The sequence below is a fragment of the Polyodon spathula genome, chromosome 18, assembly GCF_017654505.1.
Source record: "Polyodon spathula isolate WHYD16114869_AA chromosome 18, ASM1765450v1, whole genome shotgun sequence".
NCBI classification, from domain to species: domain Eukaryota; kingdom Metazoa; phylum Chordata; class Actinopteri; order Acipenseriformes; family Polyodontidae; genus Polyodon; species Polyodon spathula.
In genome coordinates, this window is record NC_054551.1 from 25,846,726 (window position 1) to 25,918,814 (window position 72,089).

Genomic DNA, 72,089 nt, shown 5'->3' on the forward strand with positions numbered 1-72,089 from the left:
AAATAAGTATTTATTTATTTATTGTTTAGTTATGACCACTTTAACCCTAACCTTGAGACAGTGGTTACAGATGAATACACTGAAACTGAACCCACAGCTTGGCATCAGTTCAGGTGCACCATTGTCCTTATTAGGTTAAACTGAAAAGAACTGTGCACCGTACCACATTCATTTCAACTGCCTCTGAATAAACCTTCTAGGTGGCTACCCCTGTCAGCTAAAGTGTAAGAGGTTTACAAATAGAAACTTATTATGCTGCTCATTAGCAGTATCTTTAAACATGTATTGTGTCAAACCATGGTAAAAGAATACACAGTGTAGTAAAACACAGCACAAGCCATGTTAATACATATTATAAGCACAGGGGAAATCACGCTAAACTGTAAATCACTGTGTCAATTTACCATAGGATTACATTGGATTAATAAGGGGTGATTTCTTTACGTGTATTTTAAAAAGCAACCTGTTTACAATGTTTTGTTATAGCTAGAAGATCATATGTACGATAGAATTGCCAGGGCACAGGAGTTCTACATGCTTCCCAGTGCTGCTCTAATGAGGACTGATGTGCCACTGTAGATACACTGTATGGTAGGGTCCTGTATTCATTCCAAATGAAATCATTTCTAAAACCTCAAATCTAATAACCTTAACTCAGACCAAGAGACAGTGAAACACATTACATGAATTACTATACTAAAAATGCACTTAAACACTTAGTTATTACAGACTGTTACACTGTATATGGTATAATTTCATTATCTAGGGTAATATTTACTTTCAATTGTATATATTGTGACCTAATATCTACTGCATCCTTCATATTTTAAATTAATTCAGGTTATTTTTACTACAGTTATTAATAAAGATTATAATGAATTGGCGTCCCACTGGTACGTCTAGATTGATATCCAATCTGAGTCTTGTACATGGGGAAATGAAGATAAAAGTACCTCTAATTTAATATATAGAAAATAATAAAAGAAACCTGTCAAATTCAACTTTGACAACTGTTTTGACATTGATAACAACCTTTTATGTCATCAAATACTTTAACTAGTTTATTTTAGTAAGGTGTAATACTGTACATTTTGTGATGGAGGTTAATACAAGTTCTTATTCTCTTATTTGTTGAGTACCCTACTCTGTTGTTCAGATAGCTATATCTATCAGTCTGATGTGTGAATACATTTATTATACAGTGCTATGAAATGTTAATAATGGCACTCAAAACTGCCTGTCTGTTATAAACAGATAAGGTTAGATAATACAGCATCTGTTTTGGTATAGCAGTCACTGTGCCTGTATATCACAGACATAAAACAGGACAGCAGGCTTTTTTCTTTTTTTTTCTGGGATTCCTAATCCATCATAGATTTTTTTTTAATTTGTGGTGCACATTTATATAAATTTACAGTACAGCAATTTTGCACCTAAAATATGATTTGTTGACTTATTTATGTTGCAGAGTGCTGAATAATATATAACTACACTGGGTCCATGTTAATGATGTAATCTGTGGCATATATAAGTACCTTCACTGCTTAAGTGTACATTGCTCCCCCTTATTCATGTAACAAGGGGGAGGCTGTGTGTGAATGGAGACCCAACACACTGCAACGAGCTTCTTAGCCGCTATGCAAACGATACAAGGCTCTTTTGCAGTCATGGTTATAGAGCTTTTAATATCATCATACAACACTGCCCGTTACATTAACATCACTAGAAACAATACAACTACAGTAAAAACTAAGATTAGGAGCTTTAAGGTGCAGTGATTAATAACAGCCTGTGATAACATATATGAGCTGGATATCCAATATATTTATATATGTGTGGTAAATTGTCATGTAACAAAGGAAGTTAATTCGCCACACAGTGGAAAATGAGTCATCTGTATAAGCACAACAAATGACAAATGAGACATACCAAATAGCATTATTTGGTGAATACTGTTAAAAAAATAATTGTACATATCCAATATAATAATAATACATAATTAACAATGCTTTTAAATACACTCACACACATTGCAACAGGCAAGGTCTGTTAGATAAATGCCTCCTAATTAATTTGCAGTGGTGAGTCTTTTATCTTTTATTCTGCAGCTCTTTTGTTGATTTTATATAATTCTGAGCTATAAACTACAAAGCTCAGCAAATTGAAATAATACACTCTAAATGTTATTATCTAGTGGCTTCAACGTCAGTGCGGAGGAAAATATTAGCACTATCCTTAGGCAAAGGGGTTTTTTTTTTTTGGGGGGGGGGGGGGGGGGGGGGTTCACAGTAATGCCATATAGGCCCAGTGCTCAGTCAACATTTTTAAAAGCTATACATTTAAGAAATAACAAGGAGCAATGTGCAGCTGATTCACCTAAAACAACCACCAAATATGTTATATAGAGACACTGGTTTACCCCGAAAAATAGGTGTTTGATTTAATCCAAGTGGAGTCCCTGGTAAACAGCTATAACACTATGTAACATAATTTTTGTTCCTGGGTAGTAAGTGTTATTTCCTAATTGCTTATGCCTCAAAAGTATAGAAAATGGCTATTATTCCCCACAAACTTTGCTTTTGTGACCAGGATAGTGATATTTCAAAATATCACTATTTCCAATGGGAAAACGGGCAAATGTGTGTCTTTTCGTTCACATAAAGTCAGAAAAAAACAACATATGAATCCAAATTAACATGTATTTATACTGTATTTACAGTATAATCGTAAATCTCGAAAAACTACTCACTTCTAAATCTTTTGTAGTCATTTTTGTATTACTTTAGTAAATACAGTATAATCGCAAATCTCGAAAAACTACTCACTTCTAAATCTGTTGTAGTCATTTTTGTATTACTTTAGTATAAATACATGTCAATTTGGATTCATATGTTGTTTTTTTCTGACTTTATGTGAACGAAAAGACACACATTTGCCCGTTTTCCCATTGGAAATAGTGATATTTTGAAATATCACTGTCCTGGTCACAAAAGCAAAGTTTGTGGGGAATAATAGCCATTTTCTATACTTTTGAGGCATAAGCAATTAGGAAATAACACTTACTACCCAGGAACAAAAAAATAAATAAAAAATGTGTTACACAGTGTAATTCACCCCAGTGAGGTATAGCCTGTCCAAGAACCATCATTATTCAATTTAGTGTTTAGTTTCTTGTCTTCAATTATCCACATACCCTGCAGTTGTGTTAACATTGCAAGCAATATGACAGCAAGACTATTTTAAAACCGAGGGTTTCTTTATTGAACTGTTTAAAAATACTGGTATTGGAACTGTAGGACTGAAAATAGAGATCTGCAGTGCTTTAATTTATTATGGCAACATATCCGCGATTTCAGTACCTATATTAAGGCTGGGAATGTTACTTTGCACAACGGGTTAAGCCAGCTAACACCTAGCAGAAGTATATATTTCAAACTTGCATTACAATAATACCAAAGTCCTACACCGGCACCTGTACTTGTGGAAAGCTGTTTGACAAGTGTGGCGTTTTTGGCTGGCTCATGCGCACTGTATCGGAGAGACTGCACTGCACAGCCTGAAGTAATTAAAAAAAAAAAAAAAAAAAAAAAGAAACTGTTTTTAGGTGACACACAAGGGTAAGGGAAGTTTTCCGCAATCTTTTAAAAAGATGTGCAAATGTAACGTTGACAATTTTGACTAAGACAGCAGAACAGGGTTACAAAAAATCCTGCTGTGTTCTTCCCTGCTGTGGTGTGTGAACGTGAACCCGCAGGCGCTGTCCAAGGTAGGGTGTTTCTGCTTTCTTGTTTCTTTCATCGACTTAACTGAAGTAACCCTGGTTTTATATATTGTAACATTATAATCGTTTGACTGGAAACCGTTTTAAAAGACGTGCTAAGAATGAGAAAATAGAGCACTGCAGTGCAGTAACACTGTTTTTATTGTAAAGTATATATGCTGTACTGGTGTAAAACCATTTAACTATTTAAATGACAGGCTGTACCTGTTTTAAGCAGCAAGTGTATTATTTAACAAAAGTCAACTCCTTGTGGATACTGTATATGGCCAAATATTGCAGATGGCAGTTTTACCAGCACAATGTAGTTATGTAAATATAGTTCAGTTTGTTTATAGTAGTTGTATATTTTATGTACTGTGTCTCTTGGTTGAACTTTTGGCACTTTTAAACAATCACTGGTTAAACTCTTTGCTTTACTTGGATTGTACAATTAGTATTGTATTATATTATAACTGGTTTTGTCTTCTTAGTCATTTTACATATGCACATTCAAATTGGTAGTTGTCTTTTATTGCACATAAACTACACTGATTTCTATGTTTTGGGTAATAAATGTGCTAATTGGCTATAAGGAATATACAGTATCCCATAACCCCCACCCCCTGGCAAGGTCTAGGCTTATTTTCCAGTTTTAGCACAGCTGAAAGTTTCCATGAATGAAGTACAAACACATTCCATGCCCACTGTAACCTTAGAGTGTGTTCTTGTGTTGATTATTGGCTATTGGAACAAATATCCATTCAACTCAAAGGGACTGTGTACAGATCTGCCAGACCCAACAACTGATACAATTGAAGTGCGTGAAACGGCTGGTAATTTGCCCCATTGCAGAAAGCCCAGGCACTTCTGTATTATGAAGAATGCTGTGTTAAGTTAACATTATCCATTAACTGGTAATAGTTATTTACATCGTTTATGAGATTTGGTGAGTGTGTTGCCATTATTATGGTATGTCTCAGATTGATTTACGTCAACAAAAGAACCAATTTTCCTACTTAAATGCACACTTTTACTTATAGCATTTGTATTGTCTGCAATTGCAACCTTTTTTTTTCACTGCATAGACATTGCAAAGTATACTGTAGACTTATTGTTATTTGTTACCCCTAATTAGACATTCCAATAAAGGAAGTTAACCTCAGTGTCATTTCTGCCCATCATTATGAAATACCCTAATCACAGACTAGGAAAGAATGTCAATGCAATCTTCAAATGGTAACGGTTTTTAAAAAGAAGACAGGTGGAAATACTTGAAATGCTGTTTTATATTTAGTGATGACGAACAGCATGTCAGGTCATAATTAGTAGCTGTCATTTGAATACATTTTAAAGACAGCCAAGAAGACAATTAGAACAGTGCATCTGTCTTTCATTCCTTCCATTGCATGACAGTGAACTATTAAAAAATGGGCAATGACTCCAAAAATTGCCATCTGGAATAAAACAGCTGGGTGAAGTACATGATTTTATTCCACTACTCTGAGGTTTATCAGCTGTTTCCAGAGTGCTTGTTAGAGTTAAGATATGCTAAGCTTCCACTGTTGATGTGAAACTAAAAATCTACCTCTCCCAAAATACATTTTATTAATTATTTATCACAATGTATTTTAAAACAATACAGAAGTCTTCTTCCACCTAACCCATGAAATAACCACATAGTTTGTCAACCCCTGTGGATTTCAAGACCTGTAAAGTAATCAGGCATTACAACAGATATCCAATTAAAATACTGTACCAAAGGGTAACTGTGGCAGTGTAGCAGCAGGAATTAGACCCACAGACAGAAAACTGCAGTTTAAATGCTGGTGAGCATGTTTATTTACAAAACAAACACAAAAACAGGAACTAAATAAACTGGCACGAGGGTCAAAGTAAAGGGTCACACAAAAGAATGAATCAGTTGTAGGCTGGGCATTAGCTTTCACTACAGATACAAAACAATACATAGACAAACTCAAACTCAAACTTGGGAAATGGCCACACCTGTGATTGCTGGCAGGGACAGATTTAACCCCATCCCTGCCATCCTTACATTCTCCTACCCACTATTTACACCAGCAGGGCTTTTGCCTTGCAACAGTATCACTGTAAGATTTCAGAAAATCCTGGTTTCAGCTGGCTGGAGTTCTAGTATAAATAATGGTGATATAGATAACTTGCATTTAATATTTCCTTTTAATATCCTTGCCACCACAATTACAATGCTTGACCAATATGAGTAGCTCTGTGTAATGCATATACTGGAAGTTACTGTTAATGTAAGAAATACATTTTATTACTAAAAATATAAAGGTAACTTTTATTATTCAGTGCCATTGTCACTGCTCCCCTTACTTGATAGATTACCTTCTCATATTGTAACCATGGTTCGTTTGCTTGGGAATTGAGTGGCAAGGGCATCAAATATCAATATCAAATATAAGTAAATCGTTTTTAAAATTCTTATCTTAACTCTTAAATTATACACCTGTATAACCCATTCAATTAAAATATGCAGGGCTCATACACATGATTTTATGAATGCTTGCAACACAATATCATGATGTGTTATGTGGTTACAGCCAATATACCTTGTAGATAGTATGCACTAAACTGTGTTGTTCACTGTGACTGATCTGTTTCACAACATTCAACATTGTGAATTAGAGCAGTTCTACTGTATTTTCAGAAACCACGTGTTGACTTGTTGCTTCTGTTTTTGCACAGCTATGTTAATTAATTCTTAATTTGTCACCTTTATCTTCTCAACCATGCACACACGTTCTAATGTTACTTATAAATAGAAAACAGGATTATGCAAGTCAATTGAAAAGACAAAACTGGTGTGCTACAGTAGCTTATTACCTTTCAGGGCAGTCATTTTTACATTCCTTTGTATATACTTGAACTTGAACAAACTGCTTATAGAGATAGGTTCCCTATCATAATTATGCTTTAGATATTAAATGTTTACTGTCAATATCCAACAAGCCTGTTGCTTACCACAGAATTGGTCACCTGGTAAGGTTACTTGTTATTAACTGAAACCAAAGACTGACAAGTAATACCTATAGGTATAATTTGTTTGTTTTTCCTAGGATTCAGTCCTCATAGTATACACCGTGAATGATGTGTGAACATGGTTCTGTCTTTTATGATATAACATGAATATATGTGTTGTTTTTGCATCAGGTTTTCACAAAGTACTGGAAATGCAAAACTCCAGAAAAATAAACAAATAATCCTTCTAGTTTTTAATGAATTAGTGCTGTGACAAAATAGATAGGCAATACATTTAGAATGGATTCTCAATGTTCTAAGCCTATATAGCTGTATATCTAAATGTATTTCTTACCAAACTTTTTTCCCCTCAAGACATTCTTAAATTAGAGAGAGGGGGAATTGACCTAGATGTTGTACTCCCTCTGGAAAAGCAGATATTCACCGTAGGTTTATATACTTGCTAACTTTTAAATGTTTAAGAACTACTGTATGTTGATGATTATTTGGTGGAGTTCAATACTAGCACACAAAGCAGTGCATTTGTTTTCATGATTATATGACTAGTATCTGTTATTCAAAAAGCAGAATGTAGATATTGTTTAATTCTTGGGATGCCTGGAGGAAAGTCTTTTAAATTCACATAAAAATACATTTTGTATAAATGTCGATATTATAAAGGTCAACAACACAGTCCACATGGGTTGTATAACCACCTAAAACCTTTACAGTAATATGCTCTGTGTGGACACCTTGCTCCACAATTAAACAGGGTTCCATTTTGAAACAAGAGTAAAGCTTGTGGGAAAGCTTGTGACAGTCACCTGTTACCTAATTCAATTCAAGTTTGTATTTGAATACCTGCAATGTGCATTTTTGAAACATGGTCCTATTTAATAAATGTGGTATTTTAATATTTATTTGAATCCGTACGTCAATAGTGGTACGGTACTGGTGCTTTTTTATTATCAATATTAGGGTTGAAATGTTTGCCATCTTGTGGCTGTTTGGAACAACTGCAGTACGTGGGTCAAGAAAAGATCATTCAACCATTAACCGAGGTACTGTTAAATATTGGTATTGTGTTTGTGCTCCAAGAGACTGTAATCAAGTAATCAAATTGGTGTTCCGTTTCAGTGTAGTTAAAGTTAATTCATTTAACTAATGAATTAAGCCTGGTGGGGAAAGCAGAGGCAACTGAGATTCATTGTGACATACCCACCTCGTGGATGCAAAAATAAAATAAACATGACTCTGGTAGCATACAAAATGTGAGGACACCCACTCAATTGAAATCCTTCTAGTGTAGTTCTTACATTGGGTGATCAATAATATATATTTTTTGTTTAAACTACAGAGAGTAAAATGTTTTTACATAGAGCATCAATAACGTCTTGGTGTTTGTTTTTATTTGTATCAATCCAACTTGAATGTTATTACAAAACGAATGCTAAAGAGATGCCATATTAGAGGTGTTAGTACCATGAGAAAATAGGTCAACATGACCCTCATCACATATGTGATTTGGAAGCATTCATGTTTCTTTTTTAGGAGGAAGGCAGGTGCTTGGAATTATCCCTGCCGGGTAACTTCAAATAAGCCATGGTTCTCAACTGATAGTGCAGCTGTAACAAAAATGTAGTGGCACATTTCGATTTGGCTAGACCATAGCTTTGCATGATGACTGAAGTGGCTCTAAATGATAATTTCAGGCTTACATTATTATAATCTCTTACTTCAAATCACAAGCCTGCAAAAAATGCACAGTCAAAAAATTGAATACTGAAAAACATTTTGCATATATATATATATATATATATATATATATATATATATATATATATATATATATATATATATTTTTTTTTTTTTTTACATTAGTTTATATGGGCTTCAACGGCCGTATATATTATTTGACACTTTTTTGTTTTTGATGATTGTTGCATGCGGCATAATACAAAAAGAAAAGAAGCAGGTCTCGAAAGTGAACTTGCTTGGAATTAACCCTTGTAAGAGCCAACGATTTGAAGCGAGAAGCCTAGGGAAGCGGCAGATTTAAAACAAAACAAAAAATCAAATCAATCAAAATTCAAAGCTTATGGCATTGGCACAACATGTGAGTGAGCACAGAAGCCCCTGCTTTACATTATTTCCTTACAAGACAACCATATGAAAAATGTAAAAAAAAAAAAAAAAAAAAAAAAAAAAAAAAAATTAAAAATAACAAGATTAAAGGGGCTTTTAAACTGTATCTTGAAGTTTGATATGTATAGCTTCACAGGTAAGGGTGACATCAATATGTGGAAAGCTCACCTATACCATTGCCATGATGGCTATGCATCACGAAATAGTTGACAGCATTTAAATCTGTTTTCTTATAATCTACAAGGTTACAGATATAAGGATTCACGACTATGGAGAATTCTATTTTTCTTTTTCTACTCCAGTCTGTTTTCTTTGCACACTATAACATCAACTAGACTTTTTGAAGGCATATTTCAGAAAAAAAAAAAACATTTATACAATCTCTGTTTTGTTTTATACAGAAGTTAAACTACTTGACAATTAACAACTAGGGGGCAGACATGCTTGGGGAAAAAAAGAGGCAATATTGTTCAGAGGATATTGCTCCTGAAAAAATAGTTGCTGCAAAATTATTGTATCAAATTTTTGGTACAGATATAAATATATTTCAAAATGCCTGTTGTCATTACAAACAAAAAACAATACTTTTTTCCTCCTATTTAAGAATCCCAGCCTCTTGCTCTACTATTTCATGACCGGTTCGTGGCGGGTTTTCTTTAGATTTGCATGTGTGCACACAGTTCTGGCAGTGAAAATCAGTATGCTGACAGGTGGCAGTAAACATGAATGCAATATGGTTTAACGATAATAATGTAAATAAATATTGGTATGCAATTGATAAGCAGTAATGAAAAAAAGCTAATTTTATATTTTTTCTTATTTTTGTCAGTAGTTAAGGCAAAAAAAGCAAAATGCCACCTGAATGGGGTTTGCACAGAAGCTACACAATAATCCACTGTTTTGTTCTTGTTGAGGTAAGTTTGTCTTAATTATTCATTCACCCAGGGAAAACAATGCTTAAATAATGTCTAATAAATACAAATTTTTCTACATTGAAAAAAAAAAGAATATAAAACTGCTTACCATTTACTGACACTAAATAAACAATGAATTCAAATTGATGAAGTTAACATATTTCTAGTGGGATTTTCACTGACTGAGAAATGTGCCTATAATGTGCCCATAGTGGAAAATATAGGCCGGTATCTGATACACACCACAAAGTAAAATAATCTACTTGCTTTTTATCAAAGGGGCAGAGGTACTAATTGGTTAATGACATGCATGAATGTGGTAAAGGGGTGAGAGGGCAATCTTTGAACGTGCTATAACATGTGTTTCCTTCAAAACTGCACATTTGAAACCAAAACAGTGAATGGAAGTGCTGGCTTAGTGCCAGTATTCTTCAAATTATAACAGAGCCATGCATGACTTAGATAAGCATGTTAACATGTAAGCATGTGTCAAATGGGGTAGCTGGTTGGTTAAGAAGGTATTGAAGCAGAGAGAAATTTCACCTTCTAGGTACCCAAAAGCTCCATAACATTTGAAATATAAATTGGGAATAGTGCAAAATCACTTCAAGAAGACTCCTTTTAAAGGGAATGTCAAGAGGCTTGGCGGGCCAGTGGCTAAAGCAAAAGGCTTGATACCAGATTCCCGGTTCAAATTCTGGCAGCCACTGACTCACTGTGATTGCAGCAACAATTGTTGATGCATAGTTCACCCCCTAGTCTCTGTAAATCGCTTTGGATAAACGTGTCTGCTAAATAACTAATTCATAACAATGCCCTTATTCTTTCTTACAGTAATTTCTTGGCTGACACTACCCTATTTTACTGTGACTCTCCTATAAGATCACAATATTGTTGGGCTGTGCAGTGCTGAGAAGAAAAGAATTTGCAATGTGTGTTTGTTTAAAAACCAGTTTTGTGAATATGCTTCATTAAAATATGTATTTTAAAGTCTTGCCATAGAGGGTTTAGGATAAGAAGTGTTTTAGTAAAAATGTAACTTTTAGAAACTTTCAGTACTGTATTTGAGATGAGACCACTGGCTAAATTAATTAGCATAAAAAGACCTTTTGATTTAATGTACAGCTATGGCCAAACATTTTGCACCATATAGAATGAACTAATACTGCTTCATAAAGTCTAATGAAACCTACTGAATAACGTTAACATATTAAATTCTAGTTTTCCATATACTTAACAAAAATCTGACAATGACTAAAAGATGTGACGTTTCAAAATCTAACATGAAATACTGTACTCCTATTATGGCCTCCGATAGACTTTTGCGATCTCATTTTGTAGCGTTAATGTTAAAATGTTTTGTTTTTTTGTTTTTTTTAATAATGTCTCAATCCTAAATTGGCCATTTTGGCCATAGCTGTAAATTTAATAGACATTTGCAATCAGTTCCTCTTCTGTGATGTTGCCTCCATTGAGCTGCTAATAGAATAATTTAATGTGACTGCCTTACCTTTTCCATAGAGAGCACAACTAAAATGCATTATAGATGTTTGACCCCAAAGAGGGATAAATATCCCTTCCAAGGGGAGCATAGTTGACACACTCCTGTCTCTGTTTTAAAAACTCTCATCCTCTTGTGATTTGGCTTTGTGGTGCTATCTTCATAACCATTGCCCTGTTATACATTTTCATGGATATGAATTAAAGAAATGATTTGCCCGTGACATGCACAACTCACAACCTGAACATTTCTGTAGCCTCCAGTAAGCTTCCTGAGACCACATTACCAGTTGATAATTGAAACTACAGCCCAAGCTAATATTTTTTTCTCTATTGTTAGAGCTTTTCAAGTAGCCCTTCATCTTGTATGGCTTAGTCCCAGTATTTCTCAAATGAACACAGAGCCGTGTATAGCTTAATATGTGGAACATTGTGCTCATGTCAAATGGATTTAATCAAACAATATTCAAGAAAAGAGTTGAGAATGTACCTCAAGGCTAGCTAACCTTGAGACTTATTAGATCATTAAGACCACTACCTAGAAATTGGCATTAACATTTAAACTTCATCTTAATCTTCCTTTCTATGTCTAAAATGCTATTTGCAGTATTGTGCACATTTTTCTTATTTCAGTTCTTCATCTTGCTTTTAGTCCAGCCTTTATGTTACGTGCAAGGTTCCTGGCTCTTTTTACTCCTGTCTCCTCTAGTCATGTCTACGATACATGTCAACTTTGATCTGTTTGTAGTGTCTACGCCTTCCTTCAGTTAGTGTCTGCTTTTCAAAACTATAAGTCACTGCTGAAAAAATGAATTGAAAGGTGTTTTTTTTTTTTTTTTACTTCTCACTGTACTGTTGTATAGTAAGCAATGCATAGCAAGGAGTTTTGACTGCATTTGTCATCTTTTGTGATATTTAGTTGTTGTCACCACCCCATGTGCAAAGGTCTTTGAAACACCATATTGCATGGCTTGCAGGCAAATTCTGTTATAATTGTGTTTTGCTGCATATGAGTGTATCAATTTAATTTATTTTGAGAAGTGACTTTACAATGGAAGGATAATTACTGACTGTGTTTAAAAGATGTAGCTTAATTGCTAGGGAAAACTCTTTATTGACATTGTGTTTAATGGTTTGCACTTTCCATTAAAAGACTATTTACTATATAGTATTTGAGAAATTTAGATTCAATCTTCATGACCTAGGAACCAGTGTTACTGAACCTTACCCCTGCAATGGAAGCAAACATTCAGTGTATTCTCCCTCTTGGGCAAGCACACACATCTGTTGGTGAAAGTATCAATAGTGAGAGCTAGATATACAGCCAGGTGCTCCTATCTGTCCAGGGACCTGAAGCACTTCATTAATGTATTAGTACTTAAATATTAATCCAAGAACAAAAAAAAACAAAAACAAAAGCAATTGTAGACAGCTTTAATCAAAATGGTAGCCCCTCCTAGTAATATAAAGAGCTGCTTTATATTATGCTTTTATTACAGTTCACTGTACTGTTTACTGTGACTTTTACCATGTTTTGTGATACTTGTTATATGCTTGAAATGGATTATCTTGTATTTACTGTATTGTGATATGTTTTTACACATAGTTTATGTTTTAAACTATTACAAGGGATGAGCCTAATTTGAGACCAAGAATTGGTAAGAATTGAACTCATGGTTTCTCAGTGCAGATATTGTTACTATAGCATACCGCTGCTCTAACGTTTCCACAAGGGTAATAATTAACAAGAAGCAGAGATCTTAGGAGATAACAATTTGAATTAGAACATTTAATATTGCTGCAAGGCTGTCCAGGTGCAATGTTCTGAAGAATTGCAATCTGAAATTGCAGATAAAATACTGTATGATTAAATGAAACGTGTTGTAATGCTGATTTTGTTTGTTTATTATTTTTATTTTAAGGGATATTATTTTCACATGACAGTTGTTGATGTCTCACATGGCACAACTGTATCTATTCCTGACTGTGTCCTCTGAGGTACCACTAAGAAGAGTTTACTCTTTAAAAGCGCCACTTTATGTTTCTAATGCCAATGAGGCAGTAAACCTCCTGATTAGAGAATAATATCCATTTTATTGATTGTACTTTCATCATTGGAGATGTGTATTGTTTTAGAGAGTCTGTTTTTCTCTTGTGAACTGGTATTGTATGTTAACTATAAGCAAGGGTAGACAAAAATCAGGATGTCTAACTGCATGAAGGTAAACCGAAAGGACAATGACGATAAAGAAGCCACCCAATTATAAATACAAGCAGTGTTGACTACAGCCACTCTGCAGTGCCAGCTGGAGCATAACTGGGCTGCCACAGTCCGAATAAAAATAAAGGGCTGGATTTTTCCCCTCGAGACAAATAAATGTGCAGCATGTACAGAATCAGCATCTGAAGTTATTTAAAACGGGTCACATCAGTGATTTGGAAGTCCTGTTTTTGTTTTTTGTTTCTAAATGTGTATTGTTTTGAATAGGTTAATACTTTCATTATATATAGATAATTATAAAAAAAAAGAACAATTCAATAAATAAATAAATCATTATGTATTAAGCTACAATAACAAGCATTGCAATAAACCCCAGATTGTCCCAGGACTTTGGTCACTACTTAGACCTCATACTAAAAGTGAATCAAACCCTACAACTACTGTATAATTGTAATGCTTGGGATTGGTTATCTATTTAATCACATTATTGCTGTGTGATAGAGTTTGTTATTCCTTCCTGTTCTTTGTGAGAAAGTCAACACATATAAGCCTTCTTAAAGTTGGAAACAATTTGTGTTGAGGATAAAGTAGCATTTTTTCTCAGAAGACATACTATGGTAATCATTCCTGTAAGAATAAAGGTTTTAGTCCTATATCCTTATACCTGTAGGTACGTTGCAGATGGCTTGTGATCAGCGTTGCTCAAAAATTCCAATATCATTCCTTTGACTGACTACTGAATTGCACAGCATTAGCAATTTAATTGATTTTTCGCAGCATGGTATAAAGTCAAGATCAGACTAAGGCATCCTTGGGCAACTTGACCATTTTACTATTGAAATAAAATAAAATGCTTAGAAATACTTATTTCGTTACTGATTCTCATTAATAAAAAAAAACCCTAACCCCCAGTAGCACCATCTTTGAAGGATGTTGGTGTGTTAAACCACAGTGCAAAAAATTCTAATGGTATGTAAATATTCATAAAACACACATTTATTGAAATAGACATGGATTATTAAGACTTTGTTTGCAAAGTATAATTTTGTGTAGGCTAATTTGTTTACTTCTGTGCTGAGCTAAGGGAAAACAACTAACGAGTGACAGTGACACTGTTGCCTCAAGTTTTAGAGAATTATTTGTTGTATACAAAGATCGATGTTGCTGCTGTAGATTTTAAAATATCAGTGTTCAGTTCATGTTGGAATTGATCTATGTTGTTGTAGTACTTGCAAAGCTAACAGTATTTTTGTTAGTTCTGTACAAGTCATTTTATACTGTTTTTCTTCATTGCAGCTTTGCTAACCAAAAACAATAGGTTCCAAAAAAAACAAAAAAACTTCAACATCCCTCTCAAAACCTGTCTCTAGATTCTAAAAAAGACTTACAATTGGTTCTGTAAAACTCCCAAAAATAAATGTGATGTATATGTGTTCACTTGCTATTGGAGGGTTAGTATTGTATCTCCCAGAATATATGCTGGAATAAATGTGGGTTTGCTAATGAAAAGAAAGTGGGGCAATTAAAATATAGTTCTAGTAAAGTAAGTATTCACAATTGTTTGTCCAGGACATCAAACTTAACCTTTTGAGTACATTAAATACAGTAGAAAGTGCATAATACATCAAATAGTACATAAAATATAGTGGAAAGTGCCTAATACATGATGGTAACATAATACGTGAAATAGTAGCAACACTATAGCAGATATCAGGCTTAAAGAGCATGGAAAGCAAAAGCGAACAGGTGGGTCTTGAGAGTTGATTTAAAGCAAGTGACAGTGGAAGCATCACGCACCAAAGCTGGGAGAGAGTTCCAAAGAGTCGGATCCATGAAGTTAAACAAGTGTTCTCCGAGTGTGGTGCACTTTTGATTGGGGATAACAAGCAGGCCAGAGTTGGAGGACCTCAGCTTGTGGGCAGGGTCAGCAGGTTGAGGAGGTACTTGAGGCTTGTGTGATGAAGGGCATTTTAGGTGAGCAGGAGAGTTTTGAAAATAATCCTGAACTTTACAGGTAGCCAGTGCAGCTGGGTAAGACGTGGGTGATGTGTTCATGTTTTTTACATCTGGTAAGGATCCTGGCAGCGTTATTCTGAACTACCTGCGGTCAGTTTATGGTGCGTGACGGGAGACCACCATAAAAGAGAGTTGCAGTAGTCGAGTAGAGAGGAGACAAATGCACGACAAAGTATCTCTGTATCTGGGAGGGAAAGGTAGGGACGGACTTTGGAGATGTTTCAAAGATGGTAGAAGGAAGATTTGACCACAAAGGAGATGTGGGCATCAAAGAAGAGGTTGCTGTCAAGAAGTACACTAAGGTTTTGTACTGTATGGAAAGGCAGCAGCAGACAGTTTCTGAGGTTCAGGGAAGCTATATTTAGATTCTTAAGTTGAGTTTTATATCCTACTAGAAGTAGTTCAGATTTGTTAGTGTTCAGTTGAAGAAAATTGGCAGACATCCAGACCCAGAAGACACTGCTGAGGTGAAATGAGCCATCTTGTCCAAATGCAAACAGATAACCCAAAAAAATAGGGGATAGAAACTGAGAGCTTCCTTTACCCTACAGTACTGTAGTTTCAGATATTGTTTGTGTGTGCTTTACTAACATGAGTTTCTTTAAAAACACCATATACCATCATAATCCTGTAAAAATGAAAAGTGAAAACAATTACATGTTTGAATCCAAAACCATAGTTGTCAGAATGTTAAGTGATATGTATAGAATATCAGATGTGAAAAAAATGCCCACCGCTCACAATAAGTGATAGCTGACTGAACAATAAACTTTGTAAATGGTTCATAGTTGCCGTTGCTAAGTTTCAAGTGGATATTTAAAATATGTAATTAAAGAAACACATTTTGCTTCAAATCATCAAAACATTACAATCATTAAAAAATGCAAAATATTATTCCAAAATGCCTGGCTTAATTGCTCTATTTGAGTATGGCACATTGTTTTTCAGCGTGTTACAAACATTTAGCTTTTATTACTCCAAACGCTTTCAAATCTTCAGGGGTATAAGGAACATAGGGCATGCATTTCTTATTAAGCGTGACACACTAGATAAACCTTTGCTGCTTGAAGCCTGGTGCTTTGAAGTTCACCATTTGTATTTGAATACTGAAACTGAAATTCTAGATCATTTATTGGTAATTTATGTTGGACCAAGAAAATATGGTATTGCTTCTTTGTGATTAGTTCAGGTCAGAACAATACACTTACATTACCAGCTGCATACCCAGAATTTCCACTAGTTCAGCAGGCAAAGACACTGTAAGAAGTGCAAACATGCTGTATTTTTGTTTAGTTACATCATTGATACCGTAGTATAAGTTATGATGCAACATGATTGATATTCCAAATCACAAATGTTTTTTTTTTTAATTTTATCTCTTGGTTTAGCAAGAAACAATTGGTTATAAGAGAATGCTGTGTTTTAAAAGCCTCATTTATTTAGGATTGGTTCCTACAAATGGATATAGGAGGCTGTGTGGTCCAATGGTTAAAGAAAAGGGCTCTTAGCAAGTCACTTAACCTCCTTGTGCTCCGTCTTTCGGGTGAGCCGTTGTCGTAAGTCACCCTGCAGCTGATGCATATTTCAAAAACCCTAGTCTCTGTAAATTGCCTTGGATAAAGGTGTCTGCTAAATAAACAAATAATAATATGCTAAAGCCATAGTGATTCACTATTTGGAATGCAAGTATACAAATAGTAGCACATGTTGTGCTTTCTTGTTTATTGTCTTATCTCCCTTAATATCAAATTATAAGTACTGATTCCACTGAATACTATTGAGACCGCTCTAACATGCAATATTTATATGATCCTGTGTAACTAATCAACTATGTCAGCTAATCTATAAACCTCCACAGATTATCCATCCAGTCTGTGCAGGAAATTCTTATTACTTACTTAGACAGAGAACCCAAGAGTAGATGGTGCTGATATCCTGTATGATGGAAGGCTCTGACAGGTTGTCCTTGCTTCATCATTCTGATCAGAAAGTATGCAGAAAAGTACCTTGACACTAAATACAATTACAGCATATAATGTCATTATTCCTAATATAATCATCGGATGACTAATTAATATTTTATGATAACAATTAATATGTGCATTGTGTATCCCCAATAAAAATACAATGGAATAGTTTTTGTTCGTTTTATGTTCCTCTTACATTCACAAGAATAAAAGTGTTTATCCACATTGAAGCTGTAACCTTCCTTCAAAAATAACCTACAAATAAGCATAATTGGTAAAGTTGAATAAACTGAAGACCACTTTAAAGAATCATCACATACTGACATGGCAGGATAGCATTAGAATGAAATGAACCAAATACTTTATGACTAGCCAACAAAGAATGGTCTGGGATGTTGCTTGTGTGAATACACAGTTCTCTAATTAATGTGATCAACTGGTTTTTCAGGAAATGCACAAGTGGGCAATTCTCCTTGTTTAATATTCATTGGTCTTGAATTATTTAATCCTTTTACAAATTACCACAGTTATTTAGCACTTAACTTTACAATTTGAATCTCTACACTTTCCCCATGCAATGTTGTGTAAATCCTCAAAAACATAAAGTAACTGGAATACACTGTAATACTGTAATGCCTAAAACAAATATGTTACTTTTTAAAAAGAAAAAATAAATAAATTTAAATCTCGCCAAAAAAAAATAAAATAAAAAAAAAACTAGTCCTATGTCATGTGGTTATGTGGTTGCCTCAGCTACATTAGAAACTGTGCTAGAAATAGAATCAACACTGTGGAAATGGGCATAGAATGCATCTCATAATTACTGTACACACTCAATATATATACATGTATATATTGGACAAAGCTTCAAATAACTTTCCAGTAGGGCTACTGCAAATTCCGCAGATGTACGCGGTATGCAGTAGTTACAGAAGAGTTATCACTGTTACAAAAATAGGTTGCTCTATGAAACACACGCATTGATATTTGAAATTAAAGATAGCAAGAATGATGCTTAGCAGAACAAATTTACATTATTTACCCTTTAATGCATTTAACATTTCTGAGTGCATTCATTATTTAAGGTTTGAAGGGAGATCTCCATGTACAGGACACTAACGTCCTTCCCCATTGAAGTCTGATTATCCCTGCTGTACATGTATGCTAATCTGTGATCTAAATACAAAAGACAAACTCCTGCTACTCCACTGCATGCAGCTGCAAAAAGTTCTAATATCATTTCAAGCAAAGTTTTTTTTTTTTTTTTTTCCCCCCCTTTGTCAATTTTACTATATAGAACAACACATCATACTGACAGACCTTACATAATCAATCCACTGCACTCAAACCAACATCAAAAAACAATGTTAACATACACATCTGGGGTTCCAAAACAACAACACACTTTCACAAAGCCAACAGGGACACTGGGCAGAAACGACTTGCAGTACTGAAGAAAGATGATCTCTCTCTCTCTCTCTCTCTCTCTCTCTCTCTGTCTCTCTCTATATATATATATATACACACACACACACACACACCACCCATTGTGTATATGTATATATATATATATATATATCTATATATATAGATAGATAATTATATCCTATATTATTATAAAATGCTCTCCTAAAACCAGTTCCATTTTCATTTTCAAGGGGGGTCTCACCCATTGGGCTGCCAGGGGTATTCCATCGTCGTATGGCAGGAGTAGCTACAGCGTCGCCACTCTGCACCGACTCACCTGACGGGCATGCGTTTCAGAGACCCCCCGCAGCAAGACAGATGGAGTAAAGCTAGGCTCCAGTCTGCAGGCGCCTTATGGTGTAGCCAACAACACGTTTGTGAAGCATAAGCCATACTGGGAGCAATGTTGAGAAGATATTTCACAAAGACCCCAAACTCAATTTGGCAGCAACACTAACAACCTGCTTTAAAAAAAAAAAAAAAAAAAAAAAAAAAAAAAAAACTATGTCATTATAAAACACATACACACTACTATAATCATATAAATATAGTAATATAATAAATATTTTATAAAAACTCGGAGAACCGTCTTGGCACAGACTAAACAACTTATTTACACCTTCTTATGTGTTACAAGATCTATTTAAAAAATTTTTACAAAATCACATTATGTTTAATAACTATATATATATGTATAACGGCTCTACGGTCTAATCTATATATATATATATATATATATATATATATATATATATATATATATATATATATATATATATATAGTACTGTATATATATATAAAGCAGAGTTGAAATGGGTTAAATAAATATAAATAAAAAAAGCGGAGATACTGTATGCTTTCGCCAGTTTTTCAAAGGGATGTCAGTTTAAATTGTCCATTTTGAAACGATATCACTTAACCGGATGCAACTTGTGTCCCCCACCCCTGTCATTGACTAGACAAATCACATCCGACATTAGTTTAAAGTAAATAATAAACCACAACCACATAAAACGAAAGGTGATGAAAATACGTAAGAATTTTATTTGAAAGAGGCGTAAAGCGGTGAGTTATGATTAAATGGGAAGGGGCAGGAGCCAATCAATCCTTCTGTGCCGAAAGGCAAGTTGCATCTGGTATATCTAAATCTCTAGTCTAGACCACCGTTTTTAGTCGCTGTGCACTGTTTAGCTACAGCCCCTTTAGCAGTGACGGCAGAAAAGCACATTTTGCAGTTCATTCAGTGTTTTATGGATTAGCTTTCCAATGAGCTCTAGATGCAAAAAAGACACGGAGCTGGAGAGAAAAAAGCCCCTGTTGCGTTAGGGGAGACAGTGGTGCCTTTTGATGAGAAGGGATCGTGTTGTTAAATGTTCTTTCGCTTTTCTTTCACGATCATGCTTTATTTTCAGCTGGTGATAATGGCAGGGACTGTCATGCTGGCTTATTACTTCGAGTACACCGACACTTTCAACGTACATGTTCAAGGATTTTTCTGCTATGACAGCTCGTACACCAAGCCCTATCCAGGACCCGAGGAAATAAGTGCGATCCCTCCAGCTCTCCTGTATTCAGTGGTTGCGGGTGTCCCAACTCTGGTTGTAAGTTACCTATCTATCTATTATTTGAAGTAAGACTGCGGTCTACTAGGTCTTTATGAGTGTCGACAACTGTGTCTTTATCAAATATCATGTAAATTAACAAGGTTAGTACCAGGCGGTTGTGTTCTGCCCAGTCTGGTTGCCAAGAATGGCAAGCAAACGAGATATGACTCTTGGAGCTACATCTTTGCGTGATTATTGGTATCGACACATTATTATTATTATTATTATTATTATTATTATTATTATTATTATTATTATTGTTGTTGTTGTTGTTGTTGTTGTTGTTGTTGTTTTAAGCGATCTTCAGTGGTCCTGTTGTCGGTTTAATGTGGTACTGTATTGTATTTTAAAATCATCTCCAGAGGTCATAATCACATCCTACTTCATATTTTAACATGCATTTCTAAAAGTAAGCATCATACTTCTAATGTACCCTTCACATTTTTAAAATGTATATATGGATGCCGACATTTGTAGATTCTGTTTAATCTCTAGGTGCAGCTGGATTCCATGATTCATAACGATCCTAACCACATATCAAATGTGTTTTACATTGATGGTATGAAAGAAGTGTCAACAGTCTGAAAGGAAATTGGTTACTATTTAAAAGTAGACTTAAGTCTACAACTGGTATTTTACCAAATTGTGTCTTCGCTACAGTAGTGAAATATGGAAATTAAAATGCCAAATACAGTATACTGTATTAGAGTATCGATTCATCACAAGCAGGACTAGACTGTTCCTTATTATGCTGGTACTGCACTACACATTGGTTTCATTTTTTTTAAGCAGTCAAATCATAAATTATCCTGCCTTCCAGACAACTTCAGTCTTCATTTTCACATCATCATAATCATCTTAATTAATTTTGTTTGTATGACTGGGTACAGACAATCTTGATTATAATAATATTATTATTATTATTATTATTATTATTATTATTATTATTATTATTATTATTATTATCACCATTTGGTTAATGGAATCACACACACACAACATATGCAGTTGCTGTACTTTTGTCATTACAATTTGAAAGTACATCACCAGTACTTGAAAGGTTGCATGAATAAACTCAATATTGTTGGTGTGTGGGTGTTTTTTACCCACCAGATTTGCTATGGTATTCAATATGCTATCCTGAAATTATTCTGAACCTGTTGGCAAAATATGAATAGGTTGGTATAACATGTTTAGTATTGATATTTAATCTCCACAAATAACAATGTCCCAGCCTGGAACTGAGTTTATACTGGAGATCTGAATACGATCTCAAGGTTAGGTATAGACCAGGCTGACTGGAAATGCTTCAGGACTATGGCAGGGGTGTGGCAACTGACAGGTGTATTGAAACATTATACACCTAGACTGAAGTGAATGAACCCACAGCTACAAAATAAAGAACCAAGAATCCAAAACACCTAGAAAGTGCTTTTCGTGTCACTATAACTCTAATGCATGTTTATTAAATCCTGTTTTCACATCAATTTCTCAGAAAATTAAGTTGTACAGTATTATCTTCTTCCCCTGAAAGATCAGTGTTCTGACTTTAACTCAGTGGAAATAATGGCCAATAAGGACACCCACACAGTCTCCCCTCCCCTCAATTATCTAACTGCCAGTATAGTAAGACCAGGTTAAAGAGAAGTATTTAGTCCTGATCTGAAGGTGACTTTAATAGTCTTCAGTGTGCTGCAGCTTAGAGCCTGTTCATTTTGCAATGGTTGTTTTGTATTATATTTCCTTTTATAAAATTATGTCCAAGACTTCTCAAACATTTGTCAAAGTGTATCACTTTTAAGTAATGCACTACTGTTAGCCAGTAAGTCCCTGGACTAAGACAATTAGAGCCTGTGAGCTCTTGTAACAGTCTACTTCAGTTTGCTGTGGAACAGTAAAAGCAATGTGCACTCAAAACTAGTTAAGGCATTGAGCACAGGCAAGCATGGTAAACTGCAGAATTACTTTGCATATTTGCCACAGGGAGACCAACAGCATGATTTTTTTCTGAATATACTGCATTGTAAGCCAGTGAAAGAAAGGGAACACACACTTTGTGCTTATGGAAGTTGTACAGTCGGTGCAAAACCAAGAAACTACAACAATACAGTGTTATCAATTCTTCAAAAAGGAAGGACTGTAAGGGTGTCTTTGCCTTTGCAGATGTCCCCTGTGCTAACCATGTAGAACATTCCCCCTAGGTGGAACACAGACTAACATTCTATCAGGTACACTGCAGGAAGGTACCAGTGTATGTACACTACTGTGGTCCTATAACAAGATATGTAATCTGAGAGACACTATAAAGAAAAGTATATATATAAAGTATATACACACAAAGTGATTTGCGGGTGCAAAACCCCCATAATGCTGCCGTAAATCGTGTTTAGCAGCCATAAAGTCTGATTTTACCGGTCGTTAAAAATGCGGCCTATGTAAAGAATGGTGTTCACCTGGCGTTCTGCAACCGCTATCAAATGTGCACTTTGCCATCATTAATCCATTAAAATGATACTGCAATGCATTCAAATGAAGAAAAGAGCATGGAATTGGGTGGGATCTGGATACTAAGCGGGCGCAAACATTATAATGTGATGTAAGGATTTTGCCTTGCTCTTAGGCAATTGCTGTCCCTCCAAAAAACTTTACACCTTCTCTTACAAGGTGCAAACCTTTGTAAAAGCGAGCAACTATGAGCTGAATAAAAGCACACACCTGCAGAGACCTGTCATTGGCTTCAGTATGGCTGCTGTAGTACACTTTCTGATGCAGACACTTGGCTCTTGAGGACAGGAAGGAACACATTTGGAGGAGAAGGGCACTTTGTTTGGGATGCTGGTGGATGTGATGCTAAAGTGTTATCGTCTCAATCCTCAGATCATCCTAGACCTAATAGCTGAACTGAGGGATGAGCTAGACCCCAGTGTCAATCTAGCAACCACTATCTCTGTACATGTGAAAGTGCTGTGTTCTCTGCACTACTTAGCCTCTGGTTCTTTTCAGACCACAGGTGGAATGTCTGGAAGAATAGCCCATTCCACCTTTTCCAGGCAAATTTCTGGATATCACGGTAAAAGTTCAGGCCAATACGTATCATTTCCTAAGGATACTAGCACAACTGATGTTGGCTGAGGCTTTTACAAACAACGTTGTTTCATGCTGAGTGACCTCAGCTTCTTCTCAGAAAACTTTTCTTTTCCATGCACCAAGAGGACTTTGCCCTTCCTCTGAAAATCTTTTTTTGGTTTGCATTTTCATGCTCCACAAGTGTCAGTGACTGCTGCTCTCTGTACTCTTAACTCTGCAAGTGCGGCCACTAAATAGACCAATGCGTTCACTGAGATCCTCATTATCATAATTGCGGATCATTATTTGTGTGTGTTGAGTAATTTGCATTGCTTTTAAGCGTACACAGGGCTCAGTGCAAAATAATTGTCTGCCCGCAATGCAGTTTGAATTTTGCATTGGCAATTATTTGCTCTGCGCCTAAATTTACATCATCCCCCTAATTGTTAGTGCACCACAGTAACATGTATTGAGGAAATGTCATAACTTTTGTGTTTTCTTAAAAATAGAAGATTATACTTTTTGCCTTGTCATGATCCTGAGCCAATGGAAAGCCACTGGAAAATGACTTCTGCTGTAGTGTATGTTTCTGAATTAACACTGTTTCTGCACCCTACAGTGCTTAGCATATTGCACATACAATGCTATTCCAACTATACTTTTTAAATTACACTTCCAAAAGATAAATCCATTTTCATTTTAAAACTGTGGTTATATACTTAAACATAGCTGTGTTTGCACACCTTATTTTCAAAGTAGTCTTGCACCTTCAATACTTTCTCTCTTGTCACTAACCCGCCAGCTGCCCCCCAATGACTTGACATGATTTCCAGCCAGCTACCCTGAAACACTGCTGATTTAGAATGACCTAGAAAAGAGGAACAGCAACAGATTACCTAAAAGGAAAGCTGCAAACCAAGAACTTTGTTTTAGCTGCGCAGTATGTGTCTTTCAAAACTGCACATGTGAGACTTACTGTATAGCAAATGTAAGTGGAAAGAAAAATAAATAAATGATCAAATATCAAGCATCAAGTATTTGTGCTACACTCATACACACATATATATATGCATTTTACAAAAATCTAGAATATGTCCCATCTGGTCTGTTCTTTAATTCTTATCATAAAATTAACTCTGCCTCTAGCTAGTCTCAGTGGAACAGAAAGCTTCTTGTAAAGATCTGATATCATTTGCATCTGTTTTGTTTTCATGAAGATTTCTACAGTCAAACCTTCTGTCAGTGGTGCTAAAACTGTGTTTCAATTTAATGCATTTAACAAGTTTAGTTAAGGATTAGATATATACTTGTCAAAGAGTTATTTTAAAAATAATAATAATAATATAATAATAATAATAATAATAATAATAATAATAATAATAATAATAATAAACATTGAGAATTAATTCAATTAAAAAAATGTCCCTTCAGCAGATTGTTCACTAACCGTAAATCACACTGAACAGCGTGCCAACTTAACGACACGTTGTACCCTGTCAGATATATGAATTATACCTCATATGACCTTTCCTCTCAGAAACGGACAAAACAAACAAAAAAGAAAAATCAAGATTACTTAATCACCTGTATGCAAACAATCAATAGACGGCTATTCATTTAAGTTGTGAGGTATATCATTTAATTGTACTATTAACTGGTAATTTGCATTGTTTACATGGTCCTTTTGCTGATATGGCGTGGCTGTAGCTGTTGTCCAGGTAACCAGACTCCTGTGTTTTGTTTGATCTTCTCAGAATTGTATGTGTTTAATAACGTACTATGGGATATTGTGACATGTCTGAAGTATCTTGTTTGAACATGTCTTAAATTTTCTTTTATCAGGTGCTGTTAGAGAATTAAACAAATTCTGCACGCTTTTATAAATTAATGTAACACTTTAAAATTGTGTTCCTTTTTACATTTTTTTTTAATTATTGAGCCATGTTACAACAGGCGTATGATTCTCTCACAGCCGTGCTCATCATAGCTTATTGTTTAATTAATCATCTTTCTGGTCTAATTGAATAAAGAGAAGCCCGTGGGATATTGCTGTCACACTTTTTTCAAGTTAAATTATAAAGACGTGTTGCATCAGTATAGTTTTACTGACTGAGATACTTATTACAGTAGAAAAGCATTTCATAGAAACATCATTAAATACAGTCAGAGAACGTTAAATACAAAGGCAGTGTAGTGTACAACTAAAAGTTGAAATTACCTATGTGGTACTCGACATTAAACAGCAATTGTAATCAATTCAAAAAGTTTAAAAAATGTATGCCCAAGAATGTTATCTGTGGATTCCTTCTATTTTTGCATTTTTTTTTTTTAATAAACCATGATACACAAGTACTTTTTTTAAGGAGGTTGACTATATCACATAGAGTGCAAAGATTAAAATAACTGAAAAAAATAGGTGAAAAGGAGAAAATATTTAGCGTATTCAAATTTTGGAATGGAATGAAGAAACCGTAAAACAAGTCTTCCCAAAGTTTAGCTTAAAGGATAGTTGAATCCGCTGCCTTTGAAAAGGGGACTATATCTATAATTTAATTACCACTAAACTGGCTAAACTGTGACTCTTATCTGAAATCTTCAGGCTGACAAACTGTGTGATAAAGCCTGAATGCCTGTCAGATTCAGAGTTCATGGTTAGCATGTATACATAAAGAGTGAAAAAAGTCAGCAGCCCAAAGTAAACAAGCTGCAATTTCACAAGGATGAAGCCATAATTCAATATAGAAAAAGAGAGAACCGCACACTCAGTTGCGGGTTGTGTGTGTGTGTTTTTTGGGGGGAGTTGTGCACAGTGACTAATAATTTGGCCTACAAACCTTGTTTTTAGGATTAGCAATATCCATTTCATCAGAATAAATAAATGTAAAAAGTAACAGAGGTGGGGATCATTATGCTGAAACTAAACACACACAACTCTGCACGTCCGTAGGGCAGCCACAACCACCCTATCCAGTTTTTGCTACTTACTCTGTAAAGTGTTATCAAATGGTACTGCTTGTGGATTATCATCTAAAATACAGAGAGAAAAGAAAAATGAATTCAGACGCTGAACAGTACTGTGGAAATGTATCAAAGAAGAAAAAGAAAAAGCGGCAGGAGTTTTGGGCAGAATTTAAATTGAATTCTGAGAAAACAGATTCTTTACTGACAGTTAAATACAGATTCAGTGATTATAAGGGACACAGCAGCCCACCTTTCATACAGTGGTGCAGATGTGGATAATCAAGCTGACAAGCTTACAACTGTGAGTCCTGATCAGGCAGCCAGGCCAGCTCTATCAGAGCAGTAAGATGCCAAAGAATCACAAGATGAAAAATCTATTTTTACACACTTCTCCACACAGAATCGCATTCACATTGACGCCATGCCTTTTTCATTGTATATATGGCTTTGTTCTATAATGAAATCATAACAGAATCAAATGTTAAAGTCTGCACACGTACACAAAGATCCATCATAATTTAGCTACAGTAAGACAAATGAACTACAATGATGTATTTTATAATTTAGTTCCAGTGGCAAGAAAAATATGTTTATTAGAGTATATATTATCAGCCTGTGCATTTCCATACATTTAAAAATATTTAGACTACTTTGTGAGAGTCAATATAATATTAAAGATATTTAACTATCTGCACTTGCTATACCAAATATAATTGATCAGCAGTTAGTCTAAAATTACATCAAACTGTACTGCACCGGAAAGTGGACTGAATGGGTCAAACAACCAAAGATACACATTACTCAAAACTAAGTAAATAAACAAATAAATAAATAAGTCAAAGCTTCATCTTGGGGGTGTCACTCAGCTGGATTAAGTGCTAAATGAACCCTCTTTGCAAAACTTGTAAACTTTCTAACTATTTATTTTTTATCTTTCTTCTTTTTACTAGATCTTTATTACAGAATGCGTGGTGTTTTTCCTTCAGATTGCCACAAAAGATTTTGAAAACCGTGAGAAGACAATAGTAACTGGAGATTGCTGTTACCTGAACCCACTGGTGCGCAGGACCGTCAGGTTTCTTGGTATGATCAAGGAGTTTATATTCCATGCCTGCTGTTGTTTGTACTATAATTGATGCTGTAGCATACTTTTAATCTCTGTGGTATATTATAACAATATTTTTTACTCTTAAAAAAACAGGAACTCATTAGTACACTGCACACACACAAGGCAAGTAAAAAGCATATATATATATATATATATATATATATATATATATATATATATATATATATATATATATATATGCGCCCCTTCTGAATTGGAAATCATTTTCAGTTAACAATTTTTGGGCTAAAGAAACAGTCAAAGGATTTGTTTGCAAAGCTAATGTTGTGACCTACAAGTGTGCTTTATTGTTTTAGAAAAAATTGATTAAAGCAGGTTAAGGGGTGGAAGGCTTAACGTTTTACAGATCACTACTTACTGTTGCTGCCGTCTGTGTATTATGAAGAAGTAACAAATAACACTTGTAAAAGATGTCTTGTATCAATTAACTCTCCTGAAGTACTGTAATTACAGTCAGTGTTTGTGGGAATTTGCTGCTTTATACATTGGGTTAAGATGTGGAGACCAATTATTGGAGTACAGCAATGTAATTTCCACAATATTACTTTACTTATTTATGTATTATTCTTAGAAGGTAGCGGACCAATAAAATAAAAACTGCAATATTTTGATATCATGTGATGATATCATGAGAGGTTCAAAAATAGTTTGTGGGTAGAATGCTAAAATAACTTTTTTTAGTTTCTTCATTGCATTCCAAAATTTGACTGACCAGTGCTGCCATTTTTACATTCACACTTACAGTATGAAACTGTACTATAGTCACAGACTGTGTGAGTATTTCACCTATTAGGAACAGCATATCACATCAGCAATCACAGTGATGAAAGCTAAAGTCTCAAACGACAGAAACAGTAGTTGTGTCATTTTGGCATACAGTGGCCTCAAGCTGTGGATTTAACAATAATAATGCTATACATTTCATTACATGTTTGTCACCTTCCTTTCCAGGAGTATATACATTTGGACTTTTTGCCACCGATATTTTTGTAAACGCTGGGCAAGTGGTGACAGGGAACCTTGCACCTCACTTCCTTACAGTGTGCAAACCTAATTATACAAGCCTAGGCTGCCAGCAGGCCATTCGATTTATCAGCAACCAGGAGGCCTGTACTGGCAATGTGGATGACATCATTAGAGCCAGAAAAACCTTCCCCTCCAAAGAGGCAGCTCTCAGTGTGTACGCTGCGCTCTACCTGGCTGTAAGTACAACAAACCCTTTTACTGTTAACCCATGTACTGTACATATTTTTAATGTGTACTTGTAAACCACATCATCATGTACTCTTATTAACCGCCCCTCTGTCTCCAGAATCCATGAAATACAGCAGTGCTTATTGGCAGAATTGGGACTGCTCATTTTCTGTTTCAAAAACTTTGGGTGCTTATGTTTATTGCCTCACAGTTCTCTGATCTTGCATGAAAAATCCATCATAGCTGTATTCTCTGTGAAGCACGTGTGATCATACGAATGGGATGGCAGTGCTCATTGTCTGGAATATGTCTCAGAGCATCTCTTTGTCCAGAGTAACGAAATTTCGAAATTTGAATATCAGAACCCAATCCAAGAGGCAACCAACAATATTAGATTACAGTTTCTTAATGTTTTCTTCAGTGTTCCTCTATTGCACTGGCAAGGGACTAAACTTTGTCAAGTGTCTCCACGTATTTCGGAAATATTGCCTTTTTAAGCATCTAATGTAGTTAACACTTAGAACATACACATTTTGCAATGTAGATTCATAGGAACTGATATAAGGATATTTGCAAAGTAATATGCGGCTGCAAAACACCCATATTGCATCCAAAATCTGCATTTTGCATGCGCAAACCGTGTTTAGTGGCCGTAAAGTGGGACTTTAGCAGCCACTAAAAATGCAGTGTATGTAAAGAATAGTTTTCACCTGGCGTTCTGCACCCAGTATCAAATTAGCACTTTGCCATCATTAATTCATTTAAATCATATTGAAATGTATTCAAGCGAAGAAAAGAACATGGAATTGGGCGGGGATCTGGAATAACTAAGCGGGCGCAGACATTCTAATGAGACATTCTAATGATTTCTGATAGAGCACTCGCTGCTTTTGTACTCCTGACTCACCTCACCTCTGGGCTGTCAGTGCGGCCACTAAATACCCTGATGCACAGGCAGTGCTCATTGCGACCCTCATTATCATGATAGCAGCTTGTTATTTGTGTGTGTTGAGCAATTTGCATTGTTCTTAAGCTTGCGTACGCCATAGTGCAAAATAATTGCCGGGCCGCTAGGCAATTTGGATTTTGCAGCTGCAATTGTTTGCACTACGCCTATTCATTGAGTTAGAACCGTGTAATTTCAAACCCATGGAATATCAGTAACCATGCTTCTTAAAGATGATTTAAATGAGATCTGCAGTTAGCTGTTGAAAACCACATGATATATGGTTGAAGGCAATATCAAGCACTACAGCTGCATTTTTTTTTTTTATTAGGCGACAATGTGTTTTATGATCATTAGAAGTTGGTGTAGAAAAATCCTCATAAATGATCAGCTTTTATGTAGAAAGGATTATTTTCCCAATTAACTAATTGCTATCATATATCCTAGAATGTTTTGAAGGTGTACAGTTTAATACACTACCCACAAATTAAAAATCTAGTGCTAAAATCAGATGCAAAAAATTAATTAATTAAAAATAATGGTATGAAATTGTAAAGGATACTTGAATAGGTAGCCTGATAATAACATTTACATCTGAGCTGCAGTTACAGTGCCCTTGTTCCTTATGCACTAGTGTCACAGATACAGTTTTTTGCTGTGTAATTTTAAGCACAGGCTAACACTATGTAAATTTTTAAATTAAGGATGTAGTACATTTAATTGACCTGTAGCTTGAGCAGCAGAATACTGAGTGATTAAATCATTGCTACAGTAGCTTGCTGTCACATCAATTGTACAATGACTAATAAGCTCTGTGGAAGATAATTAAAATCTACATGACTATGAGAATTGGCTTCAGTTCTGAGCCTCCTTATCCTTGACTTCATTAGTGTTTCTATTTAAAAATGTGACATTAACAAATATATTAGCTTTAGCTTTGGCTTTAGATTATTATACATATTTTTTATAACAGAATTATTATAGAAACTTAAAGACATGACAGTGATGGGGAGTTAAAATAATGTAATACGGTGTTCGCCCTTTATAACGCTGAAGTGGGGAGCCATAGTTACAAGACCTTGCTATTTGTGTTCCACCTTATAACGAGTATACAAGGGCTAGTGTAATGACAGTATGGAGCAAATGAGAGCCCCGACCCTACTGTGTTACAACCGATTCCACACTATAACAAGGCGAGTTATAACGGGTGAGCACTGTATATAGTAGATAGACACCAATTGGTACAGAGTTTGAAATTGAGAAATTATGTCAAATTGATATTAGCTATTCTGAATAAGTATTCTTATTTAACTGTACTCTCTAGAGAGAGAGAGAGAGAGAGAGAGAGAGAGAGAGAGAGAGAGATACTGTGCAAGATACAAGCTGAAGTTCACCCCACTCAAGGTCAGAGTGGCTCCACTTGGGTTGGACATCAGCTTGTATCATGCAGTAACCTACACAGAATTCAATGTATTAGGCAAATGTTTCTGAAAAGGCTTAGCAAGCCTGTTCTTGTGGAAGTCCTGAAAATGAGATTTTTTCAACCGAAGAAGTTTACCTGGCAAATATGTTTTGAATGTATTAAACAATTTGCCTTTATTTACTAAATATTGTAGGCCGAATTCGGGAGAAAGATCAACATATTTTTTAAATAATATTATTTCATGGATTTTTTAAAAAAGTTTTTAGAAAGACATGCAGTAAAACTTCAAACACTTTAGTAATCTTATCTGCTCAAACGAATATTGTGTATCTGTAAATAAGCTATGTTGTTTGCTTGGTTCAGTGAATTTCTTTTATTTACAAAGATACTCTTTGAAGCAGCCTAAGCATAGAATCAGCCTCCAGCCCTTAAAGATCAGCAACTTTGCATACAACATACAACAACTGTCTCTACCATCCCCCATCCCAGCAATGCCAGCAGTTACAGCCTTCCATTGCTCTGGAAGATCACGGTCTACTCCACTCTCGTCTTTACCTTAGCCATGTCAGCAATTTTTTGACATAGCCCTTTAACATGTTCGCCTTCTCCCTTTCTAATGATGCATTTCCAAGTACATCCACCAGTATGTATCCCTGATGTAAAGCCAATGTTAGAATTAGTATTAGGTACAAATTCAGTGACAAGCAAAATCATGCTTTGAGTCATTAAAATGTCTAAACCAACACAAAATATAGCATTGTGATTTAGCAGTACATACATTTTTATGGTTATATTTATGAGGCATTGGTAAGAGTCTATTAAGGCAATCCTGATCATATATATTACTCCAAAGAGCATAGTTCAGACTTACAGAGCTTACAAGGTCAGTCCGAGTACACGAGTGCATGAGAGTATAAATCCTTATCAGAAACAAACCAGAAAAATTCAACCTTACATTATGCTGGAGTGGAGAATGCATTGCTAAAACCTTAAGACTACCAAAATCCTGTCCTTGTGCACAGAATACCCAGTGTACCTCAAAAGGGAGAACTTGGGTGTTTTGTTGGTGCAGGATAGGTAATCCACCATTTCGTGATAATAATAAAAAAAACATGTGTGATATTAGTACCTTCTTTTTTGGTCAAACCAGCCCATGTCTCTACCCTGTCAGTCTGCTTTTAGTTTCCTCAGCTGTAGGCCGTTCATTTTTATTTCATTCAGCTTTCCCTTTTTAACTTGGTTATACCCAGAGGACTGCAATATGGACTGTGGGCTGAAGATGCTGATAAGAATGCACTGCTCATTATACCAAGCATTAGTAACTTCCAAATACTACACTCATTGTCTTCAGTGGGAAAAAGCACATCAGTAGTGTCTTACGAAGAGAAAGCTTCTGATTAAAATGTTGTTGTCTTCCACATGGTAAGCATCAATTTGATGAAAGACTGTAAGGAACAAGTTTTTCTTTCGATACATCTTTTGTTTGTTTGCTTGAACATAGAGCACAGAATGGAATGTGTTTTTGAAGCTGATAATACATTTTTCCCATCTACAGTCCAACGTTTTAAAATAAACAAAACAAGGATTTAATTGTTTTAAATCATTTCATTTCAAAAATAAAAAATGACTAAAAGTCACCGGCTTTCATATTTGCTTGGTACGATTTGACAAGTAAATATACTAACAGGAATACAGAAATCCTATTAAATCCCATTAATTCAAAAGAAAGCCTTAGGTTTGTCATGTTTAGTTTGCTGCAGTGCAGGACTGAACTTGCACTTGTATTATCAGAAGCCACTTCAAAGTAGTTTTGGAGAACCACTGATGTGGAAGTTTTATTATTTATTTATTTATTTATTTATTATCCATGTAGTTTATGTTCCCAGACTGACAACAAATGGCTTATGCATCTGTGTATTATATATGTATTTATTTAAATATAGGTCACAGGCTCAAAGTGTGTTTTATATTATTGTATCAGGGCTTACAGAAATTGTTCCCATTTTTTTTTTTTTTTAGATGTACATCACTAGTACAATGAAAGACACAGGCTCAAGACTCGCAAAGCCTGTGCTGTGTCTGGGTCTGATGTGTACGGCGTTTCTCACTGGAGTGAATAGGGTAGCTGAATACCGGAACCACTGGTCTGACGTGATTGCAGGATTTATAATCGCTGTGGCAATAGCAACCTTCCTGGTAGGCATCCACCAATACCACTACTTTGTTTGTGTCTATATTGTACAAATGCAGATACTGAAATATGTCTGTAACACTTAAGTACTCCATGGATTCTGAAGTGGTTGTTTGAACTTTTGATCCTTGCCTGAGGTAACACAACCTGAATTCAACTTCTGCCAGAAGATTAGCCATATGAGGCCTGCTTGGTGATGTGACAATTACTCCACAATTCAGTCCATTACTCCCTGGTGGAAAGAAGAAATGTACAGTACCAACCACATTGAAGCTTGACTTGGGAAACAACACAGGACTAGTTGGGTGCTCAATGGTAAAGCAATGGGGAATAATTTGAGTTATGTATTTATAATTGGGGTAGTTTGCTATCTTGTTTAAATTCCATATACTGCACTTATTTATATAAAGTAAAGGCAATTTAAAAGTTGACTACCTTTGTATACTGTTAGACCTACCTGTTACTATAGCAGTGTAACATATGTAGAAGATTAATATAATCTGATTGTAGATGTATGGGTGTGTGCAATGGGGCTTATTTTAAAGAAATATATAAAACTATGAAAGATACTGTTAGATCTGACTGAATTCAACAGCATCTTAATGCCAGATACTGTGGTTAAATGAGAAATGTCTACTCTACTGTTTAGCTTTACTTTTATATATCAACACATTCAAGATCATTTTTAGCATCCTTGCCAGACTTCATTTTGATATTGGCATATAAAAAGCTATTTTTACTGTCTTTTTAGGCTGTATTTGTTAGTATTTCCCAACGCTAATAGACTTTTCCCCGAAGACATACATGATTCAAAATAAATCATATATATGTATATTGTAATGGCCTCTTTTTTCAATCTGTCTGGATGTGCTTGGGCATGGGCTTTACTTTGTTTAAGGAGTAAAAAGGGGAAAATGTCAGTAAAATAGCTCTCTGGAGACTGACGCAAATTAGACTTTCTGTCCTTGCTAAAAGGGTTCTTTGAGAGCATACAAACTGTAATGTTCTTTAGGGTTAACTAAAAGGAAGCGCCTATCACTGATGTGATACCATTATGTGAATCTGATGACACGTTGGTACATTTTAACCATAGTACTTTTAGGTCTAGCAAATATGATTAAAGTTAGAATACCACTGAAGTTTAAAGCAGCCATAAATCTGTACTGAATTACATCGATAGTCTTGCAATGGTCTCATGTGCATACAAAAAGGTTTTGCTTCTTGGTTAGGTGATTGGATTCCTGGGACAAAACATCAGGTGTGAAGGAAGGTTAAACTGTGCATTGGAGAGGTTCCACTGAACATCAAACAGTTTATTGCTGATGCATATATATGAAATGTTCCTGCTTACACTTTAGCATGACAAACTGGCACATCAGATTCTTTTTAATCCCAGTTTTAACAGTTTTTCTTTGCATTGTTATACAATTCTATATTTTCTTTACTTAATCCAGATGAATACATTGTAGGAACTGCTACATAAGTACTACTATATTATAGTATAGGTGGACGGACCCAACTGTAACTGCAGACCCCTCTAGTAGAAGAGGAAAGATAACTCTACTCAACCAGTTCAACAGTAAACTAATCTAACAGACCACTCTATATCTATGTACATGTTAAATGTGCCCAGTGTTTCTGTAAAGCTAATTAATGAGAAGAGTTAAGGCAACAACGCAATAGCAGTAAGCAAATAGTCTTCAATTTGTTTGTTTTGTTTCTGTTCCTAAAAACACTTCCAAAGGTGGTGTGTGTGGTGCACAACTTCAAGCGAAGGCATTCAGAAAGTAAAAAAACTGAGCCAGACAGCCTGCGCAATATACCTATGAGTGACCTCCCAAGAATAGAAAGCCCAATGGAGAAATATCCTCCAGCAGTAAAGGTAAATCATTATATATAACCCTAACCATATATATATATAAAGAAAAAAGTTAAACAAAAAAATGTTTTAGTTTATTCATCCTGAACATGCTTTTGCATTGAGTATTCATGTGAAGTAGACAACACGTTCTATTTATGAAATGTATTTTAAAGTTTGTACTTAGGTTTCTTTACTCTGTTAATGAAATGTTTATCACCTGTGATGTTATGCATGCTGTAGGTATCACACAGTTGTCTTAGAGAAACTTCCCAGGAAAAAACGCCACAGACCAACTCTTCTAAAGTCCGCCTTGCAAGATGAATTTCCTGGATTTCTGGAATGAACAGCTTTGAACACCTTCATGACACAAGGCAATAAACGCATGTGCGCTACGCACCTGTGTGGAGGACATAGGGCTGCTACCTTTGAATGTCCAAAATTAGAAATCATTTGGTAATCTGGTAAACCCAATTGATGTACAGTGATTTAGTAATCCTATCAGTCCCATGCAAAAGACGTATGTATTCTTCCAGTTATTGTTTAAACTAATGGCTCCTAAAAACTGAACAATTCCTTAACAATCATATCAGGTGTGTTCTATAAAGGACACATATGTTGGCGACTTTAACAGCAGGTTTTGAGAGATTATATATATATATATATATATATATATATATATATATATATATATATATATATATATATATATATATTATATAAGCATATTCTTGGCTGAACCGACTTGTGAAAAAAGTCACTTTTTTCAGTAGATTTTTTGAGTTCTGTTTATTCAAAAATAAGGCATTTATTGTAGAATAATAATAAAATCATATTAGTCCAACTGGATATTCGTAGGTGACCTTAGCATCCAATGATCTTTCTTACTCAGTATCTGACATACTGTTATGTGTGTTCTAGATAACAACATAATGATGTGTGTGTGTGTGTGTGTATATATATATATATATATATATATATATATATATATATATATATATATATATATATATATATATATATATATAATATATTTGGAGCATTTAAAGCCTATCATTGGTCCTTATAAGCACTTAATGATGCTGATTTTTTTTGTTTCTTTGCTGTGTTTACTTCACCTTTTAGTGTGCGATTTAAAACCATGGTTTTGGAGTTCTACTGGTTTTGGAGTGTCAGATAAAAAGCATGTATTTATATTTGAAGAGTTAGAAGTGACAATTGTGAAGCCTGTGTTGAATTAAAACTTTTTGTATCCTTAACATGTGCATGTCCATTTATCCCAGAGTCATGCTGTGCCTGTTTAGTAAGAGGATACCTGGAACAGAAAGTTATTGTAAAACACCAAATGATTAAAATGGGGTAAATGTTATATAGCACTGTTATACTGCCTCTCCCTTATAAACATTTACCCCTATTTATGCACAATATTTTTGCAGTTTTACCATGCTTCTTTCATGGTTTTACTACACGTTTACCGTGTTTATTAACATGCTTTTTACGTTGCTATTCTTTGCAATGCTTACCTATGCTTGACCATGCTTTATTTCACTTTGCTGTGTTTTTAACAGGGTAGACTTTTATAGGGGCTCTGGCACTATGCAGAAGGAGAAGCAGGGACTACAAATGCCCTCGTAGATAGTGTTGAAATAATCCACATAACAATTACTCAAGGGATGATTAGATATGCAGTCTGTTTAACATGGCATGTAGAACTAGTGGGTGGTCATGAGACAGATTAACTAATACAGCTCTGACTGTAAACTCATACCCTGTGTGGTGAATTTGTACTAGTTATGCTTTTTCTGAACAGGAACAATTTTTTTTTATTATTATTATTAATAGACACAGTGTAAAATGAAAGAAAAAAAAATCAATAGCCAATACAAGATTGCATCACGCATAGCAATTTAGACAGAGACTGCATTAATATCAAGAGGCAGGAATTTAATTCTTTTTTTTTTTTTTTATCAATCCATGTGATTTGAGTTCATTTTTTGGAAATACAGTAACACGCAATTGAAAACTGGTACTTGTTAGATTGCTTGTTAGATCAGAATGATCTTACAATCTCGTTTCTGTCTGTTTCAGAATCACATCACCTTTGCCGAAGTCACATGATGTTGAAGCGGGTGTCAGTTCCACACCTTGGACATCCTCCCTATTCATGGTTCAGTCATCATAATTGGAGTGAAATATATAACCTGAGATTATCTAATTGTTTATGATCATGGAATCTTCAAACACATCAGCAAACAATCTCTCAAATGCTGACAGAAAGCTGAAAGAGACTATCTGCTTTTAACCAGGTGTCTACAGAATCACGGACTATTTTATTTTATCAAAATCCTCATCATTGCTATGAAACATGCCACTTTCATGCCACAATTAATTCAGCATATGGATTTCATCTAAATGTATTACCAAGCCCCAAAACAGGAAATGTATAACACTGCTATAGTTTTAGTTATGTGCATTTATTTATTTATTGTACAATCTTTCTTTAAAGGGGTTATTATAAAAAATAAAAACAAATCTCCCATTTCACATTTCTTCAGAAAGGACATTTAAGAAATGATTCGTAAATAATGCAGTGCTAGACTGTTATAGCTATAGCATATGTCTACCTGTCGCTCATTCTGCTTTATTCAAATGTTTTTATTTGATCATGGTTTACGTCATCAAGTGCCAATCAGGCACAGAAACCTGCTAAAAAGCTTAACTTGCAACTTGATACTAGAAATACAATACTAGAAATGCTGAAACCTGAAACAATATATTGCATAAGGTTTATATGGATGCAGCAGAAGCAATACATTTTGTAACTACTACATCTTGTTTATTAGCATATGATATTTTGAAAATGGGTCCTTTGTTGTTTAGCTTCTTAAGAATATTATGCAACACAAAACCAAATTATCTTGATATTATAACATTAATATGCAAAGCAATAACACAATTTCATTTGCTTCTGTCTGGAGTTTATATCATATCAGAATTGCTTGAGGGGTTGTTTGACAAGGAGTATTATCTCTTTAATTAAACATATCACTAGGTGGGGAATTGAATGAGGAATATTACTGCATTTGCTTTATGGGAGCGTTAATGCAAGTCTAATCCTTTCTGGCCCTGCTGCTGTGTAGTACAGTTCAAGTAAGGTACATATTACAATTATAACATTATATAGAGGTATTTAAAAAAGAAAAATGATTTTGCAATTGTGTCATTCTCCATGTTTTAAAGTCTTTGTTTAAAATGACATTACCATTTATGTTCTGTTCTATAAGACTTTGCAGTGATAGAATGACACGTTTTGTTTCTTTTTGAAAATGCAGAAATGCACCTTTTTACTTTCTTTAATCACATCCATTTATTTCAATACCTAATCGTAGTAGGACTCGTGAAAATAAATCATTATGTGGCAGCTTGTAATTATGTTCTGTGAACACAGTTTTGCCTTCTCTTGTGAGCATTGTATTAAGACAGCTAAAGGAATAATGGAAAGTTGAACAGCTTGTATTTTAATTTTTAATGATTTGTGTTAGTAGCTCAAAGCATCCTTAAAACCTGTTCAGTAATTCTGAATAACTTAGTTTTGTAGCATCTTCTGAATATTGTTTTCTTACATGCTATATGTATGGTACATGGTTTGGTCCTCAATTATTGTTCATTCAATATGACCCCATACTCTAAAATTATTCTCAATCTTACTGTTAGTTTTTTACACTGTAAATAACAAATGGATACTCCATAGTTTCAAGACCTTTTTAAATAAAAAATAAATAAATAAACAGAACTTGTCCATTGTTTGTAGACTAAATTCACCAGTAGAAATTATTTTAAAACTGACCTATTTTCAGTTTATTGTTTAAAGTGCATAGCACGCTCGCTCTCGCTCTCTCTCTCTCTCTCTCTCTCTCTCTCTAGGACTTGCTTCAACAGGTAAGTATGCTACACATGGTGCTGCATGAAATGACAGAGCAACAGATGGTGCTGCAGGAAATGCAACAGCAGTTTGAGGAGCTTGTACTCCTAAATGACAGAAAGCTACCAGAGAGATAGAAGAGGGTTGAAACAGCTGGGTTCAGATAGGCAGAGAAAAAAAAAACAGTCTGTATAGGAAAGACAGGTGGAACTGAAGAGGTGGAGGGGTAATGCTATATATAAAAAATAGTATTGAAGCCAGGGCCTTTATGGTCTCATTTTAAGTGCTTTTCACAAGCTTTTACAAAAGAGGATACAGACAACATGCCCCACGTCGACCTGTTCCTATCCAGTTTTAAATAACGGCAGAAGTGTTAACAGGACTAGGATCTCTTAAAATAAATAAATTCCGTGGGCCGGATGAAATGAAACAAGTTATTTACAAAACGCTAACTAAGAACATGCAACGGTCTCTTGAGACGGGTTGTACCGACAGACTGGAAAATTACCAACATAGTACCACAAAAAGAGATACAAAACCGAACCAGGTAACTATAGACCAATATGCCTGACTTCTATTATATGTTAATTATAGTAAGATCCAAAATGGAAAATTACCTATATGGTAACAATATCCTGGGAGGCAGTCAGCATAGTTTTAGGAAAAGGGTGATCACGTCTAACTAATCTGCTTGATTTTTTTGAGGATGCAACATCGACAATGGATAATTGCAAAGCATATGACATTGTTTATTTAGATTTCCAGAAAGCTTTTGAAAAAGTCCCGCATAAAAGATTAATTCTGAATGCAGTAGGGATTCAAGGAAATGCATGCACATGGATTAGGAAGTGGTTAACATGTAGAAAACTGGTAGTACTGATACAAGAGAAATCTCAAAATGGAGCAAGGTAACCAGTGGAGTGCCAAAGGGCTCAGTATTATTAGGTCCTCTGCTCTTCCTAATCTACATTAATTACTTAGACTCTGCTATAGTAAGCAAAATTGTTAAATTTGCAGATAACACAAAAGTAGGAGTGGCAGCAGCAAAGGCCATTCAAAATGATCTAGACAGCATTCAGAACTGGGCAAACACATGGCAAATGACATTTAATATAGAAAGTAAGGTACTGCACGCAGGCAATAAAAATGTCCATTATAAATACCATATGGGAGATACTGAAATTGAAGAAGGACTCAATGAAAGATTTAGGAGTTTATGTTGACTCAGAATGTTCGGGAAGTTATAAAAAAAGGCCGACAAAATGCTCGGATATACTGTATAGTGAAAAGTGTTGAATTTAAATCAAGGGAAGCAATATTAAAACTTTACAATGCATTAGTAAGACCTCATCTGGAATATTGTGTTCAGTTGTGGTCACCTCGCTACAAAAAGGATATTACTGCTCTAGAAAGAGTGCAAAGAGGAGCAACCAGATTATTCCTGGTTTAAAAGGCATGTCATATGAAGACAGGCTAAAATAATCAAATCTATTCAGTCTTGAATAAAGAAGACTATGTGGTGATCTGATTCAAGCATTCAAAATTCTAAAAGGTACTGATAATGTTGACCCAGGGGACTTTTTCGACCTAAAAAAAAGAAACAAGGACCATGGGTCACAAATGGACATTAGAGAAAAGGGGCATTCAGAACAGAAAATTGTGGGAATATGGGACGAACTCCCCAATAATGCTGAAGCTGACACCCTGGGATCCTTCAAGAAGATTGATGAGTTCTGGGATCAATAAGCTACTAACAACCAAATGAGCAAGATGGGCCGAATGGCCTCTTCTCATTGTAACTTTTATGTTCTTAAGATCATTATACCTCTGGAAGAAAAAAAAAAAATCAGAAAGGTCAGGGTTTGGAAGGGAGTTGTGGTATTACAAAGTTGATTCCTGACTCCCACTATAAAGCTACAAGGTGAATTGAACTGCAGCACAATTCAAGGTTGTCAGCTTCACCTTCTTTTAAATATCAGAGGAAGGAACGAAACTACTGTAGGCATACTAGAACTGCTGCCTATGCAAGATTGCAGTTATATTAAAAGCTAAGTAAAGAAACTGTGATCGCAGTACTCATACCATTTGATTTTGACAGGGTTCCTCACAATGCAGGTTTGACTCATTCCCTCGTCAAAGGCATGGAGTATGGGAGACACTGCCCTCAGTAATTTCCATCACGGCTTCTGGAGGATGTGGGAAGTGTTGGTACTTTGGAGCAGATTGAGTTCCCTGTACAAATTCAAATAAAACAGCAAACTATTTTAAAGCAATTGTATTAGGATTTTACATAAATAGAGTTTTACTGCCAGCCGCAAACATTTTGGTGCAGCTTATTTATTCCCTTTTTCTCAAGGGATCAAATGTTTGCAAACCAAAAAAGTGGAAATATTATTTTTATTTATATCATAGTTTGGAAGGTGCTTTAAACATGAAATGACTTGTTAAATTGTGTGTGCATTTTATCTTGCAGTACTTACAAACGCCTCTTGCAGCAGCCCTTTCTAAAAGATGAGAACATTTTCAAAACAAGTAGTGCGTGTTGAGGACCCTTGCTGTATAAAACATCAGTGTATGACATGTTGCAAAAGGGACTATGAGAAAACACTTTTTCATACGTTAATACTACAACAGATAACTGATTTCTTCTATCTGTTGTAGAACAGAAACACGTTTATCATACAAAAACATAATCATGTATTTTTTTTGGAAGAACTCTTTACCTTTGATGATTCTCTTGTCTGACGGAATATAGCATTCACAGGATGTGCTCGAAAGGCACGGGTACAAGCCTGTACTTTTTAAAAGAAAAAGTTTATTAGGCACCTTCCACAGAAATGCAAACATTGCTCAAAGTGTGTGTGAATATATATATATATATATATATATATATATATATATATATATATATATATATATATATACACACACACACACACACACACACACACACACACACACACATATATATCTATATATATATATGTGTGTGTGTGTATATATATATATATATAGACAGACACACACACACACTACATGTTTCTGGAGTTTGTATTTACAAGTAATGCTATGTCTTGGCAGTCAGTCAAAAGTGAAAAAACCTTACTGTGCTCAAAACCATTTAAATTTAACTTACCCTTTCACTTTATAAAAGTGGCTACCTTTTCCCTTTAAATGAGATTTGATGGAATCGATTACCCACTGAGATTCATGAACCGAGTTGTAAAGCTTGCTTGTCAACTATAACATGACTAAATGCATTTATAGACTGAAATAAAGAGAGGGCAAGAATCAATCCTGTCTACATTTTACATGTTTACATTTATTTGTGCAAAATATCCAAGTGACCTAATGGGGGAAAAGCAGCCCTGTTGATCTGTGACTACATGCATGTCCATCTTCTAAAACAAAGTCTTCAAAAATTGCCACATTTGACTCAGATAAACTTGGAATTTGTGAACAATCAACCAAATGTTATACTGCAATCAGTTCTTGCTGAACTGCAGGTCTTTACCAATTTTGTCGTCTTAATTTGGCACAGTTTTTTTCCAAGTTCTGAAGCAGGTTGAAGAATAGTTATAGGGACTCTTGATCATTACCCTGGCTGAAGGTGGTGAATGTGATTTGTGTGAAACACAAGAGTCTTCTGATGAGGCTTCAGAAACTCCTGGGCTCCAGTCATCTGAGGCTTCAATGTTACTGGGACTATTGTAAGAGCTATACTGGACTCTCCAAACAGCATTAGTATTCTTTCTAGAGTGATCAAAGCTATACCACTGTTTTTTATTAATGGACATGTTCATTTCATTGGTTATTAAACAGCTGCTTAACGGAGACTTGAAGCATGTTCTGTTGGTAGATTGGTTCTTCTGGCTGTCTTTCATCTTGATGCATACTGGCAAGAGAGTTTCCTTTCGATGTCCTGGCATGAAGAGTTCAAGCTTACAATCAGTGTAAACTTTTTGATGAAGTGTCACTGTATTTTCAGTTTGTGTGATGAAACTAGATTGTACATTTTGCTGTTTAAATGTTGTTGGTACATTACCGTGTGCCAAATATATAAGTCGTTTTGATCTTGAAGAATTATAAGAGGTGCTGTTTTGAGTTTTGTTGCACTGTCCAATTGCAGGTATATGATTTGTTGACTGTAATGCCTTCACTTTGGCTACAGTTTGTGGTGTAATGTTTGACTGCTTGCTGGAGCAGGTCGTTTTGGTGGAAGATGACTGGAATTCAAAACATCTTACAGACTGCTGGTCTATCTCACTGGTGCCCTTGATGTGAGGAGCTGCCTTGCTGCTGGAGGAAGGATTCATGGTCGATAAATGAGATGCTATCACTATGTTGTTCTTATCAAGACTTCTGCATTTCTGCTTCTCTGCAGATAAAGGGTTTGGGCTTTCATGGAGATCAATCTCACCTGAAACAAACACAGAAAGTTTTATTTGTTTGATTCTTAGAATCACCCAGGACCATTTTGATAGCACAAGGCTATGAACTTTCTAACACTAGCATTTTCATAAACATACAAGTTAAAAACATTAGTGTAAAGGAATTCAAACCAATGTAATAAACCCAATTCTTTTTACCTTCTGCACAGGTACCAGGATGCAGAAAAAAAGAACCAGTGTTAATCAAGTAAAAAAGAGCTGAACCAAACTACAGGTATATCACATCATATCCATGTAATCACTGAGCCATATAATTATATAATATATATATAATATATATATATAATATATATATATATAATATATATATCCTTAGGAAAAATTTAGAAACTATAGGGTTACAGGATGGCAGCTACAGAACAAACACATTGGAAAATTAAAGAGAAACATATATTCTCAGAATACAATAGGAATGTAACATTCAGTGCTGTAGGTTTATTTTGCCTACAAAATACATTACAAATGAAGACTTTCACCTATTTCTGGTAAACATACAATATAAAGTTGTGTAGTATAAAATAACTGTATTTTTGTGTATTACTATGTTATTTACATTTGTAAAAAAATATCACAAATATTCACCATTTCATTTATTTTACAGAGTACTTAATTAAACAAACTGTTAGTGTACCATTTACGGAAATTGTATTTAAGTGGAATTATAAAATGTAAAACCATATGTGGCAGAGCAAAGCTCTGCCCTTTAAATTGGCAGAGATGGGGTTAACTTCCCCTACCTGCCTGGGTTTATTATGTTCAGGTGGCTGGGGTTGATTAGTTGATTAGGTTGATTAACGATCAATCAGCGCCCAGCCACCTGATATAAAAGGAGGCCTCTGCTTCTCATTTGGGGAGAGGGAGCTGAGGAAGCAGGTTGGGTTTTTTTTTTTTTTTGGGGTTGTTTAGAAAGTTTGAATCCAGTGAAGGCATCGCCCAGCCTGGAAACTGTTATTTTTGTAAGTTTTGCTTTTTATCTTTTTTGTGTTTAAATTGCTTTGTTTTGGCCCTTGTGCCCTTTCATTTTGTGTTTATTTATAATAAAATAGTTATTTTTTTGAACTGCAGTCTGTCTCTGGGCCTCTATCCACTCGCCAGCCTGCCACACCATAACATTCAAATTTGGTAACATCAATAAGAGCAAGCAAAGACCGACTTTATGTAATGCACGGCCTTTACAGAGATCTAACCAGTGTACTTGCTTAGACTATAAATGGATCACAATGAATTAAAACAAAGAGAGATATTATGTATTCCAACCAAAGACAACAGTTTTAATAACTTACCTATGGAATCAGTAACATTCTTTACCTCCCATCCAGTAAACTGAATTGTATCCATTCTGTAAACAGATTAAACCAATTTTTTGGTAATTAGTATTTCTACTTAGTAACACATTAGGTCTTTGTCCAGATTCATACCGTGTCATTGTATTTTACTCGCTTCGTTCTATTGATTTACTGCAATAGGTTAGTAAGCAACACATCTTTATTCCCTTGAAAGGAATCCAGTTAGCCCTGTCATATTATTAACAATACAATACATGTATGGAATTTTCATATTGCCATGTCACTTGGGTCTCTTGCCCAGATCATTACACTTAGCCAAGCCATGTAACCCTCTAGCACCAGTGTGGTGGTACCACAGTTGGTAGGGTTACAATAAACTGTCTTGGGTGGGGGGCAGGGGGGGATCGCATATCCCCCGTGATTTTTAAGGTTCATATCACATTATTATAATATTGGAAACTGTTATAAGTCAAAAACTTAAAACAACTATAGATTCTGAATGAAAAAAATAATAATTTAGTAAACCTTACAAATAAAAAAGACCAAAAAGGAAAACATAACATATAAAGCTACCAAACCACAAATAAAGAAACCAAAATATGAATGTATTAGTTTTAGATTTGTAAGGGGTGTTTATTTTTCTTCTTTTGAAAAAAAAAAAAAAATCAAGCTAATAAGATACATAATTGTGTGTTCTGGTAGTCAACTTGATAAAGCATGGCATGGAGTTCACAACAGTAACATAGAACAAGTAAAAAAGCATACATTAATTATGTATTGAAAAAGAAACATGCAATATGATCAACATAATTGAAGCATCTCCTAACGTATCCCCTTCTTAAAGCATATACAGAAAACTAACATTGAATTGTTTATGCAGTAACCAAACAGGATAAACACTTTTTTTACAATTTATTGCAGGGTGCAAAAGAGCACTCTCACTTTAAATTAACTGCATCCAATCCCAACAATCCCACAGAACAAGTAGAAGATCAGTACCTGTTTGGTGCAGAAGTCAGTGTTTCAGTGTCCTCACCAAGAAGAACGGGAGAGTTACTACATCTCAACATATGAGCTTGCTGTGACACTGAAACACCACTTTTGCTCCCTCAGGTGTAATTAGTACAGCGCACGGCTGTAACCAGGAACTTAGATATGGTTCACTTCATTGATTAAACTCATAACCATAGTGTGGAACAATGACCTTTCCACAATGTAAACAAAACTTTTCACAAGCTTTTCAAGTAAACTTGTGTTATTCAGGCACTGTAAAAATTTAGTGTTATAAATATAAAACACACATACACACACACACACAAAGTGGGTTTATTTATACAGAAATAACCATTGCTCTGTATTTAAGAAGTTAGTTAACTTTTATTTGCTTATCTTTATTTTGATCTTAGTTAAGACTCATTCAACAGCGTGTTACTGTGGCTACTGTTTATAAAATATATCATGCACAGTTAAGTAAATAATCTAATAATGTACTTTATGTAACTATCATCTATGAGACTGCTTTTCAAATGCACACATAGTGGCGTTTTGAAGCAAGTGCAAAGTCAAAAGCTACTTTACTGAAAGGAATAATTTAGTTGTTGGTATGAGCAGTGAATTGGACGATCACAAGTTTTCTATTTGTTTTTACAGTTTTAACAGAGCCAGTGCCATGTACTGTAGGCGGTTTTTCTGTATGAACTGCTTCACAAATACTATACTGTATTACAAATACGGGTCCATACAATGTATTAGTTCATATACTGGTAATGTTGGATGATGTAATAAGTTTAAATTACAGATGTAAAGGTAATCCAGTACAAAATATTGCCGTTATCACTACATTTTTTTTAAAAGTATTTTTTGTCAGAGGATATTTCTAGCCTAAGTTTATGTAATGTGTACCTATATCTTACCTAAGCACTGGCTGTAGTCAGAACCTGCAAATGCGTTGTGCTTTGTGTCATGAAAATGAAGGCCCTCTTCACAGCACACACACTTAGCTTGTTCTCTAAGGTATAATGACTAATTTTGTGTCAAGGGAAAACAACATACAGTATACATTATCACCAGAACAATACTGCATTAATTGAGTATCTTGTTGGAACATGAAAAGGAAAGTAAATATTGCATAATCAACTAATTATAATGTTTTAGACCAGCCCTTATAAAAAAGCTGCCAATTGATATACTGTACATTAGTTGGCATTCTGTGTGTGACAGGGGAGACTTTATTTACTCGAGCTGTTCAATAACAGGTTAATAACTTACAACCTGTTAACTAAACAAACAATTAAGTTACTATTCCTATATTGCTACTCAGTTTATCGTGTTGCCTTGTTAAAATCTCCTTCTTATTGTGTGTGTTTAATTTAAAATGTACTTTATCTTTGATTTGTTATGAAAAGACATATACATGTATGTAGTTACAACTTATTATGCTATGATTGATGCTGAAGTACAGTGCACAATATATAGTAGCTAATGCAGAACTGAATGCTCTTTCAATTTCTTGAAGAATACGCTGTTTTGGACTGCTGTGTATTTGCATATATGTTAAGCATGATTGCTGAATGTGCTGGAAATATTGATAAAGACATGTTTACCATGGTAAGGCTTAATCTATCAATCTCTTATTTACAAAACTAAACTAGGAAACTGAAACAGATTAGTTTACATCTGCATAGGCCAGGTGTTTTGGCTATGTAAACTGTGCTTGGACTGCACCCCAAAATGACAAACAGTTGACCATTAGGTTAGGGAAATTTATGTTATACTCTGACTTGTGAGCAGATTTAAGAGTTAAGATGATCAGACATCTGGCAATAACCACCTTTATTCTGCATATTCACAGAATTAACTGGACGGTTATACCTGCCAATCACAGGCTGAGTTTGACTTTTATATTAGGGGGGAAGGGGGCTGAATGGGTAAAGGGTCTATCCTTATGGATCTTCAACAAATCCTTTTACCAATTGTCAGTGTTGCATACGTTTAAAACCTATGTGAAATCAAATGAAGTTTACTATTTCTGATTAATCACCCTGCAATATCTTGTTCGCTGTTACTTAAGGCTTTGTCAAGCTGAGCAGCTAAGAACCATTAAGCATACAAATAATAATTTTGTGCACATAAATTTGATGTCGCTTTCCGTCTGCAGAGAGAAAACACGATGCAAGTCCTGTATAAATAGTTTCAACATTGACCTCTACATAGTTTGCATCAGTGCATAACAAGATCAATAGAATTATCATCGTAAACAGAACTTTATGGATCCAATCAATACAAACAGGTTCAGATGTGCAACATCCTCAGTTTAACAAGAGTAACATTAAATACACCACAGTAAACTTACACAAAATTATAATAACGCAAACACAAATGTAAAAACATAGTATTTATTATTTTCCTTTATTGAGTTTAACTTGTTTAAAAAAAAAAAAAAAGTTTGATCTCTGGCATGAAATCATTAAAAGTAATTAAGAGCAATAACTGTACCCATTTGCAGTTGTAAGACAAATTATAAACTGTAGGCACGTCCCAATACAGGCATCTCTCCCTCTAATGCTCATTAGAAATTCTGATAAGATCAATTAGTTCAGGCCTCCAAGTAATCCACAATTATCAGTTTAATGTTGAATGTGTTTAAGACAAGGCCAGTAACATCCATGTGTATTTCGCAGTCATCATGTTGAACGCTAGTTGTTTTTTTTTTCCCAGCTGAACAGCTTATTTACAAACGAATATCAATTTAAGGCAATCCTGGCCTTAGGTCACGGACATGGCTAAATTACATACACAGAGATAAAGGTGAGGAGAAAAAAAAAGATGAAAAGTGGCAGGAATCTGGGATCCGCTGCCATGTTGGATTTTTTGTTCAGGAACCCAAGTTAAGATTCAGATTACACATAAAATTAGAAAGTATACCAAATAATAAATGAACTTTAACTACTGATTTCACAAACCCAGAGATGCCAATTCTTGAGTGAACAAAAGAGCGCCTGCCAAGCAAAAATAGGTACTTTTTTTTTTTTTTGGTCAGAAAGATAAAATAGGTTCTGTGAAACCTGATGCTAGTATCCAGTCAAATAAAGTTGAAATAAAATATATATATTTAGTTTCAGGTGAAATCTATTTTTTCTTACCTGTGCACAAGGGCTGAAAAATGTTGTACAGCTTGTCTTTTCTTTTGATGTTCTTGTTCCTTTGGATCTCAAATGCAACTTGTTTACAACAGAAAGTCACTCCCTTTTAATTGTTAATGGCCAAAAAAGACCATTAACCAAAAAAAAAACAAAAAACCTTTCAATTGTTCTTGTTAATTCCTATATTGTTGCACCTTCCTTTCCCTCCTGTTTTTTTAGCTTTATTATTATTATTATTATCATATTATTATTAATAATAATAATAATAATAATAATAATAATAATAATAATAATCTTGGACTGAGTAAAAGTGGAAAACTGCCACTCAGTGGAGACTTTTCATCTATGCATACAAAACTGATATGCAAGGGTACTTGTGCTTTAATTAAACAGGAATACCATGGGTAATCTTAAATAAGATTAAGGCTTTGCTAAAATGTTGGCCCTTAATCCATCTAGGAACTCAAATCAAATACGTAGTGTTTCTAGAATTTCTAATGGGAACGGCATGCTTGCTAGCAGTTTATTGTTGAAAATGTATACATAAACGAATCCCTCCAAAAAATCTTAACCCCTTCCCCTCCAAAAAAAAAGCTGAATGCTTAGAAATGCATCAAAGGATAAATATTAGCCACAAATAAGACAGTAAGGGGTAGATGTATTAGGATGGGCCAGTCGCAGTGCAAACATACCTCAGTTTTCATTTTCGTTACGACAATTCGCAAAGTGCACATTTTGTTGTATGTACTGAGAAAAAATATGTTAAATGAAGACAGCCTCAACATACTCATTTAAATATTATTTGTGTCATCTTAGCGAGATCACTAGCGAGAGCTGCGAGACATTTTTTCAAATAAAATAGCAGCAGTTGAGTCGTGGTTGCTGCAGCAGAGGGTGTCCGAAGGGTGTCAGATTCTGTAGTGGGACCCCGACCTTCACCCCCAAAAAGCTTTTCATAATCATACAGAAGCCCCTCGCTAAACCAGACACGTTTGTCCGATATAAGGAGGTGTCGTGTTTAAAAACAATACAATAAAATTGCACACATACATTTACAATTCAATGTATTTTAAGTATAAATCATCGCACTGAAATAACAAATACTTTTGGGTGGGCTACACATTACATTACGTAATAACTATACACTAAATAAAGTAGTAAAATTAAATGAATATATAGCTCACTTTTTTTCACTTTAGTCTACTGGCAACACAATAAAACATGCTGCTGCTGCACCGTTAGTGTAGACTGCGACTTAGAGACTATTGTTAAATTGAAACAATCAGTTTTTAAATTTTATTTTAATTATTAAACTCGGTCTACTTAGTAGCTACGACGATTAAATACACAATAGATCATGGTCCTATGCTCAGAATGAGCTGGGGGGGGGGGGGGGGGGGGGTTAGTGACACATGTGTGCAGTCTATTGCTCCTAACACGCTGGGAAAACCAGAAATGTCAGAGAAATTTGTTTTCAAGGCTTGCAAGTACACCCTGACTGAAAATTAGGTACTTGGCTGTTTGTCTCAAAAACACATTGAGCATTGGCAACACATGAGAAAAAGCAGACTGGGAAATGCCAGCAACAACTGCAACTGTTTAAAACATGCTTTCAAAAGTTCTTAACAAACTAATGCAATTGTGTCACAATTGCCCGCAGCTTTAGTACATCTCTTTACATTATTTTTGATGTCTCCACCCTGTTTTTATCAATTTCTGCAAGTACGTCCAGAATTGCATATTCAGTTAAGGAAAAAGCACAAATTATTATGTTGTGTACAAAAAATACATATGAAGAATTACAGTACAATTAAGAACACGATACAAAATATATTGACTTCAGTCCTAATAACAGCAAATAAGAACTGTGGCTGCAAAGCACTCGTTAAAATGATGCTAACAGCATTATGTTTAGTACATTTCACTCTACACTTCCAACTGGTTTGCAACAATTGTGACAGACGCAACACTTTAGTACATCTACCCCTATATTCAGCCGCCACTGACACGCTATATACGGTGTACAGTTATTAAGATTACCTGATGGGAAATCAGCATCCTCATCCAATGTAAATATAAGGATTGCAGAATACCCCGAGTCTACTTTATTTAAAAATGACATTTGGCATCACCCTTAATCTGTAATATTGCGTTAAATACAGGAAAGGAGATCAAATTCAGTTAGATAGTCCTCAAGTAACCTGCAACACTTCTTTGGTAGGTTGAAAACCAGAACTAGTAGAACTTGTTCTAGGAATCTGTGTCTTTCTCCACGTGAACTTCAGTCTTCTGTGAAGTTAGGAAGGACTCCCATATTGCAAGGCACTGTGATTAAGAAAGAAAGAAAGAAAAACACATTAGTATTTATAAATGGATTCCAACACATGCAATTGTCTTGGTACAACCACACAGTTCCATATCTCATTTATCTCCGCACTAATATATTACAGTTACATATTCTTTGCAGCCATGCTATTTATATATATATATATATATATATATATATATATATATATATATATATATATATATCCCTGTCCATATGTAGGTAAGGGCAAAAAATATACTCCTATAATACACAAGTTCCTCTGTCATGAAATTCCCTGGTCAGCAGCCTCATGTAAAAACGAAGCACCACCATTATCACTCCCACTTCAACAAGCACAGAACGGAGGAGAAAAAAAGCATTGAAAATAAAAACACAGACATTCAACCTAACAATGATGAGATCTCTGAAACAATGAGGTTCAGACCAATAACAGAAGAATTTAAGGAGACATTTTTAAGAACAAGAAAATGAAAATACAAAAGATTTGCAGATATAAACCTCACAAAGTTCTATTTGTGTTAAGTGAGAGAAGCAAGAGAACTTCAGCATATACCTGAAAAACACCTTTCAAAATTTCAACTCAGTAAAAAAAAAAAAGAAAAAAACAGAAATGGGGAAGTCTTTGAACAATGTCTAGATTTAAGCAGTATAACCCAAAGAGGGCTTTACTGTCTGGTAAGGCCTGCCTTGTCCAGTTAAATGTGGTTTAGGGCTGGTAACATACTTGCAGTTGCTCCACTTGAGACACATATTATTGTGTGATAATACAGTACATTCTGACCTACACATCTAGCTATATTGTTTTTCCACTTTACATGCCATTTTATAGGCACCTGTGCAGATTACAGAACATGTACAAAGACATCACAGCTTTCAGGTGCTGGGCATCGTGTGCCGCGCACCATAGGCTTGGGTTATCTCACTCCTACTGCACACCTTGTGTGTTATTGTAATGTGATGGAGGTGGCAATCCAAGCAGTCAGCTTTTCCAGCTAAGCCTTTTTACTAATCACTGTAAATGTGTATCTTTAAATACCGTTACATAAAATCTACATTTGCATAAAGTTAAATTTCCTGACAATTAATGTGTCGAAGAAACAAAATGCTCTTCTTAATCCATGCTTTAAGTCAGTCATCGAGCTACTTTCAATGTAGTGCCCAATTCCATTCGCAAACTGAGGTCTGCCCAGAGCAAGGTGTTATTTATTTGTCACTTAGCCTGGTTTTGATTAATGTTCAGACTGAGCCCCAATGCCCATTCATTGACACCACACGTTTTCAGGCTGTTCTGAATCTCTCAAATCCTGAATGGACACACAGCAAATTCAAAAGCTCACCAGCTGCCAAACTGAAAACTGTTTTATCAGGATGTCCATTTACCACAAGAGCTGTGCCCATTCCAGGCCTTCACCTCCTGTTTCTGAAGATGCCTGCTTTACATCAGTTAAGATTCCCATTCTGTTTTGAGCAGTTACTGTAGTACATCATTTTTGGTCTTTTCAACCAAACACAAGTTCACCGAATTATTAAAACAAGTTCCTCCAAATAATGCAGTAAAACTAAGAAATGGAGAGAATCTGCTTAAAATGTGGATCATAAAACAACTCAATATTATTTATATTATACATTAGTCTTTATTTGCAAACTTTTTAAATCAAAAAGACAAAAAATAGTATTGATACAAACAGTATTCAAAAGGTCACAACCCACCTACTGGGCTACACAGATTTTAAGCACTCTAAAAGATTAATTAAAAAGGTAGAGCAAAATTGTACCAAAGTGCCTTTCAGTGTTGTTCATTTTCTCTATAACTGAAGAGCTTTTGTTTGATACAGTGTGGGAATGACTATAAAATAACCTTTAATAAAATCAAATACCAGAGGTATGATAGTCTTACCATACAAACAGAATGAAATGTATTTATTTTACTTGTAAAGCCCTTTACAATATCTGGTACATACTACCATTCTTCTCAATGGCTCAATATATTAAACCCAAATCACCATATTTTGAACACCCTAGATGGGGCTCCACAGATATGAAGAAACTTGAATGCCGTTTACCTCTCAACTATTAATCATAGATGCATTTAAAAAAACAGTTGACTCCACTGCAGAAAAAAGCCTGGACCACGCAGTACCCCTGCTAAAGGAGCAGCAAAACAAACAAAACGACACTGCTGTCCCACGAATGCCTTTAAGTTGTCCATCTTTATATCTTCACAATCTCCTATGACAAACATGCCTTTACCTTTCCATGTGAACAACGTAAAAGCAGTGTAGCTCTGCTTCCAGAGCTGTGGCTATTTAATTGTCAATGCTCATCATGCCGCGTACCACTGAAAGCGTAAAACATGCTTTTAGGAATTTTCAGTTCCATTTCTGGCATCAAGCTGCATTAAAAAGCAAAGGTGTAACAAGTCTGCTTTCTTACATACCCTGCTATATCATTTCCAATCACCTGTGTATAAAAGAGCTTCTTCAGCATGGTATAAGAGTTTTTCATAGTCTTCTTCCAACTACTTGCCCTGTATTTGTAATAAAGGTCCATTAAAACGTGGGAATAGCAAATTAAGATCCCTGTTATCGGACTGCCTGGATCTGCTGTACAAACATCTAAATATTTTGTAGGTGTTCCATCTGTCATTGATAATTGGGATATCATCACTAGCCTAAGGCTGCATTTTTCAGGCACAGCATTCACTGTATTAAAAAAAAGGGCATTATGCTTCCAAACACTGTATAAATTAATTGTCCAAATGTCTCAGAGATACCAAAATGGAAATCTGAAAAGACAATACTGTACAGATTAAAAGAGAAAAACGCACCAAACACAAGTTGAGCCCAATCAAATTAAATTATATCTTTATTAAGAGAGTGTTTTTTTTAAAAAAACATATTCTTCTGGCAGCATTATTGTTGCTATGGAGAGTTTCCATGGCAATGCCCCATAGCTGCTAGTTTATACAGAGGCTGCATGTACAGTATGAGGCTCCTGGATCACACAGTGAATACAGGTTGTAAGATGATGTGTGAAGATTTAGGACAACTACAGAACACTATATTACACTATATTATGATAATATATATATATATATATATTATATATATATATATATATATATATATATATACACACACACACACACAGGCAGTCCTCTCACTTACGACACAATTGGTTCCTGAAAGTCGCGTTGTAAGTCGAAGCACATTTTCCATAAGGAACAATGTTATAAATTAGGGTTATGTTCCTGACCCTTACTAACAGATTATATATTTTTACAAAAATGACCCGTTATATGTTATTCATGCAAATATTTACTTAACTCTTTACACTCAGCCCGGCGATTACACGCATATTACTCAGGCACCTACATGGCTTGTTTAAAAGTACAGGCTCGGGGCTTTCCATTTCAGTGTGTGTATGTGGTACTCCTAGCAGGAAATATGGTTACCTGAAGTTAAGCCCCTCATCATGTGACAGAGTTCATAGCTTAGGTTTCGTTTTGAGTCAATTGCTCTTATCAGACATTGTTATCGGCAAATAAATTCTAAAAAAAAAAAAAAAAAAAAAAACAAACACCCCCAGGACTCAGAGTCAGGGCGACCACGACAGGTATTGCAGTTCTGGCACCGAGCATGCGCACATGACGCATGTCATGCTGTGTCGTAAATGCCGTATTGATGTCGTAACGTCGAAGCATGGTAATAATGCAAAAGAGTCGTAAGTTGAAACATCATAAGTCAAGGATCGCACGCACGCACACACGATTTGTTATTTGATTTAAATATTTAAACACTTGGCACAGTTAGCTGCCGCTGCCTTGTCTCCAAGCCTAGCAGGGGACTTTGTTGTTATGACAGGCATAGGAAAAAATTATAGGAGTCCCTTGAAGGTCGGCAGAATTATGTGAACCATGACATGAATCCATGATAATTCAAACAGCACACCATACTTTTATACTGGGGTCACATCATCTTACGTCAATCATTTAATGCATAAAACCAAATCATTATATAAAAAGACAAAACTACCATGACAAAGCAGTCTGAGCCATGGGGAACTTCTTAGTACTGTAGACCTTCTTCAAACACATACCTATATATTCATAGTAAAATATTTTATATTCATTGTGGAGAAATCTTGTTCGACTGGTTGAAAGAAAGACCTGAGCTGGTATAGTCTTCAATGCAGGCTTCTCTGGAGCACTACTGTCACACAGAAGAATAACTGCCAAGGAAACAATGCTTAGCCCAATAGCTAGGATGGTTGCCTTTAGCTTAGTATGTTGGGTTCCAATTAAAAGGAGAAGTAACCAAAATATGGATAAATACACAAAAATAGGGCTGAAAGGACAAAAAACTATTTTTTAACTGCCACACGCTGTTCAGATACTAGAAAATGTTTAAGAGAATCTTAAAGATAAGCACTAACCTAGTTGCCCATTTTAGGTTTGCAAAATGAATTACCACACCTCTTGGATAATTGAAGAGATTCCAGGAAAGTGCCACATACTGAAAACTTTGTCTGGATATTATTCTATGCAAACAGGATAGAGTCCTCTTGTGGTCAACACATAAACTGCACTCATACAGTGCCTTGCAAAAGTATTCAGACCCCTGACCAATTCTCTCATATTACCGAATTGCAAATGGTACACTGAAATTTCGTTCTGTTTGATATTTTATTTTTAAACACTGAAACTCAGAATCAATTATTGTAAGGCGACATTGGTTTTATGTTGGGAAATATTTTTAAGAAAAATTAAAAACTGAAATATCTTGCTTGCATAAGTATTCAACCCCTGTGCTGTGGAAGCTCCCAGTTTGCACCGAAGAAAGAAATTGCCCTAACGAGGACACAATTACCTTAGCATTGGCCTCCACCTGTGAACCATTAAAGTTGCTGTCACATTTTCTGGATAAAAACCCCACTGTTGAAGGATCATTGGTAAGGCTGTGAATCTGAAGGAAAATAAAGACCACAGAGCATTCTACAGAAGTTAGAGATAAAGTAATACAAATGCACAGGATTAGGTTAAGGGTACAAAATATGGATATCCCAGTGAGCACAGCTGGATCAATAATCAGGAAGTAGAAGTTGCATCACACCACCCAGGCACTGCCAAGAAAAGGCCGTCCCTCAAAACTCATCGCTCAAACAAGGAGACTTGAGAGAAGCCACACAGAGGTCGACAATCACTTTGAAGGAGCTACAGAGTTCAGTGGCTGGCAGTGGAGTAATGGTGCACCAGTCAACCATATCAAGAGCTCTGCATAACACTGGCCTGTATGGGATGGTGGCAAGAAAGAAGCAGTTACTCAAAAAGTACCATCTGAAAGCACGTCTGGAGTTTGCCAGAAAGCATGAGAGTGACCCAGCTGCGATGAGGGAAAAGGTTTTGTGGTCAGATGAGACCAAGATAGAGCTTTTTGGCCAAAACTCAAAGCGCTATGTGTGGCGCAAACCTAACACTGCCCATGCCTCAAGACACACCATCCCTACAGCGAAGTATGGTGGTGGCAGCATCATGCTGTGGGGATGCTTCTCATCAGCAGGGACTGGGCATCTTGTTACAATTGAAGGAAGAATGGATGGAGCAAAATACAGGAAAATACTGCAAGAGAATCTGCTTCAGTCTGCTAAAAAACTGATGCTTGGCAGGAAATTCACCTTTCAGCAGGACAATGATCCCAAGCACAAGGCCAAAGCAACACTGGAGTGGCTCAAGAACAAAAAGGTGAATGTGCTACAATGGCCCAGTCAAAGTCCTGATCTCAATCCCATTGAGAATCTGTGGCACTATTTGAAAATTTCCACAAGCGTCGTCCAACCAATCTGAACAACCTGGAGCAAATCTGCCAAGAAGAATGGGCCAAAATCACTCCGACACTGTGTGCAAAGCTGGTACATACTTACCCCAAAAGACTTAAAGCTGTTATTGCAGCGAAAGGTGGCTCTACCAAATATTAATGTGTGGGGGTTGAATACTTATGCAAGCAAGATATTTCAGTTTTTTATTTTTCTTAAAAATATTTCGCAACATAAAACCAATGTCGCCTTACAATAATTGATTCTGAGTTTCAATGTACCATTTGTAATTCAGTAATATGAGAGAATTGGTCAGGGGTCTGAATACTTTTGCAAGGCACTGTATATACTGTAAAACTATAAAAATAAATAAATAAAAGAAGAATGATATTCCACATATACACTTTTACAGATATCCAGGACTTAATACAAAAGTATTTTTTAGCTTAAATTCAAACCTTATAGGTTTACAAGTATTCTGTACTCCAGTGTAGTAACTATTCCATTTGGTGGCTCTCCTGGGTCAAAATGATTTGACTAAAGCATTAGATCCTAGAAGAATACTTCAATATACCATTTTCTTCTAATGTAGATACTGGCTTAGACTGAACATCATGTACCGCTGATGCTTTTAATCTTTTGTCAGAAAAAAAAGAAATACACTTTAAATGTATGTCTCACCTTTTCGTAATAATTCATATTCGTGTCAGCCATGTCCACAAATGCTGATCTGACGTCAGCCTGCATGTTTCTTTTCCATCTTTCCCAGTCCACTTTCAGAGTGCTGTTAGCGCACTCCAATTTATCTTCTAGCCTCCCAATCTCTTCCTTGAGCTGAGTAACAGAGAGAAGCTTAGATTGTACTTCTTCATGAATGCATGTGTTTGTTAATATATTAAAAACTTTTAGCATTAGGGCATTTTCTAAAAATCAGCGTGCTATCCCAAACCAAACACTATACATCCACAACAGAGCACTGGAAGAAAGAACAGGAGCTGGAGGGAGAGTCATGGTTAGCACACTGATCATTATTTTTGTTAGTAAGAAAAAACAAAACAAAACAAAAAAACTCTATTCAATAGAATAAAACACCTTTGTATTTCCAAATGCAGCTAGGTTACTTATACTATGCATCATACAGAAATACCATGCTTCTATAATGCACTAAATAAGTGAACTAAAATGACTCTTAACCACCTCCCTTTACTTTTTACTGAAGCTTTAATTAGACAAAGTTTAAAACAGCTCTGCATTAAAGCACAAGTAGTCAGAGCACTAACACTAGTCTCTAAAATGGTGCAGCAGACCCTGGCCAGACACTGATGAATCCTGTTGCTACACTAGATGACTTGGGTTGTTTTCAAAATCCCCAGTGCAGGAAACACTGCCAATTAGTAACAGAGATTGCTCAGAGCTGGCAAAATAACAAACACACGCACACACAAAAACAAACAAAAACAAAACTCTAGCTCACTTTTAAAAACGTATTATCTTGAGGTACCATATTCATAAAAAAAAAAAAAAAAAAACTAAAAAAAGTAGAAAAATGACAAACACTCAAACACAAGCAATTCCTCTTTCATGTTTTATCTTCAAAAAATAATTCAAATAGAAAATTAAAAACAAAAGCTGAATACAAAAAAAAAAAAAAAATTCCAGATCAAAGCTGTTTGGCAAGTGCTTGGCATTTTTCTACTTTGTTTTATTATTGATATCTTCTGCCTTTAACGCCCCCAAAAAGCTTGATATCCAATTTTTACTGCATGCTTTATCTTAAACTGTAATAGGTATTGCAACACTTATGGATTTAATAATAATAAACAACTAATACATTCTTATACAGCTCATTGGGTAATTAAATCAGCTTTACTTTTTAAAGCTGATAAAATGTAAACAAAAATCTTGTATAAGACTTCAGAAAACCCCATACTGAAACCAGCTTTTTTCAATTGCTGTGATAGGGTGAGGCTTGGCTTTGATCGAACTGCCACCTAATGGTTACCGGTGTTATAGCATTAAGAACAAATACTGTCCTAACCTACAGCCCATGCTTTCTGATGCACCACTTCTTTATTCAGCTCTTACTGACACTTAGTCAATTACACTTCCTTTAATGTGGGTTCAGAAAAGACTCATTTGATTCTTTAAATATGAATACACAACTGATGCTTCAATAAAATTTGTAAGACGGTATATGATTATTGGAACATAAGCAAAGACACAAAGCAAAGACAAAACACGAAGCTAAAGCACAACACTTTCTACCCAAGAATGCCAGCATTCAAAACACTGAATGCAAGGTAACAACATGCAATAGTGATATGCTGATTAACCTTTGGTCAAGATGTTGGGTAGTTATATGTCAAAAAAAAAAAAAGGTTAGTGCAGTTAAGCATGCCAGTACCCTATCCTCGATACACATCCATGGGAGTTAAGCACAAGTTAAGGTCATTCGAGATAAATTTAAAGCTTTGATGCCAGATTTGTGCCACAGCACGTGTCTATGCTCACCCACAGAAATGAATATTCGGCAAGTGAATGGATTTCTTCTCCAGTAAGCCACTGCCTTCTGTATTTGATCACAGCACAGATTGCTTAACTTAGCTTAACTCAGTTTTTTTGCAGATAGGGCTCTTAGCTTTTCTGAGTGATGGTAAGACTTATTATTTTATCTATTGTAACAGTCAGCACTCTGATATCCATTACCCTGATACACGCCAGTTGCATTTGACCGCCCTTGTATTAAGAATAAGATCAATCAGTACATATATATATATATATATATATATATATATATATATATATATATATATATATATATATATATATATAGTGAAAAAGTATTTGCCCCCTGTCTGATTTTCTGCATTTTTGCACATTTTTCACACTGAATTTGGTCAGATCTTTTTGTGGGTTACAGTAGTATATAGAGGGAGTCTGAGAGAAAAAAATGACACCAAAGTTTGGTGCTTCTTTCACTAGTTTGGTGTGCAAGGTAGTTAAACATGCAGTCTTCAGGTGTGAAAAAGCTATTGCCCCCCCTAGTTAACTCAACCCAATTAAAGTGATAATTAGTGTAAACTTTTTGAATACTTTGGTTAACAAATCAGGCCTAATTTGGGCCAGCCCTGCCCAATCTAAATCAGACTAACCCTGGCCCTTACCATCAGAGTGAAGCTGTCAGCACACAGGTTCTAGAGGCACATCATGTCACGATTAAAAGAAATTCCTGAAGACTTCCAGAAAAAAAGTTGTTGATGCCTATCAGTCTAGAAAGAATTACAAAGCCATTTCTAAGGCTCTGGGGCTCCACCAAACCACAGTCAGAACCATGTCCAAATGGAGAAAGTTTGGGACAGTAGTGAATCTTCCCAGGAGTGGCCATCCTTCCAGAATCTCTCCAAGAGCAAGACGTAAAATCGTCCAGGAAGTCACAAAGAAACCTAGAACAACATCCAGGGATCTGCAGGCCTCTCTCAGCTTGGTTAAGGTCAGTGTTCATGACTCCACCATCAGAAAGACACTGGGCAAAAATAGGATTTATGGCAGAGTAGCAAGGCAGAAGCCACTGCTCACTAAGAACATGAATGCTCGTCTCAAGTTTGCCAAAAAGCACCTGGATGATCCTCAAGAATTCTGGAACAATGTTCTATGGACAGATGAGTCAAAAGTGGCACTTTTTGGCCAACATAGGCCGTTATGTCTAGTGAAAACCAAACACTGCATTCCACAGTAAGAACCTCATATTAACGGTCAAGCATGGTGGTGCTAGTGTCATGATTTGGGGATGCTTTGCTGCATCAGGACCTGGACAACTTGCCATCATTGAAGGAACCAAGAATTCTAGAGAATTTCAGGCCATCCGTCCATAAGCTGAAGCTGAAATGCAGCAAGACTATGATCCAAAACAAACAAGCAAGTCTACATCAGAATGAATGAAGAACAAGAAATTTAAAGTTTTAGAATGGCCTAGTCAAAGTCCAGACCTAAACCCCATTGAGATGTTGTGGCAGGACCTGAAACAAGCAGTTTATGCTCGAAAACCTACAAATGTCACCAAGTTGAAGCAGTTCTGCATGAAGGAGTGGGCCAAAATTCCTCCACAGCGCTGTAAGAGTCTGATCAATAACTACAGGAAGCATTTGGTTGCAGTTATTGTTGCTAAAGGTGGTGTAACCAGTTATTGAGTCTAAGGGAGATTACTTTTTCACACTGGGTCATTTGGTGTTGCGTAACTTTCTTTAATAAATATATGAAATAATTATCAAAATTGTGCTATTTGTTCACTCAGGGTCCCTTTTGGCTAATACTAAATTTTGGTTGAACATCCGATAACATTTAGGTGTCAGAAACAAGCAAAAAATCAGACAGGGGGCAAATATTTTTTCATGGCACTGTATATATTATATATATATATATATATATATATATATATATCTATATATATATATATATATATATATATATATATATATATATATATAATTTATATGATGAAATAATCAGACATGCATCACACTCATTTAACCGTCACTGAAGTCAAAATTGTACAGGGTCAGGTATGCGAGTGCTGACTGTATATAAAAGTTGTACCATCTCCAATGTCAACTATATGAAATGAAAGACAAATGCTGCAGGACTTTGTGCGTGTCACCGTACCTCTTTCATTTCACAATCAAGTCTCTGTTGCTTCTGATGTTTGGCTTCTTCTGTGTTTTTGCCGAGGAAACCCCCAAACACAAAGCTTAGATCAGTGTGCTTCAGCTAGTGACACAGCGGATGTGTTAATCTTTAGTAAAAGCGTAAGCTGAACTGATTTATATCAATAAAATACAGTGTACAAGGTGATAAATAGGTATGACAGTTCAGCAACATGGGGAGCAAATACAAAGGACAGAAGAGATGGGTAAGGTGGGCACTTTGCAAAGCTTTAACCCATCACTTTTTTAAAAAGAGAAAATAGATTGTCACAAAACCTGTCCAGACACTCAAATTCTTTATTAAAAGTCTAGAACATTAATAAAAAAACAACATTCTTTTTTTCCCCCTCATTTAAACTTTTTGAAAGAACTTTAAATAATAATAGTAAAAAAAGCTTTGCGAACAGTGTCCAGAGTATCTAGTAGTGTCAGATTGGTCTGTCATGTAACGTTAAAGGAGCACACCTAACAATCATATGTAGCCACTCCAGCTGCTACAGAATACTTTCAAAACTCTGCTTGCTGAACTGCTCTACCAATTTATTTTTTCTAAATTATCCTGTATGCACATACACAAACACAAATGTATAGTTTTGCATCAAAGTATTTGGTAATCTATTTTAATAATAATAATTGTATTGCATGAAGTTATAAAACTGATTTCCCACTTATTTCAAACAAGTTGACAAGTGGCAATATGATCTGATTGTCCTCTACAAGCTATGTAACTAAAAAAAGCTAAAAGCAAAATGGACACAACCTTGCTTTCAAAGTCTAAAAAAAAACCATGTACTGTTTTCTGCACCTTTAAGTAGATTTGTAAATTAACCAGCAACCTGTACCAGATCCAAAAAGTTTAATACCAATGTAATGAATGTGTCTGGATTTGGTGAAGATTCTGTGTAGGACATCGGAATTTGGAAAAACAAAACAGAACTTACATTTTCCTTTTCTGCTTTCTTACTGGCTAGCGCGTCAACTTTAGATTCGTATTCCGCTTGAATGTTGTCTCGTCTTCTCAGTACAGCCTAAAAACTGAAAGCTTGTTAACACGGCGAAAACCACTTTAGCAAATCAAAATAAGCTAATAGTAAAACGAATTGTTCTTCATTTTGTAGTTCGGAATTTAAACCAAATCATTTATAATTACAAATACAAGATACACACAATTATGCTGCATTTTAGTAAGCAAAACTTCTCCATTAGCTGATGCGATTGCAAGTGCTGATGAAAATCTAATCCTAATTACGCTCACAACTTAGTAATAATATTACCAGGGGTATGCATAACATTTAAATTGGACTTTAGTGGCAAGATCTTGTTCCACATTACTATATACGAGAATGCATTAAGACTATGTTGTATATGCGTACATTCCCATTTATACACTATACAATGGTTACATAACTTTACAAACAAAAAAAGCCTACCTTCAAGGTCTCTGCACAGAGGACATACTCATGTAGGATGGGAACTTGGTTTTCAGAGAGACCAGCCACTTGTTCCTCTGTCACTTTGCAGCAGTTGTCAATGCAGCCAGCTATAGCTTTAAGAGGCTCCACTAGTTGATCTTCAGAGCCAGACCACAGAGTGTACACAGGACCACACTCCTTCATTCCCTCCAAGTACTCTACAAGATCAGTGGACACTGGCACTTTTAAAAACATTCTCACTAAAGCAAACATTTAAGAATTCCACCAGCAACTTTCAAATGTGCAAAACAAACCACTAATTTAATCACACATGGCAATCACGTTCCTCTTTTCAGTGTGTTGATGTCAGAAGTTTCCAATGTGTATAAAATATGTTTTGTAATGTACTCTTTACCAAACACACCCAAAGCAGCCAGAATAGATTGCAATTTAAATTTGTATAAAGTGCAGCATAATTAAAGCTGTTTTTTCTTGCATGTTTGCTTAAATGAATGGCTTCATTTTGGGTACACTATGAAATGTGATCTACTCAAACGCAGGGAGTGCAGTGATCTGACATTAGATCACTGACCAGTCTCTTAAATCAACAACTTAAAAGTGTCTACACCTTCTCAGGTGGAAATTTGTGGATCACAAAATAAAAAAAAAATGTCTTTCTAGACAACAGAAGCAATGCATCATTTTTAAATTTCCAAGTTACATATCTCTAGATCAAATAATGGCACCACCTAAAACTAAATTTTTCTACCCTTCTGTTCTTTGACAATTCTCTGAGCAATCTTATCCAGCATGCCCATTTTCTGGCTGAATGTCTCCACATAGTCATTCATAGCAGTAAACTCCTCTGGGCGGTTCTGGACTCCTCGGACTGAGGCAGCAACTGCCCGCACAGTCTCCCCCATTCTGCTGAGCAAACCAGGGCCCTGCTTCTTGTGGGAGGCCAGCTCCTACATGAACAGAAAGTGCAGGAGAAAGAGTAAGTGATCATGCTTTTTGGCATTGCGATTGTCAGTTCAAGTTGCAGAAACCAAACTACAGTTAAGGGATAATGGCGTTACTGCACCGAGTGACAAAGTAAAAAAGGAACTCCAGTGTCACGTATCATTTTTTGTTTAGTTTCGGCAATTGTGAGATTTTAATTTCCTACTTACCTCCAGGTGGCTTTATTGTTGTTCTTTTATGCTCTCACAATCTCTATTATTCACCACACTTCAATAGAAATCAGAAAAGATATTAATGTTTCATTCATAAATTTACCCAGGCTTGAGCTGTGAGAAAAACTTTGAAGTCCTCATTAAAAGACAGAATAGGATGATCTGCAATTCTGTTCACAAATTTATGAAGTGCTTTTCTGCGTGTCTCAATGAAATCATCATTAAATCGTTCCATCATTCCCTTCATCACAAACTTTTCTGGCAATGGCTAAAAGAAAATGAAACAAGTAAAGTTAATGCACAGTACACTGTCATTTTTTATTTATACTGCAAGATTAAAAAGTTGTCAAATGCATGAATACAAATGTCACATAAAACATGTAGTAGCTATTTTCATGAATTACTGTCAAATACATATTAGTTATATACTGTGGTTCCCATGAAACATCTCCCCAGTACGTGGTAGGCATGTTAACTGATAATGCAGCATGTCAACTGCATGTGTGAAGAATTGGGAGAAAAAGATTGTGACAATTTCATAAAACCTAAATAATATAAAAGCAACATAAGATGGCTTTACTTATATTAATACTATATTAATACTATACTCTATGTTACATTACTGCAATGCTTATCATGAGGTCAGCGCTGTGACGTAGCAGGTGGGGATTGTACACTGGTCTCATGTTCTAGGGCACCAACATACCCACATCCAACCCTGGAACATGAATTAGTTCCGTAATACCAGTCTTCAAAGCAACAGTGTGGGGGTGAAATCACTTTATTTTACGTGCCGCAGGCTGGGGTGGGGCACTGTTTAGGCACTTGTACACCTGAATAGAAATGACGGGGATTAAAAAGTACTGCATTGATCATTACACAATACAAATTTGTATACAAGTTTTTATAAGTGTATTTTTTTGTCTACTGCAGCATTGTACCAGCACTTGCTTCAGATTTGAATCGAAACATTGCATTTCAGCCACTGTATGAATAACTGTTATCAGAGACACAACGTAAAAATTTAAAACAAAACTGACATAAGTACTCAGGTTTGAAAAGAGGCTGTTAAAAGGCACATAAATTAAAAGCCACCAAGATATAACAAAGCAGCAGCTGTGTAGTATACATTTATAAAGCAATGCAGAAAATTAGTTCAAACTGGCATCCACATTTACAAAACAACATGGAACTAAGCATATTCTTTCTCCTCACTACAATGTACGCTACCATAGATATAAGAACACTAGATAGCACACACGACTCTTAAACTGGGCAGCCTTCTTACCTGGGGAGGAGGTTCCTTCAGTACAATGTTACAGATAGGACTGAACAGATACACCATCTCTGTTATAATACTGGCACACTGCTGCAAAAAGACAGTATTGATTTTTACACTGAAAACTTTATCAGATTATAACCGCAGTACACCATGACGTGCCTCGAGTTACTGTGAGTTTACCACGGAACCGGGGAGATTTTCCATGGGACCCACTATATATAAAATTACAGTAATTATTTTTAAAATTAAAACAATAAAGCAGCTAAATATATGAACATTTGTTTTATTAAGTTCAGTAAACTGAGCATACATTTATAATTAAAGTTGGATGTGCCTCTTCAAGTTTGCCTTTCAACCAAAGGAAATCTTGATAACGCCTACGAACTTCATATTCACTGGAGTCGAATTCACTGCGAGTTGTCTGTAACAAAGGACAGTGACATTTAGATAAAACCTACCATTGTACTGAAGGGATTGTGCGATGCTATACATATTAAGTAGGAAATCCATAATTACAAAGAATGAGGAAAGTGCGAATAGAAATGTATTTTACAAAGCAATCTCAAGATATCAGTAGGACATTCACATTGACAAACTTTAACTTGAGGAACTGAGATTAAAATAAACAGCTTTTTTAAAACCATTTAATTTATGCATATTACACGTTTACACATGGCCACAAACTGCTCACTGGCAGAATATTTTTTTAGGGGGACATTATCAGCCCCACAAACACATTTAAGCTACAGCAAGTCTTACCTTTGTTATAACCCTGTAAGTAACGAAAGTCTCTATGGATGTGACGTGGTTCTCCGGGCAGTCTACTGTGATGAACACATCTTTAATGTCTTGATCTTCATGCTTATACTGGTTAATCATGGATGCAGGGGAGGCGGGCATAGAAGCACTAAAAGTGCTGGCATCAGTCAACATGGCATCCTGAACATACACAAAAAAAAAAAACTGAACTGATGCCCTTTGTATTGCAGTTGGTTCATTGATAATGCCATCCTGTTAAAATAAACTGCAGGTCATGTGTTGTCAGCAAAATTTTAATTGCCTAAACAGTGATTCATATAACAAAACAGCTCAATGAGCAGCCGCAGCACGATGGAAGCTGATGATCACTCCATCACTCCATTGTGCTGTATTGACATACCCACAGTAACAGCCAGTGCGTCAGCTGTAAGATTTAAAAATTACAGTACACTGTATGCTACAGAACGTGTGATCTGAGGACGCTTACACATGCAAAATAAAACCGAAACTGCGCACAAATTTAAATGGGATGAAACTCCTTCCTTATACTAGTAAACACAACTATACCAAACGCTTTTGAAAAAAAATGTGCCACTTGCTTCAGGGGCCTACCTCAGAAAATTAACATTCTGAGGCACTGCGCATCCTTTCTGCTCACACATTAAATTATACTGCGCCAACTGCATGTTTTTCTATTGTATTATGCATCTCTATACGGCAACTAATATACCTGTAAAAATGAGTTGCTGTTCAAAATGGCATCTTGATACCGATATTAAAAGTTGTAAAGTGCTTGTAATAACAATCTTTTACTCAGTTGAAAGCGTATCAACATCCTACACTTGAGACAAGCATTTCATAAATAACGTAATCCAAACAAACACACTTACCAAAATATAAATCAGTAGTTACTGTATCGGTTGTTTTAGAATATAAAGCAACAATTGAAGACAGTTTAAATGCAAAACTTTTACGTTTGGAAATGACGGAATCCTCTTACGCGTTTGTCTCAGGGAGAAGGTTACCATACCATCATTTTGACTGCTGTTTTCAATTCAGTAGGCGTTTTTTTATTATTATTATTTTATTTATTTTTTATCACTCTTGTCGGTGCTGATAAGTATGTTGAGTTACTTATCGGTGAACTTTCTGTGCCCTGTTTGTCGTACGGGCGTGACAGCAAAGAAGCGCAAAAGAACTTTGGAACTTTCAACTGAATTATAATACAGTACTGTTGATACAATAAACCTTCCCTTGACTACGACGGGTCACAATATGTTGGCTTTTTTTTTTTTTTTTTTTTTAGTTATCTCCGCCATATAAAATATACTATTTAACTCCCCAATACTGCAAACTTTTTTTTTTTTAAAGCCCAGTGTACAAGTCTCATAAACACACAGATTTTCATCGGTGAATAAAGTTTTTTGGTTTTTTTTTTTGGTGCATTAAAAAAAAAAAAAAAAAATTGGAGTCGTGGCAAGTCTTTTTAAATGCGAGTCATTAACTCTTGTTTACAAAAAAATATATATAAGATATATACTGTATCTACCTTACTGAAAACCTCCAAGTCGTCATCTTCGTCTAGTTCTAGCATGTGTTTGGACAGGTCATCTACAGTTTGTGCAAGGTTACCGTTGACCGGAGCTGAAGAACTTGTACTTTCACTCTCCATAACTGCCCGCTTTTTGAGTGTGGCAAACTTAGAAACTTCAGGATCTGTTTTGCAGCTAGCCTGTCTCACTGCGCAGCAGCGGAAACTTCGCAGGCAGGAAAGAAGCAAGAAAAAAAGAAAGTGGGCGAATTGTTGTGGAAATCGCAGCTGAATAATGTCACCATTACGTTTTCAAAGCCAAGCATTGTATTTTTATCTGGACACGTAACACAAACCGCAGTGAACATGCTGCCAAATATAGAAAGTACTACCATTACTGGATTTAAACGTTGTCTAATGTAGGCTTTGTTTTTCATAAAAATGCAAGTGTCAAAAGTAGGGAAACAATGCAGATGCCATATTCATTTTAGATTGATTCCCATAGTTCGTGGACCACATGTGCTCTGCAAACAGCTCCTACAATCCGATTATGCAGTTCTTGCAAAAGCTACACAATCACACGTGCTACTACTACAATATGCATTACTAAGCAACATAACAAACAGCTTGAACCACACTATATAATATATAATATATGCATGTAGTCTCAATTTTTCCTCCTTATGTGTTTATTATTACGGGTGTGTTTATAAATTAATATATACATCTCTCTGATGCAATACCAAGCATCGCCTTCAAAGCCACCATTAACTGAAACGTCAAACAAATACTAACTAACTAACTGTTATTATGAAGGCACATTTGTCTTGTAAAAAAATCTACATGCATAATCCGCTCTCATTTTCTAACGCTTGTGTTCACTCTTCGGGGTGGAATCAAAAAAAGGAATCTGGATGTCACAGTCTTTTCGCTCTGCATAAAAGTAGCGCACTGCATTGAATATTCATAACTCGTTTGGAATGACTAAATTATATAAAAAAATAAATACAAAATAAATAAATAAAAACCACAGTGTTAGTATTTTTCATTTTCAACAATATAACATACAGGTAGTGGACATAAAAATGGAAACACCTGGGTAAATTAGACACTGAGTATTGTGTTCCTCATTGAAAGCAAGGGCTTTCACACAGGTGTGCCTCATGCGTTAATTAAGCTAATAACATCCCAGCATGCTTAGGGTCAAGTATAAAAATGCTGGACAGGGTTGGTTGGCTATAATTATGGCTAGTATGGCTGCAAAAGGAGACTTCAGTGACTTTGAAAGAGGGGTGTTTGTTGGGGCGCTTGGCAGGGAATTCAGTGACCAAGTCAGCTCAACTTGCTGATGTTTCAAGAGCAACGGTATCTAAGGTGATGTCGACGTGGAATTCCGAGGGAAAGACATCATCAGCAAAGGGCAAAAGTGGGCGGAAGCGCATACTCCTGGATCGTGATATTCGTACATTAATTTGAAGTGCAAGGCAAAACAGAGGAGCAACTGCAGAGCAATTTACTGCAAATCTCAACCTGGGGCGCGAGCAGCCAGTTTCATCAAACAGCCCACCGAGAACTCCACAGAGCAGGATATTCATTTAAAATTATTGATTAAGTGCACAAACCGCTCATCGCACCGGGCACAATGGTCCGTGGGAAAAATCCAAACGCCAAGGTGGCTGCTACATTGAAAAATGTTGGGTGCTACTGACCTAGAGAACCAATCGTCAAAATCTACATCCTGTAATTTACAGGCAGAGTTTCTGTGTATGCAGACTGAACTAGTTTTAGGTGTTTTGAAAAAAAAAAAAACCCGATTGTGAAGCAGGGCATGGCCATCATGACAATGCACATCTGTTGGTCGAACCTTCTGCACTTGGGTGTTGCAGCATGCACACAGCTACAGTATCCCAAGAAGTCTTGTATGTATGATTATTGTTACTGTTTTTTTTGTTCTGTTTTTCACTTTCATGCAATGGGCCACCTCCAGTGTTCTCCTGATACAGGCACACCACCTTAGAACATTAACAAAACAAGTGCTGTGAAAGGGAGCACTATTTCCCTAAAATGTGGCACACTTGGCTCTATGTATGTAAAAACATGCAGCGGTTGCATTTTCAAAAGTAATGATGGGCCTCTATGTATGCAATAAGGCTCAACAGGGTGTCACTATACGTAGAATATACAAACACCCTGAAGGGCCTTATTGCATTTATAATCCAGGTCATACAGTGGATTTAAAGGGGAAAAAAGTAATTTTTAGGCCACTTTTTTTGTTAAATATCCTTTCCCCAAGAAAGGGACTGCAAAAGTAGTTCCATTTATAATGAACTACACATTCCACCAGAAGGTAGAGTTGAGACTGAATTAAAAATAAATAAATAAATTGTCTGTGCAAAATGCTGTTTCAGCAGAACGGGAGAAAAAACAATAAATAAATAATGACAGTACTTTTTCAAGGTCTGGGTCGGAGAGGATAGATAATGTGCAGAACTGCCTTGTTGTGTTTTTTCTGTAGCGTTTACAAACCACTAAAAAGACATTATTTGAAGTGACGGTTGGGGTGAGAGAGTATATTGACAGATTCCCCAGTTTTGTTTTCATTTAAACAGGAGTTTATTCCAGTTTGGAGACTTATGTAGCTTGAAATGTTATATTCTTCTCCATGAGTATGTCTTGCATTTCCAAAACAATCCCTTAGTATTTTATAAATAATTTCTTAATGTGCATTTTCCATGGTTGACAATTAGCTTTTTGTTTCAGCCAGTCCTGAAAGACAGCTATTTTTTTCTTCAGTTTTTGCTATCTTTCATTTAATTGTTCTTTATCCAAATCTGCATGTCTCCTTACTACTATTGGGATTTTTTTGCTGGTCACTCAGTTTTATACTTACCGTACATATGTAACTGTAAACAAGATGGCTACCAGAACTTTAAATTCTGTGAGGCAGCGCAGTGATTTTAAATATGTGACAAGGCTCCAACTGTCCTTATCCATCCAACATAGACAGCTGGAACTTTGCTTGACCAATCGCATTACATGTTTCACATTTCCATTATCAACCCTGGATTATAATGTATATTAAACTGTGGTCAAATTGCTAGTATCATACCAAATGATAATCACCTGGATGGTGGTGCCTGATAAATCTGTACTATAGGACTGCATTTTCCATGTTTGGATTACTTGAGGCTCTGTAGTGATATCTAAGTTCAAATAAATTTTTGTTGTATAGAAACTTAAAGCAATATTCAGTCAACCCTGAAATCTGCAAGTGTAATTTTACTGGGGGTTAAGTAACTTTCTTCAACCCAGGGAGTTATTGCAAGCTTTCTTGATGTCTTGGTGTTTTTTTAAATTATTAAGTGTATTTCAAGCATTCAAAATGACAGACACAATTTGTTTCCATGCTCAACTGTATTACCTTTCTTGGTAAAGCACAAAAGAACAAATACCATTAAAGCAGGTAATCAGAGGGTTACTTAAGAAACCATTCTAACAGTTTAATTACCCCTTTTACACCAAGATCTAATTTAAATAAGCAGTAACATAAAACCAATGTATTTGTGATGCAAAAGCGTTGGGCAAATCATCGTCGTTTTAATGGGAACTAACATACATACAAACGTTAGTATGTTTACATGATTAAATTCACTATATTTCAGTCTGGATACATTCTGTGTTTATTGATTAAACCACTTCTGAATGAGGTTGTCTTACACAAAGTACTGTAATTAGATTTGACTAGGTGAGATGAGGTCTGTTCAAGGGCCTACTGTCCAGTATATCATATATAAAATCAATGCATTGTGTAGAAGAACTGTATTTGCATAATGACACAAGTAAACAAATCTATTTGGGAAATAGCCATCCTTTCTTCCTTAGCTAAGTAAGACCCTTTACATGTTGTCATGTGACCCATAATCACA

The 72,089-nt window shown here is 35.5% G+C and overlaps 2 protein-coding genes across 4 annotated transcripts; one reads left to right on the forward strand and one right to left on the reverse strand.

The window, feature by feature from the left end:
- The first annotated feature begins 9,764 nt into the window (after positions 1-9,764).
- Positions 9,765-39,115, forward strand: LOC121330675 (phospholipid phosphatase-related protein type 5-like). Of its 2 annotated transcripts, XM_041277376.1 has the most exons (7): positions 9,765-9,819; positions 20,404-20,592; positions 27,573-27,705; positions 28,703-28,953; positions 33,334-33,510; positions 35,250-35,387; positions 37,452-39,115. In XM_041277376.1, exons 2-7 carry the CDS (start codon positions 20,413-20,415, stop codon positions 37,479-37,481), a joined length of 909 nt encoding a protein of 302 aa, XP_041133310.1. In that variant the 5' UTR covers positions 9,765-9,819; positions 20,404-20,412; the 3' UTR covers positions 37,482-39,115. The 2 variants fall into 2 exon arrangements, with proteins under 2 accessions (XP_041133310.1, XP_041133309.1); XM_041277375.1 differs by lacking the exon at positions 9,765-9,819 and having other exon boundaries at positions 20,254-20,592.
- An 11,897-nt stretch (positions 39,116-51,012) lies between these two features.
- Positions 51,013-68,356, reverse strand: LOC121294091 (sorting nexin-7-like). 2 transcript variants are annotated; one of them, XM_041217646.1, is made up of 10 exons: positions 68,182-68,356; positions 66,633-66,812; positions 66,184-66,294; positions 64,695-64,859; positions 64,186-64,384; positions 63,435-63,634; positions 62,946-63,032; positions 61,964-62,068; positions 57,986-58,138; positions 51,013-51,489 (listed from the first exon to the last, which is right to left on the reverse strand). In XM_041217646.1, the coding sequence occupies exons 1-10, from the start codon at positions 68,302-68,304 to the stop codon at positions 51,415-51,417; spliced, it is 1,398 nt and encodes a 465-aa protein (XP_041073580.1). In that variant the 5' UTR covers positions 68,305-68,356; the 3' UTR covers positions 51,013-51,414. The 2 variants fall into 2 exon arrangements, with proteins under 2 accessions (XP_041073580.1, XP_041073581.1); XM_041217647.1 differs by lacking the exon at positions 61,964-62,068.
- Positions 68,357-72,089: the final 3,733 nt, after the last annotated feature.

Bases quoted from the DNA above. Each gene is read 5' to 3' on its own strand.
- LOC121294091 (XM_041217646.1), bottom strand. From the start codon at position 68,304: ATGGAGAGTGAAAGTACAAGTTCTTCAGCTCCGGTCAACGGTAACCTT. The intron at 64,860-66,183 runs GTATGCTCAGTT...ATTTTCTTTTAG, and splicing joins ATCCAACTTTAATTATAAAT to CCATTGCCAGAAAAGTTTGT. The intron at 58,139-61,963 runs GTACGGTGACAC...TCTGTTACTCAG, and splicing joins TTGATTGTGAAATGAAAGAG to CTCAAGGAAGAGATTGGGAG.
- LOC121330675 (XM_041277375.1), top strand. From the start codon at position 20,362: ATGTTCTTTCGCTTTTCTTTCACGATCATGCTTTATTTTCAGCTGGTG. The intron at 27,706-28,702 runs GTATGATCAAGG...CTTCCTTTCCAG, and splicing joins CAGGACCGTCAGGTTTCTTG to GAGTATATACATTTGGACTT. The intron at 28,954-33,333 runs GTAAGTACAACA...TTTTTTTTTTAG, and splicing joins ACGCTGCGCTCTACCTGGCT to ATGTACATCACTAGTACAAT.